Genomic DNA, 72,089 nt, shown 5'->3' with positions numbered 1-72,089 from the left:
CTATGTGTGAACATTTTGACCGAATTTCTATGGCCTCTTTTAAAGGAAAATTTGGGTTTTTTTTTTTAAGTTTTTCATGTATTACCATTGTTTTATGAGTAATTTCAGTAGTGGAGTACTGGTTCTATAAAGGAAAAATAGTTCAAATTAACAGATTATTAAATTACCAAACCTATATTTGACATGATTTTTCAAGATATACATTTTTCTATTTATGTGTATATGTGTGGCTCTGTGTATGTGCATGCCATATATGTTGGTGTCCCACTGAGGACAGGAAAGAGTGTTAGATCCCCTTCAACATGAGTTCTAGGAAATGCACTACAGTCCTCTGCAAGAGCAGCAAAGTGCTACTAACCACTAAGCAATCTCCACCTCCTTGCCATGATTTTTTAAAAGAGGTTTTCAAGCAAAGTCATATGTACTTTAAAACCGACTCATTGGTCTAGTTTGGTTATCAAATTTATATACTAAATGGAATTAGGTAGTTATCACAAGTCCTGCTCAGTGAGTGTGTGTTTCTCTTAAAACATGTAGGGAATTTAGCTAGATATGGTAATACACACCTTTATTCTCAGCACTAGGGAGGCAGAAGCAGGAGGATCTCTGTGAGTTCAAGACCAGCCTGGTCTACATAGAAAGTTCCAGGTCAGCCAGGGCTGTTATAGTAAGACCCTGTCTCAGCAAAAAGAGCAACAAAAATCAACCCCCCCCCCCAAAAAAAGACAAAAACCACCTATGGAATTTAAAGCATGAAAAATAGTCCTTGGATACCTTTTAAAATTAGACCTGATATTAGGGAATAGAGAGCTGTAGAGAAAGAGAATTAAACACACTAATTTGAAGACACAAAGAATGAGTTACTGATTACACACAGACCTATTTTCAAGTCCAGTCACTTTTACATTGCCCTGGTACTCAGAAGTATCAGTGATGATATGGAAAGCATCCGTTTTCTAAGAATTTTTAGAAGAAAGATGCTGTAAGCAAAGGCTCTTTTGAAATATTTAGGACTTCTGATATCAGTGGCAATAGTGTGAGATAAAAATTTCTAGGATCCTGGGACTGAGGAGATGGTTCAGTCAGTGGATAAGAGCACTGGCTGATCCTGTGGAGGACCTGGGTTTAGTTCCCAGCACCCACACAGCAGCTAACAACCATTCATAACTCCAGTTCCAGGGGATCTGATGCCCTCTTCTGGCCTCTGTGGGCATTGCACACATGAGTATATTTACATAAATGCAGACAAAACAATCATATACATATAAACAATAAAATAAAGAATTTCTAGACTCATTTTAAGAAAATAAATTTGAGTTTTTGAGAAAGTGTTTCTATATAGCATTTTATTTATTCTTTTAACATATATTTACTAAAACCACAAAACTATTTTGATCATATCTGTCCATCATTACCTCTGTCCAACACCCCTGATGACCCGACCCCATGTCACACCCAACTTCATGTCCTCCTTTTTTTAAATTGAGTATCCTGAGTCCAAATAATGTTGCTTTAAAAATAAAACATGAAAATAGTTCAAACATAGTTTTTTTCTTATATTTTTAGGATATTAGATAATTTGTGCCAAACCTACAATGAATGAATGAATAAAGTATACGTTTTTTAATAGATACTTGGTTTTGTTTTGCTCTGTTTGTTTTTGTTTAAACTCTTGTGGCCATCAGTGGTTCTGGAATATGTTCAAGAATTACAGGCTAAGTTCATCAACTTCGAATGAGTCTCTTTGATAGTAATGTAAAGGAATTTCCTGAGAGCTATTTAAAGCATCAAAACATCAAGACATTATGATGATGATGTTGAATGCACAAAAACTAGAATGAACAATATCCTAATTGAATCTGGAGTAAATTATACTAAATTTTAACTTATAAACTATGAGGAAATAATAAGTGCATCTAGTTCTGGAGGTTGCCTCCAATCTCACACTCTGAATGCCAGCTGCCTAGTCAGTTACATCTGTCCTCTGCTTTGGTTTTCTTTTGACACTGTGTCTTCTTACACTAGGTCTCCCTCTTTTACAAATGTGCCCTAATCTTTCAGAATAATAATTTGTTCATAACAGGGTTTGTACATTTCACAACTTCCATCAGATTTTCTATAATTGTGTAAAGTCTTCATATTATCTAAGCATCATACAGGAGGAAAGATTTACCTCGATTTGTAGTTTCAGGAGCTTTAAGCCTTGGTCAGTGGGCTCGACCATTCTTAGATGTGGCAAAGCAGAAGCACCACAGTGAAGGGCACAGTCAGAAAAGCTGTTCATATCATAACAGCAGGCAGGAAGCAGCCAAGCACGGGCATAGCCTTCAAAGACATCCACCAAGTGGCCTTCATCCTCCAACCAAGTCCCTCATGTCCATCATGTAGTAATCATGCCATCAAATTGTGACACTTTTAATGAGTTCACTGATTAAAACAGAACGTTATGATTCAGTCACATCCCAAAGCCCCTCTGAGTCTTGTACTGGACACTATATTAGTTACTTTTCTGTTGGGATAAAACACCACGACCAAGGCAACTTACAGAAGGAAGATTTTATCTGGCTTATGGTTCAAGAAGGATAAAAGTTTATCAAGATATGGTGACAGGAACAGAAAGTTGAGTGCTCACATCTTCAAGAAGGCACAGGAAGCAGGGAGATGTAACTGGAAGCAGGCAAGGCTAAGGCGGCCCGAAGTGATGTGCTTCCTCCAGCAAGGCCATGTCTCCTAAACTTCCCCAAACAGGGCTATCAACTGTGGTCAAAGTGTTCAAGTAATTAGAGCCTCTGGGGAACATTCATTCAAACTATCACAGAGAATTACTTGAACACATGAGCCCGTGTGGTGGGCACTTTATAGCCAAACAATGACACATATACATTCAGAGGAGCAAAATTAAGAAAATGTACTTCTTTAACATGTTCTTAGCTGCCTCTGAGCAGCCCATGGGTTTCCATTTTCTGCATCAGGAGCCAGTGAATGGGAGTTAGGGAGGTTTTACAAACTACTCTAGACCCTTTGTTTCTATTTCAGTGTCTTCATGAGCTATTTATACATTCTGGGTCCTCTCTCTGTTTTAAGAGAGGAGAGGAAAGTAATAGCAATAAGCATGTCATTCATGCTTAAAGGACAGTAGAGCATCATTGCTTCCTGATCCATTATAAGAATTACTTGAATTACTACTAGTTTAGAGATACTATGTTGAATGATGTACCAGTGCTCTTGAGTTCTTTGGAACTCTAGGGCCTTCACTACACTTATGTGTTGGTGCACCTGCCCTTCAACATCAATAATGGGTCACGTGTCAGGATTTCTCCAATTTTATTCTCCTTTCTCTAAAAGTATGTACACTAGTTTATATGATACAGTCTTGTTTGTGCTTCTGCAATCTGTTTTTTCCCCTCTGACTTTTTTTCAAAAGCATGCTTACAAATTCCTGGCAGGATAGTATCTTATACATTTTAATTGCATTCCATGATAGTGTGAAACAAGCAACAGGACTCACTAAACATATTTTGAGCTGAACTGATTTAGTGTCACAACAAAATCCAGCTTTTATCTCATAGGTTCTCAAAATAAAAAACAAATATAATTTCTTAAATTATATATTTTAACTACGTAAGTGTGTGAGAACAGAGTCATGGTGGGGTGAAACGCCTTTTCATATTTCCTGCACATTTTCCATGTTTTAAAGTATCTCATGATTACCAATGATAGATTTTAATTGGTCTGTCTGAAATGAAGCACATGCGTGGGCATGAATGTGTGCATGTGCACACACACACACACACACACACACACACACACACTTTCTTGAGCTAATACGATTTTCTCTTTATTTCTTCTGTGTTTTCCTTCTTTAGGCAGCATCTGGCAAAATATAAATGCATGCTCATGCATTCAAGCTAACATGAGTAAGATAGGGGTAAAGAAGTGCAGTACCATGTGCAAATGTATAGACTTTTGCATGGGGCTGCTGAGGCTTGGAAGCTCCATTAACTGGGAATTCCAGAGGCCTCACCCCAGGGGCTTTCCAGATAAACCAGACGCTGTCCCCTAATCAAGTCCAGAAATCCAGTAAGCCCTGCCCAGTGAAAGACTGCAGTCATGTAGAGACAGTGTTTGCTTCCTATTCTAACATTGTGGTCTGGGAACAAGAGATCTAATAATAAGTACCATGAGTCCTGACAGTGCCAGACTAACTAAAAGAATTCTAGAAGAAACAAGTAAGAATTAAGTCAGGTCGGATTTATTTAGGAATTTAGTATACATATGAACTTCCCAGACAAAATTAAGTAAATGTCATTCAAAATAATAAAAAGGTATAAGTATGACTTAAAACAAATTTAATTAACAAAGGTGAATATGTAGTGTTCATGAGTTAATATTCTAAAATTGTTTCAAATCCTAGAGAAAATGTGCTACCACCAGAATCAAATAGAGAAGCTTTCATATTATGTACACATTTAAACTGGTTTCCCCAGAGAGAAGTCCAATCTTTTTTTCAGCATGAGCAGAATCTGAGTCTGCTGACCACGATTTATAGAGATAGGAAGTTCTGAAAAGCCCATGTCAGGCAGCAACAAAAACAGGTTCATGGGTTTAGATCTGTCTGAAGGACTTGGCATCATTCCTCTAGCAAAACAAACCAGCAAACAAAAAAGTAATCATCAATCTGAAGATGGCTTTCTAATGTTTTTAAATTCAGTGTCATCTATACATGTGTGTGTGGGGGTAATGGGATGTCATCTCACTGCACCCGCCATCACTGAATTCTCACTGTGTACAATGCATGTCTATGTGGAAAAATAACACAAATATGTACAATAATATCTGATTCTAAGACCATAGTTTTTCTGGTTTTATTCTGGAGCTGATGCAAGAAAAAGACTCATTTGTCAGAGAGTGCTTATATTCAGTGCTTAGTTATTACTACACCCATAGGTTAGTGCATCTCTCAGCTCTCACCTGAGGAGGTTCTTCTCAGAGCAGATGACAATTAACACAGAGATCCATAAACGGTCATCGTGCACAGAGCAAGAGACTGCAGAGCACCCAGTCCAAAATGGGACATCTATATTACAAGAAGGTGACTGTTTTAATATTTCATCACTAAAGATCATATTTTACAAGTTAATTTCAAATTCTGAAACTAAAATTTATAACCTCAAATAAGATGGTGTTCCAATTATTGTTGAGAATGATATGAGATTTAAATTACTTACCTTGTTAGACTCCCTTAAGTAAAGGATTTTGATATAAAATATATGCATGTGACAATAAATCATCTGAGAGTTACTTATAGTTTGGAGTTTTGATAAGGTTTATTGTGAATTTAAGCTGCCTGTCCTACCTTATGTACATTTATACTCCCTATTTAATTAGTGTGAGTTTTTCACATATGTATTTGAGCAAATAAATTGACTGAATTTAAGTTTTTGAAAAGTAAAATTGAATGTAAATAAAGTTCAAGAAATTATAATTTGGAATTTTCCATTGTTGTAGAAATCATTTATTTGATAATGTCAATTATAAGAATAGAAATCATTATGAATTTGGCTACTATTGTATGATCTTATTTCATTCTAATAAATGGGAAATACCTACACACCTTCTTAAAGGTAATGAGCCTTCAATAATCTCCCCTCTTTTGTGACACTGAAAGCAGTCATTTTGGATTTATTATATATTAGGAGACATATATAAAGAATTAACTCAAGGGAGAAAGACAAGGACATTTGTTCTTTGGACACATTCATGCTTCTAGGGAAAATATTTATATTTGGAAAATATGTGTGTGCATAAGTAATCTGTTTGTTTCTATCCAAAATTAAATGGATGTATTTTTACTGGTATCCTACAGGTAAACTTATTCGGGATCAGAATTCCTGGGAATGAATTCACAAGGCAAGGACCTGAAACCATGAGCGTGCACTTCTTAAGTTCAGTGTATTCTGTCAGCTGTGTGTGTCGTGCAACCACAGCCAAACATCCCTCTTCTCCTCGTGCCCCTTTCCAGTAACTTTCCCTCTTTTCCTCCACTCAAGGCATTCCAATTTCTATCATTCAGTCTTATCATCACCACCACCACTGCCATCATCATCATCAGTTTAGGTGCTGGGGGTCAAACCTGGGACCTTATTATACATGTAGGCAAGCACTCTGACACCGAGGCATTTCTTTCGCATTTCCATCATGTATCATGATATTGTCTTGGGACTTTATGACAATGAGTCATATTATAAAATATGGATTGCTTTGTGCCTATGTGCGTTATTTCTTTCATTCAACATCATGATTTTGTGATTCATCCAAACTTTGAGCAATTTGAACAACCCATCCCTTTACTTACTGCACTGCAATTTGTTTATGTTCTTGTTTATGGGCATTTGGGTTTTTTCTAGCGTTTGACTGTCATAAATAAAGTTGTTATAAACATTCATGTACAAGCTTCTGTAAATATACATTTCACTTCTCTTGGATAAATACCTAAGAGGAATTGCTGGACCACAGTGTAAATAAATGCTTACCTTTAGAAGAAATTAGCATTTTTTGTCTTTCCTATTTTGTTATTATTTTTCCACAAGTGCTATTATGACTTAAAGATTAATGTGTCAGCAAGGTTTGTTTTCATGCTAAAACCCAATGATCACCACTTACTACGCACTGAAAACTAGCATGGTGGATGCAAAGTAGAGCACAGTGTAAAGATATCACAACCTCACCCTGGAACCCAAACGTGGAACTTTCAGGGCAAAGAGGATTACAAGGTGTGCTGGATAGCTTCAGTATCAACTTCACACACCCGGGTTGACAGACCCTCATTTTGGAAATTGCCTTCATGGGATTGGCCTCTGGCCACATCTGTGGGGCATTTTCTTGATCCTTGTATGACGTGGGAGGGCCCAGCCCACTGTGGGTGATGCCACTCCTGGACAGGTGGGCATGTGTTGCATAAGAAAGCAGGCTGAGCAGGGGCCAGGAGAGCAAGCCTGTAAGCAGCGTTCCTCCGTGGCCTGTGCTCCATCTCCTGCCTTCAGGTTCCTGCCCTGAGTTTCTGCCCTGGGTTCCCCGATGAACTGTGACCTGGGAAATGTAAGCCGAATAAACCCTTTCTGCCCCAAGTTGGTATTGGTCAGAGTATTTTGTCACAGCAACAGGAAATCAAACTAGAACACAAGGTAACATGTAGAATGAATTGACCTTGAAATGGAGAGATTACACTATTCACAAGTCCTCAAAAGCAGAAGAGACCAGAGAAATCATATGAAGTTAGGTGACTTGGAAGGCAAACTCCAGCTATTTAAAAAAATGGATGTACAAGTATCTCTGTAGTAGGATGAGTCCTTTAGGTATATGCCAAGGAGTGATATAACCAAATCATATGGTAATTCATTTTTAGTTTTCAAGAGTTCTCCACACTCTTTCCATAGTGGTTGCACAAGTATGAAATCCTGCCAGCAGTGGATGAGCGTCCCCCTTTCCCCACATCCTTGTCAGCATTGTATCATTTGTTCTCTTGATCTTAGCCTGTCCAACTGGGGTAAGATGAAATCTTAAAGTGGGTTTGATTTGCATTTCCCTAATTACTAAGGTTGTTGAACACTTTTTAAGGGTTTCTTAGATGGGTTAGGGAGAGTTGATCTTCTTTAAAGGAGAGACTCCAGATAGGCTGAGTAGATCCCAGTGGATGAACTATGACTGAGAGACACCTGGGTACACTAACTTGACTTGATAGGCCTTAACATATATGACAGAGTACACGAAATCTGATGGAAGGTGCTATGGGGGTTGCCGATGGAGAAGGGGATATAAAGATGATTAAGATGTTTTGTATGAAATGCACAAAATTTCAAATGACCTTAAGAGTAAAAATAAATTGGTTTATCTGGTCCAACTGTATGGCCTTAAATACGAAAAAGGAAAGTATAACCAAAGATAAAAGGGCCAATATAATTTCATAAGAGTCCATATGTATAGCTAAAGGCTACATAACAAGAAACAATGCCAGACAGGAGATACCTTCTTTTGAGTTGTTGGCCAGGATGGCCAAAGGGATTCCCAGATAGTAACCCATCATAGAACCAGGAAAATGAGCAGCAGACCCGCATCTTATCTAAAGGAATATAGACAACTGATTACCACTAGATGAGGAACAGCTGACCCTCCTAAAACAAAGACCTCTTGGGAGCCCAGCGGGCTGGGGGCACAACATGGGGGTGGGGTGGAAGCCTCTGGCCTCCATGGGCACTGCACACATGGGTGTACTTATATACATGCAGGCAAAACACTCATACATATGAAAAATAAATAAATAAATTTTAAAAATTAAAGATAAATAATTCTTCAAAGCAAAATAAATTTCAATAAAATATATATGTAAAACCAACGACAACAAGGAAATACATTTTGTCCCTTTATTCCCCTAGCGGCGGGGATGGTTCTCACTTTCTGCACACTTAGATGTTCACCTAAAACCAACAGAACTGCACCATGACAAACGTGAGTTCCTGAGTCACTGAGTGTGGGGACGCGTAAGAACAGGAAGAAGAAACTGAGACAGGGACAACGCTGTGACCTGAATCCACTCCGCAATCCTTATTTCCAGTATAACTGTTGCTGCCCTTGAAGGATAGTCTGTGCATCTATTGGCCTTTTTGTAAATTCACTCGGTGGATTTAGAATTCTAACTTAAGTTCTTTTGGAACATATTGAAGATAGCATTTCAGCTTTTCCTGCCTTCCAAAGTTGCTGTGGTGATATCAGCTGCCAATGTAATAGTTTTCCTTTTGGCTGCTTTTGGGATTTTCTCATCTGTGTTTGAAGTTCTTCATTTTCTCTGTTATGTAGCTAAGTGAGTATTTTTAGAAATATATCCTGCACGGGATTTTGAGGAATTATTGAATCTTCATACAGTATCGGTGTTTCTGATCCACACAAGAAATGTCTCAAACATCTCAGCCTCCTCTAGTCTCTTTGAATATTGCCTCTCTCCTGCCCTCCCTCCCTCCAGGCTTTCTTTCCCAACATCTCCTTATTTCTAGCCTTCAGTTTTTTTTTTTCAGGTTAGAATTACAATTACACATGTGCTGAAACTGCTCAGATAATCATATGTACCCCCATGCTATAGTCCCACTTTCTTCTTTTATCTGTCTTATCCTAGTTTTGAAGACTTTCCCTGCAATATACTTTTGAAAGGGCCTTTGTGACTCTCAGCATTATGGGAAAATCAGTTACACTAAGGCTTCATTTTTTGAATATCAAAATCTCTTTTCTCCCAAGCTGTCATTTCAGTTTCAGGTTTCAAAGACATCATTTGGAAATCATTCAATGAACATTGACTTCTGCTGTACTGTCTTCACCTTGCAATAAAAACCACTCTTGAGACAACACATATTTCTGCAAGAATAGTGTCAATGCTGTACATAAAAAACATCCAAGAATGGGAGGTTACATGGAAGGTTTACAGAATTCATACTGTAGTTTTTCTTGTATTAACTTTATTCTCTCATTAGATATATGAACAAGTATTCCTTATGTTCCAAGTTCTATCTAGGTACTAGAGACAAAGCTTAGCTAGTTATGATTTCTTATTTAATAGGGCTCATCAGTCTTTGGGGGAGATACCAGGCTCATTAATAAAGCAATATCTATTGAGTTTCCCCTGCTGTAAATGAGAACTCAGGTTAACAAATAATGCATATAGTGATTGGTCCTTGGTCTATGTTTAATGGGAAACCTATATTTACATCACTAATTTTTAGTGTATGGGTGTTTTGTTTCATCCTTTGTAATGAATGAGTTCTAGATTCAAACTTTGAGAGTCCAATATCAATACTGACAATTAACATCAGTGTGACTTTGCCCTGGTTGTACTAGTCTTCTGAGTCTCTGAGTCCTCATCTGTATAAAGAAGAAATAATGGTCCATTATTCAAAGAGTTACTAGAAGACCAAGTGAACTAAACATTTGAAGCATCTGACACTTAATAGGTGTTCAACTGGCTCCAGCATGTGCTAATGAACTAAGTGACAAAACTATCTCCCGTTGGCCACGGTCTCTGCTTTCTGATGCTGTTCCTCTCAGTAGAGAAGTTCTTCTGTTGGTGAGAACACATAAGCTGTTTCTCAGAGGATGCTAGACTAGCTATAGGTGGCAAGCATGGGCAACTGATCTTATAGTCATTGCCACAGACAGGGCTGAACAGCTTTTGCCTTTATTGTCAAAGCATTCTCTTTGGAAGAAAAGTTACATGTTAAACACACATGCTCCATATTTGACATTTTCCATCTTCTGCCCAAGCATGTAGTAAAATGCGTAGCACATATGAAGCCTGTGGTAAGACCCTCTTAACTTTGGTGCTCTATAATGACATACCCAATATTAGCACTGTGTCACTCCATCCTGCTCTTTTCTTCATCCACCCCTTTGGATGTGATTTTTGCTTTCTTGTGTGTTTTTGATGACCGAAGGCTAAAGAAGATGACTTACTCCATAGGTGGCTTTTTGGTTTGAAATATAATGAATTGATATTGGTCAAAGAGCTATTCTGAAAACGGAAGTAGCATTAGCTAAATATGAGCAAAAGGGAGACACATTAATTGTTTCCTAAGTCTGTGACAGATTCAACATCTTTGGTACACTGGTGAGGGTAAGAAAGGGATGTTGTTACACATGCCTTTATTCATTATTTACTAATTATCATGTTTCTCTTGAGCAGAAAATCAGAAGGCTTCAACACACTACTCTAGGACCCTGAGATCATGTGACAATATGATCATTTCAATAAAATTGTGGTATTGAGAAACTTCAACAAAGAGAAGAAAGAGGACCAGATCCCGGGATGACACTAAAAGGAAATTCCACAACCTTATTTAAGCTTGCTCTTTATAATTATTGATCAGCAGAGACCAGTTAAGCATAATTGTTTATAATTGAGAGTAGGGGGGACTTAAACACAGTTTTAAGACAAGCAGCACAGGCAAAGTACTTGAATGTTTCACCCGCAGCTCAGAAGCTCAGTGTTTGCTATTAATGTGTAAAGTTATACATTAGGAAAATTGGTCTAGACAATCAAAACCACAGAAAGGAACATTATTGTCTTCAATTCTGACTAAGAAATATTGGGTTTGTCTTTCGTTGTAAGGTTTGGGGTTTTTTAAAACTGTTTTCCATCCATTTGAATTTTATTTGTGTTCATGTTAAATATTTGGGGGTGTTCTCTATTCAACTTTATTGATCTTAGAGAAAATACTTTTTATTTTAGGCTCCATCATACAGCTCACTGCTGCACTGAAACATGTATCATTAACTTGAGATCCTGATGTACCACGGCTGCTGACTTCTGCCACAGTTAATTTGATCAAACTTGCTCTTACATGTATCTGGTGTATTTCCATGGCCTATCAAGTAGAGGGCATTCACCTGACTTTGTTCATGCCATTTTGTGATGCTTTTCATTGGGGCTGGTGTCCCAGGTTAGTTTCCCTGGAGCCAGAAACAGATTTGCAAGCAGTGAATTCTTGGGGAAATGTTCTTTACAGCTCTGCTAGACAATTATAAATTCAAGTGTCAGAATGAGACAGTGAAATGTATACAGATTATGGACCAAGGCCTTCATGATTCCTACAACGAGCTCTGCAGGTGGAGCAGACCTCCAGGTTTGCCCAAACCACTATTATGACAGTGTGCCATTTGGTACTCTGTACTGTTCCTTGAAAAGGAACTGTTTGGGGCGACAGCTCTTTTCAGGAAAGGATAATAACAAGAGTGATTCAACTAATTGTTGTGTGCTGTGCTGTCAACATCACCAAAAGCTGAGAAGGAGAGCGAGGAAAGAGAGTGTAAGCAAAGGGAAGAACGGGAGTGACGCACACACAGCAATCGTGAGGTCCCTGTTGCTTGTTTCTGCGTCTTTCAACTGTTTACAGATTTTAACCCTCTAATATTCCCTTTTTTGAAGGTATTCACCTTGCTTTTTTTGTTTTTGCTGTGACCCAGCTATAGAAGGTTAGTCTCCTCTGTTAGGTCTCCAAATTTCATGGCTCTTCATCTTTTTTTAATATTTTATTTATGATTTTTATTTTATGTGTACGAGTGTATTTCCTGCATGTATGTGAGTGCACTCGTGTCTTGCAATGCCACGGAGGTCAGTAGAGGGCGTCCAATTCCCCTGGAACTGGAGTTAAGTACAGTTCATAGCTGCCATGTGGATGCTGGGAATCGAACCCGGGTTCTCTGCAAGAGTAGTCAGTCCTCTTAACTGCTGAGCCATGTCTCCAGCCCCTGGATCTTGATCTATGAACAATCACCCACTAAAATACTAATGTCTAGAGCAGGGATATGGTGGCATATACCTGTAATCCCAGCACTTGGGAAGCTGAGGTAAAATGATCATGGTTTAAGGCCATTCTGAGCTACATAGTAAAGCAACAAACCAAAAGTTAAGGCCAGAATGTTGCAGCAGATTATTGAAACTTCTCTTCTGTCAAAGTTAGGGGTTTTCAGTAGCTTATGGTAGTATAATACATCCACAGAAAGATTTCTAGCAGCACATACAGTTTCTGGCTTCATTTCTAGTTTAACAGAAGGGAGAATCTTTTTAGCTGTCCTCTTTCCAAGTCTAAAAGTTTGGAAAGAAAATGCACCATACATATTCACTGTTTGAGCCAGAACCTTGGGGACTGAATAAGGGAAGAAAATACTAGTTATGTAACAGGGAAATTACTTTCTTTTCCTATAAGTTTAAATGTTGTTGTTGTTGCTTGTTTTTTGTTCTCTTACCACTACTTATTAAAATATGTAAACAATGGCCAAGAGGGTTTCTGTGGATAATGCCAGGTAGCCAAGTGTCAGCCAGGAGAACGGTTACCTACATGCTTCTTTCTTAGGCATTTCTATGGGATAAATGATCTGGCTTTACCTTCATACCGTTTTTGCAATGTAAGGTCCATTATATATTCTAGGTAGGGAAGCTAAACTCTAGTGGGCTAAAATGGACTTCCCAGAGCAGGTAGAATTTAACTATGAGTTCTTACCACCTGAGGGTCCTTTTGTGGTATGAAGTCTGACTTCCAACCCTTACTCTGAGTGGTCCTAGTGGGCCTAAGTCATCAGCCCTGTAGGAGGAGCAGAAAATGGCAAAACCTGTCATCCACACAATCCTTTTAGAAACTAACTTTGCAGAACACTTTGAAAATATTTCTTTGAGAGGGTTTAGTGCATAAAAATACATACTTTACTCTTCAAATATATCTCTTTACGCCAGTTTGGGTTCTTGGGGGAAAGGAAAATGTCATGACAGATTAAATACTTGAGACTTATTGGGAGAAGCACCTACAAGGATAAAGCCAGGAAAAGTTTGAGGAGGTGGGGGGAGGCTTTGAGGATGAAGAAGAGAGGGAAAGGAGGGTTGGTAAGAGGAGCCTCGAGCAACAGTGCTACCAGAGAAGGCCTCGGGAGGCTGATGGGAACCCTAGAGCAAGGCTGTTGAGGGGAGGCACCTGCACTGGAGGATTGGCTCCAGCTGTGCTTGGGTGATGGGGCCCTGTGTGATGCAGACTCGGTGCCTCTTCATTGTTCAATGGTGGGGTCGTGGCCTCAGCACTGGACACTATAGCAGAGTCAAAGGAGCATCAGCAGAGAGTGCTGGACACATACCTTGTAGTGGATACTTGGAAGGAGACTTTGGTGTACATCTCATCCCATCTACCACATGTATTTCCTTACTCTTTCACTTAAACTTTTAATGGCTTGGTTTAATGTAGTATCTATCATCTATCTATCATCTATCTATCATCTATCTATCTATCTTCTATCTATCTATCTATATCTATCTATCTATATCTATCATCTATCTATAGCTACCTAATATACATATATACACACACACAATACAAAGGATTTTTGTGTATATGTAGGTGTATGTGCATTCACATGAGTACACTTGCATGTGTGAGGGGTAAAAGTGTGTCCATGTGTATGTGGCAGCCAAAGTTTAACCTCCAGTTCATTTTTTAGACACTATTCACCTTGTTTGTTGACACAGGGTCTCTCATTGGACTGGAGCTTGCAGAACAGGTTAAAGTAGCTGGCCAGAGAGCCCCAGAGATCACCTGTCTCTATGTTCTCAGCACTTGAGTTATAAGCATGCCCCACCTCAACTGGCAGTTTCTACATGGGTACTGGGGAGCTCTCACCAAGTTTATACAGTGACCACTTAATGGACTGAGCCATCTATCCAGTCCTACACACAAGTTTTTTAAAAGGTGTTTCTATCAAAAAACATTGTTCTCAGAGGACTAAGAACATATGATTTCATGAAATCTCTCATTTTCTTCTTTCTTTATACAAAATACCCAATGCTGTGTTCCAACCCATAGTACATATCCTGAATTTTTCATTTCTCTTTACAGCTGATTACTTTCTGCTAACGTTTGAGATAGAGGCTAACCATTTCAGTACAACTCCAACAGTTTTAATCTTTGCTTTAGTTTTTTCTTTGTTTTAGGACTACAGCTCTTGTCCAATTTTTCAATGTCTAGTTAATTGTCACAAAATTATATGAGTAGAAAGAAGGAAATATTCCAATAATTTCAAAATTCCTGTATCTCTCACAAATGGGGAAATAATACTGACACTGGCTGCTGGCTGGTAGCTAACCTTGTAACATTTTTAGCATTTGTATTCAATGGTTAATGAGAAAAGGTATACATTTGGAAAATCAAGGATCACTTAGGAGCATTTTTAAGGGTCATTTGTAACTTATTTTCCCAGGTCTGTGTTCCTCAGAAGCAGAACTCATGACATGGTTCTTATTTAAATATATTTTTTAGAAGATTCTTTTAGGAGGAACCTCAAAGGCAGTGAGGAAATCAGATTAGGGGATGAGAGAGGCTGGGTGAAAATCTAATTTCGGGTTCAGCCTAGCTTTTGCTTGATCCCGCAGAGACTTTTGAAACATAGACTTCTGCACTGTGAGATCTCATGGCGCTGTATGTGGAAACATACACAAGAACCTCAGCAGATATACGTATGTTGCAGAGCAGGAAAATCTCAGGTGATTAAGTTTTGAACAAGTGCAAGCTAAGTAATTAATATGCTTTTTGGAAGACTCATGTAAATCCACACAAGGGGAGAGCCCTTTTCATGACCACCTCATACCCTCTCACACTCACACCAGTCACTGGTTTCAAGTTGCTTCAGATCCCACAAGCAGTAGGATCTTCCAGACAAGGTTGTAAATGTGAACTGTTAGGGGCAAAATGACAGATTGGTTGGTGGTGGAGGTCATCTGCTTAAGGTGTTGGCCTAAAGAGGGGACTAATCTGAGAGTTTTCCTTCACTGAGGTTGGCACCTCTTTGTTGGTGAGCACAAGCACTCAGCAGTCTGCCAGACACATCAGCCCGCTCCTTACCCTGTGTGCCTCTTCATCAGCTGCCACTCACTGAGTTTCTTATACCTCTAATCCGAAAGAATTTGTCTCTTTTTATCAGTCACTCATATAATCTCCATCTTTTAGTTCATATCATACCCGTTTGCACACATTTGTACACACACATGTATCCATGCCAACATGCATATGCTAGCATACATGCATATACAGGTGCACATGTGCACCCACAGGCAAACAGGCACCCAGGAGCACACATGCACAAACCTGGGTAGGATCATTATATACACCTTCATTTCATCCATGAAATTGATTGTCAAGGTGCCACAAAGGATTCCAGTGAGTTACAGGGAAAATAAGAGTCTTAAGAGATTAGGTTAGCAGAGGAACTATTTTTAGAATCATTATTATGTTTCCTGGAAGTCATATAAATCCATAACATTTTTTTCATTTACTTTTCTCTGCCACCAAAGTAAGACCACAAAAAGCCTGAGGGCTAGTGCACTCTGATGGAAGTTTCCATTTCACGTGGGGAGAGAAAAAAAAAGCTGATGTATCAATGACTTTGGTCACAGATTGAAAGTGAGGGGCTTAGATAATACGGTGCCCTAGATCACAACTCTAGCTTTATGCTTTCTTCTTTTTAGCATTTGAAATTTAAAAGGTTATAAGAAACTTTATTAAATGATTTTAGCCAGAAAACTTCCATTACAATTCTCCCAAATGGTATGTTCACGCTCTGCTATCTTCAGGAGCTTTTTAATGCAGGAAAAGAAGACTGACTTTAGGACCGAGTCAGTGGTAACCTAAATTGATCTATTTTCCACCTCCTGAGGAAATTCCTACAGGGTTCCCTTGCTCTGGGCCGCCTAAGTGTCTCATTTGTACCTGAAAACAAGAAGTGTCATTTTTCCCTATTCAGGATGTCATCAGCCCAATTTTCCTTCACTGAGGATCACAGCTATTAGTTTCTAAAGGTGCTGGCACTAGAGGGCCAGTCTGCAGTGATTAAAATGCCTGAGCACTGTGAGCACTGGTGCCCTCCACTTCTCATCTCCAGCTGTTTCCTGGTCTCACTATCCTTCTGTCTCTCATTATGATCCATCATTACCATTTTGGGGTCTGTATTTGTCATGTGTATCCAGGAAAAATGAGAACCTTAGCAAAATCTATTTCTACAGATGTGCACCACTAGTAAAGACAGAAACAGCTACCCAAGCCCATTTGTGTATCCAATTCTAAATAACACTGTTACATTTCAGATTCCTTCTGTTCTCATTCAAATTCTCTCTCTCTCTCTCTCTCTCTCTCTCTCTCTCTCTCTCTCTCTTACACACACACACACACACACACACACATACACACATTCACACACACACACACACACACACACACACACACACACACACACACACATGGATAATCTTTTGTCTAAGATTCACTTTTCAAATAACTTAAAAGAAAATAGTCTTAATATAAAACTAAAAGTCATAGGAACCGAAAATAAAACCTGTCTTGGTAAATATAGTAGCTGACCAGGAAGGCCAAAACATCTAAATGCAAAACATATAAAATCTTTAAGACTTGTAAGCACATATGCATAAAGAGTTCAGATGAACCTATATACCTGAGATAATAAATACATAAAAATTAAGAAAATCCCTTCGTTCATGGGTGAAAATGCACAGAGCACTTTAAAACAGCTGCCACCTGGGTCGTGGGAGCTATGCCAGAGAGGAGTACGTAGAGCAGGTGGAAGCCAGAGTAGAATTCAGAGTCTTGAGAAACTCTTCCTGCTCCTGCTTCCCAGGTGGAACTGAAATGTCAACAGAAAAGGCAGTAATGGCCCTTGGTCTTCAAGCCATTAATCCATTGTTCATACGCAGGGCATCCATTAATCTGTTGTTTATATGCAGGACTTTATAATTAGCAGCAGGGTTAACAGAAACCGAAGAAAGCTGAAAGGAGGTGGGTACAGCTGAATTTTGGAAACTGGGCATGATGGATGCACATGTATGAAGAAGATGCTTCTGTTTCTAGTACCTGGTAGGTAGCAACCTGAGGAGAACCTGGAGCTAAACCTTCTGTTCTTGTGCCAATAATCCCCACACTTTCTGGAATTGTCTCCACTCCATAAACATAGCACAAAATAACATCTGCTACCTTTTTCTTTTACTAGTCAGTTATAGCAATTTAGAAATAAAATATTAAAAAACGAAAATCACATGGTTTCCTAATGCATTTACCTCATGTAAAGGATTTGAATAATCAGGAGAGTTAATCCATTTCTCTAATCTAGCATTCTGACTCAGCTGCCCCATTTCTACCCCAAATCTAAATAAAAATCACACACATACACACACACACACACACATACACACACACACACGCACATTCACCTCACACAGATACATTTTTACCTTGAATACAGTAAACAGCAATCATCACACATCACTATTATAGAAGATTAGTGGCATCATTAAGGGACACAATCTTCACTGTACTTTTTCTCATCAAGTAGAATTTATGTGAGGAAAATTTAGATGAGTAATACTGAAGCCCAGAAATTATTTTAAAAATGCGATTACTGAAACAGCCACAGACAGGCAGAAAAAGGCTGCATATGTGATTAGCATTAAATACAGCTCCTGGGAAGGAGTGAATGAACCCCTGGAAGGAGCTGCTCTTAATGTGTTCTGTTTTCTGCTTCTTCATAATCCAATCTACTGAGCATGGTTTCATATCTGTCTGCCTCTTGTTGGTGCCACACATGAAGACCATATCTACCTTACTAGAAGCAAATAAAGTCTTGTACGTTAAATAAAGACTTCCTAAGCTGTACAGCCCTCCTCATTGCGATTAGATGGTACTTCCATGCCTTGATATATTCTGTTCAACTTTTCATCTACATCTTTCCAGCTTTGAATCACTGCTTTGTGTATACTCAGTCCCCATACTTAGTACAATGAAGTGTGATAGTGGAACACAAAACAATAAAAGGAGTGTGAGGAACATTGTGGAGAGATTGATGAAAACCTTCAACTGGATCAGGGTGGTCAGAGAGGGGCCATTGTGCTTGCCCACTGGTGTGGTTAAAGTTATGGAAAGGACAAATCTAAAGAAGCAGATATGGGGAGACAGAGAGTAGGCAAAGAGATTCGAAAATGCCTGTATCTGGATAGAAAAGAGTGATCAAAGGACCTATGCCTGTGGGTTGGTTCATTCATTTAATCATTTATTCACTTGAAAATGTGCCAGTTACATTTGTGTGGTGCCAAGCCTGAAGACCTGAGACCAACAGGACACAGCTACCCTCAGGGAAATGAGTTTAATAGGGGAGACATAATCTAAAAATATGACAAATGCACACAAAACTGGAGCTACAACAAAGGCTATAAAGGAGGAATGCGTGTGTGTGTGTGTGTGTGTGTGAGAGAGAGAGAGAGAGAGAGAGAGAGAGAGAATGAAAGTGAGAGTGAGAGAGAAAGAGAAATATAGCAGAGGTGGTTAAGCCCTTATCAGGGAAGACAAGGCTAGGAAACGTGAAGGTAAAATGGGATTGAACCACAAAAGGAAGGAAAACGCTCAGAAGGGCACCATGTATCCTATGACCAATGGGGAAGCAGAATTATAAAGAAGCCTAAAGAAAACGTGTTCAATAAAAGATGGGATCGGAATAAAAGTGGGTGCATGGTGCAAGCTGAGTGATGAGAAGCCGTGTCTACAGTCATGGTGAGGAGGTGAAGGAAGGAGCAGATGGTTGGAGAGCATGGGAGGAGAGACTGCACTGCTGGGATCTTACCAGATCAAATGATTTTGCCATGGAAAGTGTAATAGGCCCACCTCTGCTGGGTTCTCACTCCACTGGCAGTGTGGGAAGAGTTTTAGGAAATGTGGAACTGGCTCTGATGTTAAGGAAGGGAAAGGGCCGGATGCTGAAATTAAATGTCACTGATGATTGTGATAATAAAGATTTCAGTGGTAATGAAAACCAGATATGAACTTAAAAAAGAGACAGTTTCTGAGTGGAGTGTTCCCTTAACTATATGCATTTATTCATCAAAATTGTATTACATTCTTATTCATAAGAATTTAATGATGCCAAGATAGGTGTAAGAAAGAAAGAAACGTCATATGACTGATGCCCTAGCTTACCAGTCAAAAAAGCATTCAAGGACTCTTAACACATGAGGTCAAGACCCTTTAGCCATTATTAAAGTCTATGTTTCCTTCTGGAATATAGTTAATTTGCCCAAAATCACTCAGCTAATCAGTCCCAGAATGAGATATGATAGGAACTCAAGGAAGCTGGTGCCAGAACCACAGTCTATGTGCTTTGCTGAGCAGAAGGCAGTTAGGGGTCAGTGAAACAAGCACATTACTTACCTGACAATGGCTCAAACAGAAGTATGGGTGTGACACTTATGAGGAACTACAAAGGCAGAGTTCCAAGCTAGCAGGGTGGGAGGAAGGACCGAAAGCATCTGAGGTTATCAAACAGAGATTGGAATGGCAGTGAGTAAACAAAACATGACACAAAGCTTAGCAAAGCTTTCAGAACGGAGGCCTGTTAGGAAGCAGATTTGATTACTACTGGAGGTGTAGCAAATTAGCAACATAGTCCAGCCAGTCAGGAGGTGGAAGCAGGAGGTTTGAAAGTTCTGTGTCTGAGCTTGTAATCCATCCTTCAGATTTCTTACCTCAAAGCTCCAGTATCGATATGAGCAGCTGCAGTGTCTTGTCCAACACCCCTTCCCACTCCCCCAGATTTCTTCACCTTTATCTGAGAATTCAGAAATACAGCAAAAAGATTTTAAGATCCAGAGGTCAGCAAGGATTATTACAAAACAATGTTTTCTTGACATGCTAGGACCACTGTACTCAGGAACGCAAAGCCACTGTGGTTTCCTGTTCAACACCTGCACAAGATCAAGTCAGTCAATAGTGTATTGTGGAGAGGGGAGGGAGTATGAGGACCCACCACAAGAAGGAGCTATGGACAGCTGATGGTTGTTTGTGGGGAGAGAGTAAGTTTTCTTCAAGGGTTTGGCCACTTGTAGGCTGACTATTCTCCAGTGGATGGCTTTACACCATGTACATTTACGTAGCACTAACTTTGGTTTCAGTGGGTTATTTAAAAAGAAGAAATGAGGTGCTGGAGAGATGACTCAGTGGTTAAGAGCACTGGCTGCTCTTGCACAGGACCCAAGTTCAATTCCCAGCACCCATATGACAGCTAACAACCATCCATAACAAGTTCCAGGGAATCCGATGCCCTCTTCTGACCTCCGGCATGCATTGCATGACACAAGTGCACTTACATACATACAGGCAATACACTCATACAAATCAAATGAAATTAGCAAATACAATATTTTAAAAAGAAGAAGAGAGCCAGGCATGGTGGTGCATGCTTTTAATTCCAGTACTTGGAAGACTTTTTAAAGGCAGTCAGGTCATTATGAGATCAAGGCCAGCCTGTTCTACATAGTGAGTTCCAGGCCAGCTGGGGCTTCAGGGAGAACCTGTCTCAAAAAGACCAAGAACATAAGAAAAGAGGAAGAGGAGTAGAAGGAGGAGGAAGACAGGAAGGAGGGAGAGGAAAGTAGAGGACAGTGTGGGGAATCTGGGAAGAGATGGAGTGAAGAATAGGGAGTAGAAATGATTAAGATACATTCTACACATGTATGAAATTATCAAGGATAAGTAAAAATAAAAACAAAAGAAAGTTAAAAATAAAATAAGACCTGCTTCACAAGGCAGAGCCCATACCTTCGCTGTTATCAGGACAAAGAACCTGTAGTTAGGCTGGCCACAGGTCATAAGAGGAAAGCCACTAATGTTATTCTGTTAGCTAAACAGACATAATATTAACCTAACTCCTGGCTTATTTTATTTTATTTTTTTTACCCATAGATGAGTGCACCTCCCAGTTCTTGGAAAAGAAGCTTCTTATATAGCAGATGGCAGTTAACATAGAGGTTCATGTCTGGTCCAAGGTACAGAGCATAAGAAACCATAAGAGCTTAGCTTATAGGGACCCCTCTAGCACACCAACTCCTCCCAGGGTCAGGGAACATTGCAGAAGACTAAGAGACAGAGGACTTAGTTGAATACAAAGTGACTCTGTTGTCCGAACACCACAGGGTAGTTGTACATATGAACCCATATCTTTTGTGACAGCATGCACAAGAGCTGTGCAAGCCCAAGCTACACAGGAGTCCGGCATGGATGCAGGAGGTAAGCAAGAATCACCAGCCCTAGCTGATGATTTGTCACTCATAGCTAATGGGAGAGGAAGACTCAGTTTGTTGTTTTGGTTTTGTTGTTGTGTTGTTTACTGATGTGATGGCTGGTCGTTTGACCAGAATCCAAGGGATAGACCAACACCCAACTGCATTTGGGAAACACAGATTGGACTCAATAGATGTGAAAAAAAGAAAAGAGTAACAAAGGATATGAAGTTGTGGTGGAGATGGGGGAGGAGGTCTAAATGTTGTCATTGTATTAAATTCTCAATCAATAAAAATATTTAAAGAATTAATTTCCTCTGTATTTCTAAAAGAAATAAAAATTTAAAAAATAATCTAGAAGGGTTATGTCATTGAAGTTACTCAAACCCACAGTCTTGGGCTTTTGGTAGCAAAATGATTTTTAAATGACCGCCCACCCCCATGCCAATGTGAAAGATTGGTAGTTTTGTGCAATGTTGAAAAATTTTAAAGTACATAAAATTCCTGGCTCATAACATGTATTCAAAAAATGTTGGGTTTCACACTTTTAATCATGTTTATGAATTTTTGCTCTTAACGCCCTAAGATGCCTCAAGGCAAAAAGGTGATATAGAAAAAAATAGATTGGTCAGTAGGGAAAAGTCAAATGCAGAGCATGGAATGAGCATTAGCCAAGGTGAAAGGCAGAGCTGGGCCTGGGAATATTCAGTGAAGAGCCAGCAAGCACCGAGAAGCCCAGCTGCCGCTGGTTCTATGCCTTCCTTGGATTTCTTCTTCCCTTGGGCCATTCAGAGACATGTGGGCAAATGACCAGAAAGCTGCCCAGGTGAAAGTGGCTCTCAGCTTGTGGACCTACTTATTTTATTTATTATTTTTAAATATTATTTTAGTTTTCTATGTGCATTTCATATAATAGATCTTAATCAAATTTAGACCCCCTCCCTGTCTTCATTCCCCCATCACCCCCCCACCAGATTTCATACATTCTATCATATATGTTAAGGCCTATATAGTCAAGCATTTGTACCCAGATGTCCCTTGGTGCAATCGCATCCACTGGAGTGTAGTCAGTTTATCTGGACTCATTCCCTTAAAGATCTACCCTCCTTCACACCTCGGTAATCGGTTGCCAATAGCTCCTTGGCTAAGGTTGGGACCTGCTGTCCATTTAGTGAGGTTTATGCTGGATTGTCCTCTGATTGAATCAACATGGGTATTGTGCATACTGTCTCCATTGTTTCACGTTCATATGAGCACGTTCCCAGATGCCTGAAAGCTTTCGTTTCCTTTTGTTTATGCACCAACTCTAGCACTTACAAATCTTTGTGTCCCCTCTTCCTTAAAGGTTCCCTGAGCCATAGGTGGGTGAGGTTTAATATAGGAGTTCCATCTAGGGACACACACTCTGCATTCTCTTATTCTCTAAAACTTGGCCATTTGTGGCCTTCAGTGTGCATCCTACACAGCTCTCTGAGGAAGCTTCCCTGGTGAGAGTTGAGGGATGTATTAATATTCTCTCTAACCCTGTTCTGCTATGTTCCATGAGCCTTAGGTGTAGAGCCTCCACTGTAGATGTGTCAGTTACGGCTGGGCATCCCTCAGGCATATGTAGTCTCTGTGTATGACTGGCTGTGAAGCTCTGTAATAGCCTCCATCTATTGCAAAAAGAAGCCTCTTGAAGAGTAGTACACAGTACAATTGTGAATACAAGGATCCATATTTAGCATACAGTAAGAAATCTTATTCATATAGAGATATGACAGAGAGAGGATTTTCTCTGGTATCTATGATCGCTCCAGCCATATGTATTTGGCAATGTTTACAGGGCTACCAATGACTTCCCTCCCATTGAGAGGGCTTTAAGTCCAATTAGATAACTGTTGAGTACCCCCTAGATAAAAGTGCCACTACTGCACCAATAGAGATAGTTTGCTGCACCAGTCATTGTGGTTATTAGGCTTTACAGCTGGATTGGACCATTAGTTAATTTCTCTCCCTTCGAATCTTGCATAGTTTCCTCTAGAACTGTGAGAGCTAGTCTTCACGCAGGAGGCTTTCAGGTCAGTTCCAGCTCCAATGATCCATGTTCTGTCCTCAGCAATAGGGCCCTACCTTCAAGTTCAGGGAGGCAAAGGCTGGGCAATAGCCTGTGTAATTTTGGGAGTTTCTTAGACTACCCTGACCAACAGCTCAAAGAGGGGTTTCTCCTGTCTAGCACTGTGTTTCTTGTTACATGCACTTATGCTCAGATATGGTCTGTGTATTTTTCAGGGGATTTTCGATTTAATGCAGTTCCCTCTGGCTTTACACACCTGACTGCTGCTTTATTTCTCCCTCTTCTCTCCTTCCCTAATTTCCTCCTCCTTCCCAGTTAAAGTGCATCCATTTCCCCCTTGATAATGCCTGTCTCTTAAAACCTCCATGTCTTGAGTTCATTTTCCCCTTTACCCCTATGGCTCCTTGTATGTCCTTCCCTCCTTCCGTTCCAATTGAATAACCCCAATTCCCTATTTCCCACTTGGTAACATCTTTTTCCTACTATGTACCTCTCTCAGGCTCTTTCTTTCCCTTTACCTCTATGGTTCCTTTCCATTTCTCTGGCTCCTGCTGTTACATCAGGGTATATACTCATGTCTAAGACCCACAAATGAGGGAGAACATGCATTGCTTGTTTTCCGAGTCTGTGTTACTTCACTTAATATAAGTATCTAGTTCCATCTATTTACCTGTAAATTTCATGGTTTTGTCTTTCCTTACAACTGAGTGGAACTCCATTGTGTAAATGTACCACATTTTCCTTATCCTTTTGTCAGCTGAGGGACATTTAGGCAGTTTCCATTTCTTAGGTATTGTGAAAAAAGCAGCCACACACATGGATGTACAAGTATTTCCACAGTGGGATGATTCCTGTGAGTATATGCCAAGGAATGGTATAGCCGCATTATATGGTAGATACATTTTTAGTTTTTCAAGAGTTCTCCACACTGCTTTCTATAGGGGTTGCACAAGTTTGCAATCCCACTAGCAGTAATGAGTATTCCCCATTCTCCACATCTTTGCCAGCATCTGGTGTCTTTTTTTCTCTTGATCTTAGCCAGTCTGACTGGGGTAAGATGAAATCTTAAAGTGGTTTTCATTTGAATGTCCCTAATTACTAAGAATGTTGAGCATTTTCAAAAGTGTTTCTTGGTCATTTTTAGTTCTATATTTGAAAACTCTGTGGTCAGGTCCTTAGACCATCATTTTATTGGGTTGTTTATTTTCCTGTTTCTTTGGTTTTTTTTTTTTTTTGAGTTCTTTGTATATTCTGGGTACTAACCCTCTGTTAGATGTGTAGCAGGTGAAGAGGTGAAGATTTTCTCCCACTCAGTGGGGTTCCTCTTCACCTTCCCCTTTATTTCTTTTGCTGTGCAGAAGCTTTTAGTTTAATGAGGTCCCATTTATTGATTGTTGACTTTAAAGCCTGAGCAACTTATGTCTGACTTAGAAAGTCCTTTTCTAAGCCTATATTTGTAGGGTAATTGATAAGATTTTGTCTAACAGTTTCAGTTTCAGGCTTCATATTGAGGTCTTTCAATTTAGAGTTGACTTTTGCGCGGGTGAAAGACAAGGTTCTTTTGTCTTTGTTGTACATGCAGAGATTTAGTTTTGCCAGCAGCACTTGTTGAAGATGCTGTCTTTCCTCCATTTTGTGTTCTTGGCACCTTTGTTAAATATTGGGTGATTGAAATTTGTTTATCTGGTCCAACTGTATGGCCTTAAATACACAAAAGGAAAGTATAACCAAAGATTAAAGGGGCCAATATAATTTCTTAAGAGTCCATGTGTATAGCTAAAGGCTACATAACAAGCAACAATGCCAGATAGGAGATACCTTCTTCTCAGTTGTTGGCCAGGGTGACCCAAGGGACTCCCAGATAGTAACCCAGCATAGAACTGGGAAAGTGAACAGCAGACCCCGATCTTATCTAAAGGAATATTGACAACTGATTGCTGCTAGATGAGGAACAGCTGACCTGACTAGATTCACCAGATAAATAAGTAGTGGGGAATGGCTGGGGGTGCTGACAATACAGCGGACAGTAGCAGGGATAACAGAGTATAAGGGCTCTAGAAGGGGGAGGGAGGCTATGGGAGGGTGCCATCTGGGAAGTGGGTGTATAGTTGAATAGATGGTTTGGGATGTTCTGTGTGATAAACACACAAAAGAAAAATCAACAAATTAAAAAAAATGTATTTGAGGAGGAAGCATAAAAGTTTACATCATGTTAATTAGTAGAGATGATGATCATTACCATTGAAATCTACCTGATGACTTTATCAACATACACAGGCACCAAGGATCTGAGTGCAAAAGATTATGACTAGTAATAATCAGATACATACAGATTAGAGACACATGCACTAACATCTCAGTGTTAATAGCAAAAGAAATGAGTATTTCTGTAAGAAGCAGTATATTTTAGAATGAAATGGAGATCTCTTTTGAGAGTTGATTATTTTCAGCTACATAGTGAGTTGGAGGCCAGCCTGGGTACATGGCAAAACAAAAAAAGAAATCAGATGCATACAGATTAGAGAGACATGCACCAACATCTCAGCATTAGTAGCAAAAACAATGAGTCTTTCTGCAAGGAACAATATATTCTAAAATGAAATGGAGATTTTTTAAAGGTTTAAAAACTCATTCAATTTTATGTCTTACAGGGCTTATAGTGAGTTCAATATTGTGTAACTGTATTAATTCAACTGTGAACCTAAAAATTTAACAGCCACTTTTGAAAGAGATGTATCCTTGCTCTAGAGTGTGTCACTGAATATTTTTAAACTGTAATGAAATGCTTCTTCTAATCATGTGGTTATTAAAATTTTTAAAAAATTAAAAAATAATTCTTCAAAGCATAAAATTTGCTCCTTAAAATTAGTAGACATGAAAAACATTACCATTGAAATCTACCTGATGACTTTATATCCATGCTCAGATGCCAAGGAGCTCAGAAAGTAATCACCTGTGACTAGTAATTATCAGATATACAGAGATTAGAAATGCATGTGAAAACATATTAGTGTCAATTGCATTAACAATGAATTTTTCTGATGGGTGTGGTGGTGCATGGCTTTAATCCTAGCATTTGAAAGGCAAAGGCAGGCAGATGTTTGTGAGTTCAAGGCCAGCCTGGTCTACAATAGTGAGTTCCAGGACAGCCGGGACTACAGGGAGACCCTGTCTCAAAAAGACCAAAAAAAAAAGAATGAATTTTTCTGTATGAAACTGTGTATTTTAATGAAATGGAGATTTTTTTTAAAGGTTAAAACCTCATTTAATTTTATGTCTTAAAGTGTTTATACTGGGTACAATATTGTATAACTGTATTAATTCAATTACAGCCACTCTTAAAACAGATGCATCTTAGCTCTAGAAATTGTTATTGAATATGTCAATGCCGTTGTCATGAAATGCTTCTTCTAATTATATGGTTATTAAATAAATAATTTTTTAAAAATTTCAAAAAATGCAAGAAAACATAAAAAAAGAAATTGCATGCACTCATGTTTGGGTGTTCTATTATGTTCCCTTGATCTATGTGTCTGTTTTTGTGTCACTACCATCCTGTATTTATGATTATAGCTCTGTAATATAGTTTGAGAAATGGTATGGTGAATTGACCCCAGCATTGCTCTTTTTGCTCAAGATTACTTTGGCTATCTGATTTAATTTGTGATTCCATATGAATTTTAGAATGTTTTTATAGCTCTGTGAAAAATTTAATGGGGATTTTGATTGACTTTTCACTGAATCTATATATTGGTTTTGGTAAGATGGTCATTTTTCCAATATTAATTCTACCAAGCCATGAGCATGGGAGTTCCTCCCATCTACTAGTGACTTCATATTTCTCTTTCGTCAAAGACTTAATAATTTCATTGTAGAGACCTTTAATGTCTTTGATTTGGTTAGGTTTATTCTTAGTGTTTTGTGAGGTTCTTATAAATGGGAGGGTTTCCATGAACTGCTTGTTTTTGGCATACAACAAATCTACTGATTTTTGTATATGGATTTTTTTAACCTGCCACTTTGCTGAAATCATTGCTCATTTCTAGCAGTGTTCTGGTGGAATTTGGGGGATCTTTTATATACAATATAATATACTACAATATCATCTGAAAATAGTGATAATTCAGTCTCTTCTTTTCCAGTAAGCACTCCTTTAATTTCTTTCTCCTTTCTGATTGTTCTAGCAAGAGTTTCAGGTACCATATTGAAAAGGAGTGGAGATACTAAACAGCCATGTCTGGTTCCTGATTTTCGTTGGAATGCTTTCAGTCTTTCTACATTTAGAATGGTGTTGATGGTGGGCTTGCTGTGTAAAAAACTTTAATTATGTTGAGGTGTGTTTCCTCCAGCCCAATTCTGTCTAGGACTTTTAACATGAATGCATTTTGTCAAAGGCCTTTTCTGAATCTATTGAGATGACCATGTGATATTTGTCTTTATGCCTATTTATATGATTTATTACATTTATGGATTTGTGTATATTGAACCATCCCTGAATCTCTGGAGTAAAGCCAAATCGATCGTGGTGGATGATATTTTTAATGTGTATCATCTGTATGCAGTTTGCAAGTATTTTGTTGAGAATCTTTGCATCTGTGTTCATTAAGCATATGGGTCTATGTTGTATCTTCACCTGGTTTTTGTATTACAGTAATATTAGCTTCATAGAAGGAATTTTGGATTTCTTCCTCTGTTTGTATCTTTTTTGAATAATGTAAAAGTATTGGTTATAGCTTTTCTTTGAACGTCTGGTAGAATTCTGCTGTGATTCCATCTGGGCCTGGGCTTTGTTTAGTGGGGAGGTTTTATATTGCCTTTTTGGTATCCTTATTTGTTATGGATCTGTTTAAGCTATCTTACTTTTAGCTATGTTCCCTGAATTTAGAAATTTATCCAATTTTTTTACATTTTCAAGTTTGATAAAGTGTAGGGTTGTTTTTAAATATGCCCTTATAATGTTCTTGATTCTTTTGGTATCTGTTGTGGTGTTTCCCCTTTCATCTCTGATTTTTTTTTACTGTGATTTGCTCTTTCTTTCTTTTAGTTAACTGTACTAAGGGTCTGTCTATTTTGTTTCACTTTTCAACAAGCTAGCTCTTAGAGTCATTGATGCTTTGTATTGCTTTCATTTCTATTTCATTAATTTCTGCTCTGATTTTTGTTATTTTTTCTTCTCTACTAGATTTGGGTTTGGTTTTGTTCTTGACTTTCCAGAATATTACATTTTACTGTTAGTCATTAATATGTACTCTTTTTGAATTTTTAATGTAGGCACTTAGTGCTCTAAATTTCTCTTTTAGAACTGTTTTTAAAGTATCCCAGAGGTTTTGTTGTGTTGTATTATCATTTTAATTTTCCCCCAGGAATACTTTTCCTTCTTTCTTGGTTAGTTCTTTGACCCATTCATCATTCAGGAGTATGTTTAGTCTTCATGAATTCATCTAGTTACTAAAGCTCCTTTGGCTATTGATTATAAGCTTTATTGCATTGTGGTCTGATAGAAGGTATGGACTTATTTCATTTTTTTTGTATTTTTGAAGTTTATTTTGTGCTTCAGAATGTGGTCAGTTTTAGAGAAACTTCCAAGAGCTGCTGAATAGACAGTGAATTCTATGGTGCTTGGGTGGACTATTTGGTAGATATATGTTAGGTCTATTGATATACAAAGTCACTTAATTCAGCTGTCTCTTTGTCTACTATTTGTCCAGCTAGCTTGTCTTTGGAGTTAGTGAGGCCATGAAGTCACCTACTATTACTGAGTTGGAGTTACTCTGTGTTTTATAGTCCCGTAGTACTGTTTTTATGAAACTGATTGTACCAGTGTTTGGTGCATATATGTTCATGGTTATAATATCTTCTTGATCAATTATTGCTTTAATTAGAATCTAGTTAACCTCTATCTCTTCCAATCAACTTTAGTTTGAAGTATTTTTGTCAAGTATTAGAACTGCAACACCTGCTTGCTTCTTACTGTCATTTGCTTGAAATATTTTTTTCCATCCTTTCACCCTAAGGTAGTATGTATCTTTGAAATTGAGATGAGTTTCTTGAAGATAAGAATAAGATTGATTTTTTTTCTTAATCCATTTCACTAGCCTGTGCCTTTTGACTGCAGAGACTTGAGGAAATTGATATTTACAATTCTTCATTGATCAGTATATTGGCTACTGTCATTTAAATGTATTTGTGCTATTTGTCCTATATGTGTTTCCATAATTATACCTTCCTTTGTTTGTTTTTTCCTGTAACCTCTTGAGTATAGGCATTCCTATCTTCAGTTTTTTTTTTGTGTGTGTGTTGCTTCTAGTATTTTCTATAGGGCTGGTTTCATGGACATGAATTCTTTCAGCCTCTTCACATCATGGAAGATTTTTGGTTCCCATCTGGCTATGACAGATAATTTTGCTGAGTAATGTATTCTGTATTGGCATCCATGTTCATTTAGAACTGGGAATACTTTGGTTCAGGCTCTTCTTGCTTTCATAATTTATACTGAAGTCAGCTGTAATTCTGATGGGTTTTCCTTTATATGTGACTTGCTGTTTTTCTCTATCAGCCTTCAGTTTCCTCTCTTTGTTCTGTACATTTACTGTTTTTACTGTGTATGTCATGGGGATTTTCTGTTCTGGTCTTGTCTAACTGGTTTTCTATATGCTTCTTTTATCTGTATAGTTATGTCTTTCCTTAGTTTGGGGAAGTTTTCTGTTGAAGATCCAGGTCATTGCCATTTACTTGATATTCTTCTCCATCCTGTATGCCGATGATGCCTAAGATTTGGTCTTTTCATGGTGTCCCACTTTTCCTGCATATTCCATTCATGTGTTTTATTAAATTTTTTCAGAGTCTTTGCTTGAGCAGTCTACTTCATCTTTGTCATTTGGTCTTGATATTTTGCTTTCCATGTCATTCATTCTACTTGTGAGGCATTCTTCTGTTGTTTCAAACTGACTTACTGAGATTTTCAATTTCATATTCATTTTGGCTTGAGTTTTCTTTTGTGAATTCACTCTTTAAATCTTGGGGAATTCAAGTACAGTTAGTGGGGTCTGCTTTACCAGAGTAGTAGAAAGGTCTGTGGCAGGCAGATCAGGAGGCTAGGAGCAAGGTTTAAAATACTAGACAGAGTATGTGTGGGCCCTGTAGCTGGAGAATACAGCTAGTCTGGTTTCAGGGCATCAGGGTACATTAGACGGGGTCTGGACTAAGAGAGTAGGGTGCAGGTGAATCAACGTACACTGGTTGGGATCTTCCAAGTGGATAGTAGGCAGGTCTGTGACTGGCAGACTAGAAGGCCAAAGGGCAAGGTGGGGTTGGGGACAGACTGTGGAGCGTCTAACAAACTAAACTAAGAGATCTGAGGTGCAGGAGCAGAAGCAGGCCTAGAAGGGAAACAGAGTTCAGGTGAGAATGGAGCTGCTCAGGGTAAAGGAGAATCAATATGCAGTGGATGGGGTCTGACTCGCCTGGCCAGTAGGCAGGTCTGTGGTTCATAGATCAGGAGGAGGGCCAAGGGCAAGGCAAGAAGGGGGTAGGGACAGCCTGTGGAGGGTGCCACTTCTCTGAAGGTAGAGTATCAGGATGCAATGAGTGAGTCTGGATTAGGAAGCTTATCCACAGATCTAAGCTAGAACAGTAGGAGCTGGTCTTGGCCCAAGGATAGAAGGGGGACAGAGTGAGGAAGAGAATGGAGATGATCAGGGTGCAGAGGAATCAAGGTGCAATATGATTTATTATTTTTATTTTATGTGTATGACTGAATTGACTGCATGTATGCAAGTGCACCCTCATGCAATGCCTGTGGAGGTCAAAAGAAGAGTTTAAATCCCCTGGAAGTGGAGTTACTGTACAGTTGCTAACTGCCATGAAAGTGCTAGGAACTGAACATGGGTCCTCCACAAGAGCAGCCAGTGCTCTTAACTGCTAAGCCATCTCTACAGCACCCTGACTATTTTAAAACAATGGTTTTTTCTATAACAAAACTCTGGTAACTATGGAATCAAGTTATTATTAGAACTGGTTTGTATTTTTGCTTAGTATTTATGTTCTGTGAATTTGAGGTTAAAAAGAAAGTTAAAGGATTATGGTTATATATGTGAATTCTCAGATAAAGCTTAGCTACCCTACATTATTTTCTTGTATTTTTAGGTTTATTTATTTATTTATTTAGTTAGTTAGTTAGTTAGTTAGTTAGTTAGTTAGTTAGTTAGTTAGTTTTAGTTAGTTAGTTAGTTATTGAAAGGCTCTCCCTGAATCACCAGCTGGCCTGGAGCTCACTATGTAGAACAAGGTGACCTTAATCTGTCCCAGACTCCCAGGTGGAGTGCTGGGATGAAAGATGCACACCTGGTATGCATTTTTTTCTATAAAGATAAATTCTGAGTCTAGCTAATACCAAGCAGGTGAGCCTTACAAATTTGCCATCATACAAAAGGGCTGAGGAAGGAGACAGTCCAGAGCTACTGCCCCATTATGACCACCATCCCTGGCCAATGCCACCTGTGCTCCAGGTACAGATTATGAAAGAGAGGAGCTGACTGACCTTGACTGAAGGTGAGAACCCATGTCCTGAAACCCTGGTCCTAAAAATCCCGTTTCTTCTCTGAGCTACCAGATGTTGGGGAAGTGAGACTTGGCCTGTCACATTTTCAATGATGTAATTAGGAAAATTTGCTATGATGCTTTTTTATTTTAATTAAAATTATGCTATTTTAATTTCAGTTAATTTTGGTTTGATTTACTTTTAATGCCTGTAGTAAAAGAGAATCTCAAAGTCCCTTTTCTTCTTTCAGTCTGTAATTATGTTCATCTTCTTGGTTTCAGTAAATTTCCTTCCTTTACACATTTTAGCAGAAAATATGCATTCAACAGAAAAAGATAAGTTCCCAGGCTACTGTTTTAAATCATCTTGAAGCAATTTAATACATGACCGTTATACCTACATCACAGAGAGAAAGTCACGATTCATATCTGACACGGCAACAGGACTGACAAGGTCAAGCACTCAAGTGCGTGGCCTGTCCTGCTTTCCCCCCAGCAACCCCTTGTCGGTGCATCCTGTCACCACTCAGTTTTTTTAGGGTCTGTTTGTCTCAGAACCAAAGTATCCAATTCTTTCATCTTCCCAACTCTGCCCTTTACAGTGTTATTGCGAATTCAGAAAAATTATACCTTGCTCAACACCAGCTATCAACCCTAGATACCAAATTATGGTCTGTGTGTATGAAAGAGGTAAGCAGATACAAATTTTTCAAGAGAAAAAGAGATCATTGTTTGACTTTCAAAATATATTGCTCTCTTAAGTTGTGAGGCAAAGAGTCTAATTATATAGAATATTTTCATCCTTCTGTATAGTAATCAAATAGAAATCACATTGACAAAAATCTGGTAGTTCTTTTAATTTATGCACAGTGGAGAACTCTACTAAATGGATACAAAACATTTGGGAAACTGCACCATGAAGACATTCATATCCTTTAACCTAGTAATCTCTTTCGGGGATTTTATCTCAAAGAAAGACGCAAACAGAAGCAAAATTCAAATGAGTAAAAGTATTTGCTTTAGTGACGTATAAACCAATAAAATGAACTAATGAAAACCCACTGAAAACCAACAAAATATTCAACAATCAAAGAATGGCTTATTAATCATGCAGTGGGGGATAATTTAATGACCTATTACAGTTACAACCCCACTGACTGTAGAACTTAGGTGGAATCACAACACATCATCAGCACATGCCAGGATTTCTCTGAGTACTGATGTTTATTCTGGGGAGGGCAGGTTGTGGCTGGACACCTGGGTGGCTATGAAAGCTGGACAAAGAGCAAAGAGGGAGTCATCTGAGTAAGGAGACAGGACCATATGTTCAACAGAAGTCTCAGAAGTTGCAGAAACTGACAATGATGAGAGATACATGGTGGCATGGGCAGCACAGAGAAATTCTCCAGAGGGCTGGGAGTGCCCCCAAAAGAGATTCACTACCTAATACATATGCTTAGAATCTTTTCTATTGCTGTTAACAGTGTGCCCCCCCCAACCCCGTCTTCCTGTAAGGAAAGTCGCTGTCCTTCAGATATGTGTGGGCAGATCAAGGAGAACTGCAGGAATGCAGCCTCTGGCTTACTGAGATCTGGATGACACAAGGGCCTGACGTTACTGTGGACTTGATGTGGCCTTTCATCCCACACTTTGGGATTCAGTCACTTCATCTATAAAATGTGGATAGCAATGTGTCTGCTTTTGCAGTGTTGCTGTGAGCATGATATGAGTTACTACACATAGCAAGCCCTGTACCAGACTTATTACCATCGGTTCTTGTCTCCCTTCATTCTTCACTTCCTCCTCCCCTTTATCCTCACAATCACCATCACTGCAGTCAGATAGGTTACGAGAATTTAGGATCCATGTGGCAGAAGTTAAATATGTAGGACTATGAATCTATATTATATTTTTTTTAAATTTGGGTCATTGTGTTGGGTTATATCAATTTAACTTTCTTTATGCAAGGAAAACAAAATCTAGTAGATTATATAAGTATTATTTTCACTTACAGATGCTTAGTAGGTAAGGAGAAAAGGACCAGAACTGGGCTACAAAGGAGAAAGAAATAACACTGAATAAAAGGTAAAGAATGATAGGCAGTGAGGTGAACAAACTATCACAACTAGATGCTTCAAACTTAACTCGGTTTAATTGACTCTGATTATGGAAGGAAAACTCAGTGAGTTGATGTGGTATTTCAGAGTTGCAACACAGAAGTCCCTGAAATTCAGAGAAAGCACCAAAGACATTCTGTTAAACAGAGAGAATATCAATTTTCATTTGAAATTTGGTATCTTTCAACCTGGAAACATTAAAGATATAAAATAATAAAAATAAAGGCGAAAAATTTAACATGACATAAATGTGTGATTCAAATAAAGGATTTTCTAAATCCTTTAGAATTTTCCATTAAATGTACAAATGTTATGAAAATTATATTTAGATCTATAACCTTAAATATTTAGTTTTGAATGAGAAACACATGGTTCTGTCTCTCACTAAAATTATCCATCTTTTAAAGTTAATTACAATACAGAGTGTACATCTTAACAAGGTAGAATGATGTACCAGCTAGCAGCTTAAGTAGGTCTCAGATATAGGGCATAAGCAAAACTATAACCTTTGAGATATTTGGTGGCACATTCATAACTGTTATGTGAGTAAAGTTTTCCTAGAAGAATAAACACAAAAGAATGTGTTTAATCCTTGACACTTGAAACAATGGTTAAAAGATAGAAAAGGAGATGGTAAGTGGGTGCAAGCAGTTGCCACACAAGCCTATGATCTGAGTTCTGTCCCAGGAACACACATTACAAAGTTGGATGCAGTGGCCCACATCTGTAATCCCAGCTCTCCTATGGCTAGATGGAAGGCAAAGATGGGAGAAGAAGGTGGGAGAATCACATGGAAGAGCCATGCTAGCTACCCTGGTTAACAGTGGCAGAATCAAGGGAGCCACTGCCTCAACAAGGTAGGAGAGAATGGACTCCGGAAAGTTGTCCACTGACATCCACAATAGTGCAGTGATGTGCACACTCACGAGAGAGAGAGAGAGAGAGAGAGAGAGAGAGAGAGAGAGACAGAGAGAGAGAGACAGAGAGAGAGACAGAGAGAGAGAGAGACTAAATCTTAATATTCTTCAAAGAAAGGCTAAGGACTGAAGAGGCCTGAATTAGATATATTCAAAAGTCAAACCAGGTCTTCTGTATCATAATAAAGACCAAAGATGCAACACACACACACACACACACAGAGAGAGAGAGAGAGAGAGAGAGAGAGAGAGAGAGAGACTTCTGGTAATGGTCTTGGTCATGGAACTGTGTCCAAAGTCTTGATTAGTGATTGTGTATATATATGATGATCACTGCTACTATCCAAAGAACTGCATCCACAAAGTTCTAATCACTGACCACGACTATGTACATGTATTAAAGTCTATCCATTGGTTGTGAAACTGTGTTGTTACATAGAGATCTGTCCCACATCAATGGGGGACAAAGAGTTGGAGCTACAGAAAATTTAGAGATAATTTCCAATAATCTTATAAATACCTTATAGATATAATCAAAATAGTGCTTCCACTCATCATTGGGAACTACACATCATTGGGAACACATCATTGGGAACACTTTGCAAGTAAACTTTAAAAAATTTGTTTTAATTGATTTTTTGTGTATTTCTACAGAATATCTCAAACATTCTTAATCATCTTTATACCCCCATCCCCACTGGCACCCTCCAATAGCCCCTCAACTCTTGCCACTGGAGCCCATATATTCTGTCATCCTTGTTAAATTCTACTGTGTCAAGTCAGTGTCTCCAGACATTTCCACAGTGCAAGTCCATCCACTGAGGTCTAGTCAGCCTATCTAGAGTTCCTTGGTTTAGGAAGATCAGCTTTTCTTCACCTAGCAGCAATCATTTGCCAATATTTCTTCAGATAAGATTGGGGTCTGCTGTTCATTTTCCCAGTTCTATGCTGGGTTTTTGTCTGCCTGACTTTGCATGGGACTTGTGTATGCTGACACCATTGCCATAGAATCATATGAGCAGGTTCCCAGGAGCTTGTAGGACTCTGTTTCCATATGGTCATGCACCTCCTCTCTGGCTCCTACAATCTTTCCACCCCCTCTTCTGCAATGGTCAGTGAACCTGGGGTGGGTGAAGTTTAATAAAGGAGTCCTGTCCAAGGACCAGCATTCAGCAGACTCTTGATCTCTAAGCTTTGGCCATTTGTGACATTTTGTGTTCCTGACCTTCCACACCATGAGGGAACTTCATTAATGTGCACTGAGACATGCATTAGTACCATGTTCTTTACCCCTGTTCTATGTTCCATGAGCCTTAGGTGTAGAGGTTACATTGTATATGTGTCACTTAGGCCCTGGGCAATTCATAGACAATGCCCATGTGTGATCAGTTGTGGTAGTCAATAATAGTCTCTGACTGGTACAAAATGAGCTTCTTTGATAAATGGTGACTGGGATATTTGTCTGTAAATATAAGAATACATATTTTGCACAGAGTTACTGTTCAGCAAGGCGAAAATTCACCCTTCACCGAAAGAATTTTGAGAATCATTGGGTAAACAAAACTTCAGGAATCACCACACTAGTTCCAAATCAAGCCACTTGAGTGTGGCCATGCGGTGTTGCCCTGAGATGGTGCTTAACCATGTTAACTGATGACTCCTATGTTTGACCATCTTTATAAAAAGTGGTCACTTGGTCCATCCTTCAGTTTTGAAACAGTACTAGGTAAAGCCAAAACCTGCTCTTTAACATTCCATCATAGGAATTATCATAGTAGGGATTTTTCTATGAAAACAATGTAATGCAACACAGATGGGTAAGCAGCTCTAAGTCAAAGTGGTGCCACAGCTACTTTGGGCTCCACACGTATCAATCATGGTAAGTTCTGTTTAAGTAGCCCCAAGGAAGCTTCCCTGATAGATATGTCTGTTCTAGTACCTTGCTCTGTGTGTTTGATATCAACTCTGACCCCTTCTTAATTGCCCTGAAAAAATATCATGAAGATCAACACACTGATTAGGAAATAAACACCTCCTTGCCCAGCAAAAGCCAGACTACCCAGGTATGAGACTGGCTTGGTGGCTCTCGCCAGACACGTGTTCTTTCCACTTGAGTGCACACGCATATGTACCCTCATCTAATCCCCAGTGAATACATATAGGCAGAGTTTTTTTGTGAGCAGATTTGCCTTATTAATCTTAGGAGAAAGACCAAAAGGGCTGCAATTTCAACCACTACATCTCCATGTAATCCTGATCCAGGCCTTTTGCATAGCTAGGGTAATAGCCTTGCAAAACACCCTGGGGTATGGAACTGATTGCTCAACTGGACATGTATTAAAAAGAAAGTAAAAGGAAATGAGTACATCAAACGCATTTTAGTCTGGGTTTTGTCTCACTGAGAAGAACATTCAAAGCCTGCTGTGTTCCCAAAGCTCTGTGTAAACTGAATATCGCATGACCCAGTGCCTCACAGTAGCCGTTGCTCAGCACTTCTTATGCAGTAGGAAAATGCAGGGAAAGCTTGTCACTCTACACATCAGTCTCAGCTTGCCGCACTGACTTTTCAAAGTTACACAACAATACTCAATAAAACACAAGGGGGAAGGCAAGTTCCACATGCCAGGACGTCACTCAACAGCATTCCTCAGTAAAATGTCTCTGACACCAGTAACAGGAAAGATGTACTGAAAAAAGAGATCAAGAAATTGATAATATAGAAAACGTGCTTTAAAGCAGACCCTTACATACCTTTTCCTTTAGTACTGATTGTCATTTTATATTCGAAGTGATGTAAAATGATACAGTAAAGCGAAAAATATCTGTTTTTTAAATGATACACAAAACTGTGCCTCCTAACTGAAATCAAGTTAGGTGCCCTTAGTCCTCACTAATGGAATTAAAGACTACAAAAAGAAGGAAAAAAACGTCAGGAGATAACTGACAGAGAGTCAGCATTTGACGCCTGCTGTTAGATTTCGCAGAAAATAGAGCAGCCATCGTTTGGAAACTGGTGGAGTTTTACACGAGACTTGTGTAAATACCTGCTTTTCAGCCTCAAAAGAATTAGACACATTAATTTAAAGGAGATGATGTGGGAGGATGAAAGTCAAAGAAGCGGGGTAGGGAAGAGAGAAGTCAACGCAGGCACTCTGGTAACTCAGCTGAAGGCTTCTTGTGCACAAGGGAAGAGCTTGACGGGCTGAAAAGAAGAAGCAGAAGAGCTGGAGGCCATTTAATGGGAGGAGAGAAATCTCACAAGCCCCAGAAGTCTCCAAAGGCAGCAGTTTATACAGAACAGCAGAACCATTGATGTGCCTGTGTTGGGCATTAGGGGGATAAAAACCACACTCAGTACATTCTGTTTTAGGGTTAGGGGGCTAGAGATGATTTCAGAGAGATTTTTAAAATGAAATTTAAATTCTTAAAGAGATTTTTGTGCTTGAAACAGTCACATGTAAATCTCTGCTGCATAGAACATTGCACTCTGTGACATGCAAAGAATGCAACAATTCCTGCTCCCTAGGCTGCATGAACATATGCCAGTCATTATTTTTCAATAATTGTGTTTTCCCAACACATCTTTAAAGTTTTTAAATTTTTATTTTAAGTGTATAAGTTTTGCCTCCATATGTAAGTGTACCACATGCATGTAATGCCACATAGGCCAGAAGAGGGAGTCAGATCCCCCTGAATTGGAGTTACAGACAGTGGTTAGGTGCCATGTGGGTGCTGAGACCCAAACCTGGGTCTTCTACAAGAGCAGCCAGTGCTCTTAACCACTGAGTCATCTCTCCATTTCCCCAATGCATAGTTTTAAAAAAGACTTTTTAGAACTGTATAAAGTTGATAAAACTTGGCACTAATGAAAAATAAGGGCAAAAACTAAATTAAAAGTTTGGAGTAAAAACATACAGTGATGCACATACTATTATTGAAAAGGTTATAAAATCAACATCAAAGACAATATGTTTGAAAAAATATGATTTATTTGTAAAATGCATCCCTTAAATGAAACTGTTGGATAACAGTGATCACTCAGAATATAAGGAGAAAGAGCTGTGAGCATAGGAACACTGTGAGTGTAGGAACAAGCAGTTTATGTGTGATGTGTGTCCAAGTCCTTGCATCTACGTCTGTGTATGCAAGGGTATCTCTCCCTCCGTAATGAGACAGAATTACTAATGTGTGGAATATCAGCTTTCAGCACGTGTGCAGAGCGGCTAGGCAGAATAACAGTAAATAACCGTGTTCTATTTTTGATCAAACACATGGGAATGCAGAAGAGTGACATTCATTCATGTTAGAGGAATGGGTGTCTTCTGAGCTGTGATATAGACAGTAAAAGCACCTCTGGAATATGGCAAAAGACCATTAACTATGTGTAAAGCAGAAAAATGAGGCACAAGTGAAAAGGCTGTCTGTGGAAGGCAAAGGAAACATTATTCATTGAGAAAAGAGTATGCGATGATCAATAATATTCCCTGATTTATTGTCCCACAACAGCAGAAAGCAAAGAAGCTGCCGTGATGGAACTGGTTCTTATTTGTTCTCCTAAACGCAGTGTCCCTAGACATACATGGCTGGTGAGCGCTTGAAATGTGCCCCGTGCAACTGTGAAACTCAATTTGAACTGATTAAAATTAAATATCCACATATATGAAGGACATTTGGTATTAAGTAGCACATTTTCAGAAACAGCATAGTGTGCAGAGTGAAATCAAAGCCAGGGAGAGTCTGTCTTTTTGTCTTGCCGTGTAGAAGAGGTAGCATGCCTCACCCAGCTCCCCTTGCTCTCAGAGAGAGAAGATTAATTCCTTGAGCAAACAAAATCCAAAATACTAGTGAGGACAATGTATATGATCTCTAATGATCCAGATACTCTCAAGATCTAGAAAGAAAAGTCTGCTCCAAACATGCAAGGAAAAATTTGACAAATATCTTTAAGTAGTTAACCAAGTACCAGAACTTATTTTGAAGTTCAAATGGTAGCCTTAACTACTTCTTTATAAAGAGTCTAACTTTTTTTCTTGATACTTATTGTCATCTACTGGACACAGAGGTTGAGTGTATTGTTTTTCACATAAAGGAACAAGCTCGACCCCTGGGCAAAAGCTCTACATGAAGGTGTGGAGTAGAACCCCAGTCCAGACATTGATCCCATCTAGTGAACAGCTCTGGAGTGGGACCTCTGGATTTTTGTAGTAAAAATGGGTTATATTCCCCAATTTCAGCCCATCTCCCAAATGATTTTAGGTTATTTCTTCAGAGGGAGAATGTTATAGCAAAGAATTGAACCTACCTCTGCGTGAGCACATGCCATCCTGTCCTTCCTTAAGAGTTCATCCAGTTGGGCAGGCTAGTCCATGATCTGGCCCAGGGACCCACCCGCCTCAGAAAGGTGGACCCATGCTTAGGAAGGTGATCTCCCCTTAAGCCATGCTAAAGAGACAGGAGGAAAAATGATTCCTTTAATAATAATTAAAGGTGTCTTTCAGAACTGTAGACACACAGCTTTGTAAATCCATCCCTCCTTCATTATTCAGAAAAGCTTAGTGTTTCCTTTTCTTTTTCCTATATCTTTACTAAGCATCCTCTCCCCAAGGCTTTGGGCTTCACTCATCTTAAAAGCCCCCTCCCCACCTTCATGTGTGTGGCCTTCATGCCTGCTTAACTCCAGAAGCATTTTGTTGTTGTTTTCCTTCTCTCCTCCATTTTTTCTTCTCTGGGCAGCTTGGGATTTACAACTTGCCTACCCTTTGTTGTTTCTTTTCAACTCTGATAAATTTTTCTTTTTAAGCTAAAAAACAAATTAAGTTCCAGCACTCAATGCAGAGTAGGTGAGAAAGCCGGTTAATTCTGTCATCCTGTTCAGGTTAAAACATCTGAAGCCAACCTTTGTAGCATGGCATACTGTTTATTTTGAACATGCTGTAGCTCTGAAAATGGCTTTCATGAGATACATGAGTTATTGTTTCATGTTGAATGCCAGTCGAGATGAGTGTCCACAGAATAGAAAGCTGTAAAAAGCTGCTCCTTGTGCCCTCAAATCTGTAATAGGACATGAGACTACTTCTGCTTACAGAAATATACTTCAGATGGCAACTGGCCTTTGATCATGTTATTTGTAGTACAGAGAATTGAGCAAGGAATAACGGTTTTAAACAACTCTTGTAACTACATTTTACAAAATACTCAAAATCATGTTTCCGAGTGCTCCATGGAAGTCAACATCCGGGTTGTGCCAATTTTCTCTCAGACTCATTTCTTCCTTCTCTATCTTCTCCAGCATGACAACCACGATTTCCTCAATGCAACAGTGGGGATTTAAGAAAAAATTCTAACTAGCGTTCTACCTCAGACTTTCCCTTTAAGACTGAGAAGGGGTTTGAGACCAGAGGAAGATAATGCATTGCTATTTTACCTTACATGACATTTACAGACCCTTTATTGCTTAAATGTTTTATTTCTTTGTATGTATATCAATTTTATTAATAAATAGAAGATTTAATTGAAAATTCTACCATGCCTGATGAACACAAGCACACCATATTCTTTTGATACTTAAAGGGGCTTCTGGATCTGGTGTCCTTAAATTATTCTTGATCTGGGACTGCAATTTCAGCAGTGGATCTTTGCATTTGAGAGCAGTGTCTTTATAAAGCTTTCTTTCTATGGAAGTCTCTTCCAAATCCAAGAAAAGAAATGAATTTCCCAAATACGGGACGTGAGTCCACATGAAATGATCTGATAAAAGTCTAAACTAAAGTCCATGCCTACACAGAAGGGCAAATCTGGTTAGCGGAAAAAGGATGTGCAGTATTACATTGCCAAAACAACGCCGGAAAATAAGCATGCTCTTCCCAAGCTGTCACTCTGACAAGCCATTCACACTGTGCTGCTTTGATGGATTACAGTTTGACGGATTATTCTCCTTGGGAACATGCGCATTTTAATAAGCAACAAAGCCTAAATCAGAGGTAAAGTAATAAAGGTAGGATTTCAGGCACCTGCACAGGCTTATGGGAGACACTGTTAGAAATCTGAGGCTTGCTAGAATACCTCAGACTAGACTCCCAGGTAAAAGCCTCTTTGGCCCATGCACCTGCATCTTGGAAATGTTTGTGAACAAGAAGATGTACACACATAAAAGCATCCACTTACCATCTAATGATCCAGCTTCTAGACCTTCCTTCCACTGTGAAACCCAATATAACCAATATTTCATTTTCAATTTCATCTTGTAAATTATTTCTGTAACAGGAGTGATATAAGGGGTAAATGATATATTTTTGAGATCAACTAAAAAATTTCAAAACCTAAAATTTCCAGCATCTGCAATCAAGTTTTCCTTTCCTTAATCCATGCAGAGCAAAGTATTTGTGGTGTAACGCAGGTAATTTCATTCATAATCATGGACCGTGTATTTAAGTAATCAGTTCTAAGCATAATTATTCACTCTGGATGAAGAGCTATGCCTAACTTTCCTGAGGACATAGGTACATTTTGTCCCAATTCAAAATCAATCATGAATGACCTAAAATTTCATTCCAAACTATTTTTGCCAACTCATGAAACATGAGGCATGCTGAATATACATCAGTTTTTGGAACTGATGGAATAAAAAGGATGGTTTCTACAGGACAGACGCATATGTAGCTGTATTATTCATGCTGTCCTCAAGATTAGTACGGTCATATTAATGTTGATTCCCATTGATTTTGTAAGATCAAAAAGCCAGCTGCATCACCAGCAACCCCAAGGCCCCTGAAAAGTATTTCCATCACTCACAGAGCTTCTCAGACTCATTGTGGCTTTTGGGTCCCATTGTCCCTTCTGTGCCACGGTGTCACCCCAGGAGCTTCTATGACTCATCTGAATGTGTCCGTTTAGTGTTCCACATTGCCACCATGGCTTCAGGAGGCTATCGTTCCCCACCAGGCTGCGACCAGAAGTCCTCTGTGGTAAATCTGGATACTTACACCTTTTGAACTCTGAAATGTCCTCTGAACTAATTCACACTCATGCCATCAGTTTTGAGAAAGCATTGAACATAGAGGAATGCTAGGTCCCCAGAGCATCTCAAACAGCAGCTTAAAAAGGGCAACATGGCACCGTCTTCCCTTCAGTGTTCACTACATCGAAGCCAGACTGATTCTGTGCTGAACATCCCAGTAACACCATGCTCTGGGCACTGTGAGACTGAGCTCAAATGCAGGGTCTGCTGCTGGCTCCAGATGAGGCAGCTGCTCATCCTCTACCTCCCCATAGTCTCTCAAGCCTGCTCTACCTCTGGAATGTTCTTCTGGAGCATCAGTATATTTGTTGTCACCATCTCCCAACCAATGAGCCTCAACTGGAATTCCTCTATCCAGATCCCACATCAAATGACTCTTTATTGATTCAATGCAATCCCAATCAAATCCCCATGACATACTTCACAGAATTAGAAAAACCTGCCCGGCATGGTGGCACACGCCTTTAATCCCAGCACTCTGGAGGCAGAAGCAGGCAGATCTCCGAGTTCAAGGCCAGTCTGGTCTATATAGTAAGTTCCAGGACAGCTGGGGCTATAGGGAGACCCTGTCTCAAAAAGACAAGAAAGAAAGAAAGAAAGAAAGAAAGAAAGAAAGAAAGAAAGAAAGAAAGAAAGAAAGAAAGAAAGAAAGAGAAAGAGAAAGAAAGAAAAAAAGGACCCATCCTTAAGTTCATATGGAGGCACAAAAGACCCCAGATAGCCAAAACAACCCTGAACACAAAGAGCAATGTTGGGGGGATTACTATACCAGATCTCAAAGTATACTACAGAGCCATAGATATAAAAACAGCATGGTACTGATGCAAAAACAGGCACATAGATCTAAAAAAAAAAAAAAAAAAAAAAAAAAAAAAAAGAAAAAAGAAAAGAAAAGAAGAAGAAGAAGAACGAACTATGGACTAGGCAATGTATTAGAAATCTGGGGGGAAAAATTAAGAAGCTAGAATAGTGGGTAAATGATAACAAAATTATATGTAAATAATCTAGGCCATATGTGAATGATCTAGTTTCTCATGTGAACTAGTAGATATTTTGCGATCAAGTCACAAGTGTCTAGATTTTCTCCAATCGAATTCAAATTACTCCAAAGAATCAAATTAATATTCTTAAAACAATATTCTGAACTTATTCACCATAACGCTTTTTTATACCCTGGGAGTATTTTTATTTCCTGACTGATATAATGTTCTAAGTCCTTTGGTTAGATCAGAGCATTCACAAGCTTTGAAGCACCTTGCCAATATTTTATTTGCTCATATTCCTACCACTGAGCCCTGCTCCAGGTCTCTTGGACAAGTAGCCATAAGCCTAATGATTTTGCCTGTTCTCTCTTTCTGTTTTTGTTTCTGTCTTGATTAATAGTTGTTTCTGATTACAATATTGAGTTTTCTGCCTTTTCTAACATTTCATAGGTACTGAAGCTGGAGTGACCTTTTCTGAACTCTGGCATCACTGTAATCTCACATTTCATATATATTGCTTTGTATTTTGTTTATGTCCATCTTTTATCTCTGGTAACACAACAGAGATTCTGTTAAAGAAATGTGCTAGCACTTATTCATCAATTTGTTGATTGCATGAAAAACATTTTATTAACATTAACTCTCTTGGCTGATATCAAAGGTGACTGGGGAGAAATATTTGTCATATAAGCTTGTTTTCTGCTGACTTCCATTATGTAATTAAAAATATGTCCCCATGAGAGAAAAAAATGCAATATATTTAGGAAGAAATTTCTGAGAACTGAGAAATGTGACATTCGGTTCCAAGAAATAGTCACAGATTAGTCTAGACACCATTGGCTGCTTTAAAATTATTTGTTTGATGAATAAGAAAATAATCAAGGGACGAGAACTGCCACTTTATTCATTTTTAAATTTTTTTTTGTATTTAATATGTATAAAGGTTTTTATCTTCGTGTACATGAATGTGCCATGTGTTGTAAAGTGCCAGTGGAGGCTGGAAGTGGATTGAATCCCCTGAAGTGAGTTAGGGACAGTTATGAGCTTCCAGTGGGTGCTGGGAACAGATCCTGGGACTTCTGCAAGAGCAGCCACTGAACCACCTCTCCAGCCCCCTCCACTCCATTCTTGGGCCTGTTTTGTGTGTGAACTGTCACTTTAAGTCTTTGAATTTGGGCTGGAGCTGAAGTTCACCTGGGAGGCAGGTCCAGCAAGGAAAGGCCTGTTCCTTCTCATCTTCTTTGTCATGGTCTTTGTTGACACATTCAGATTTTCTGGATAACCAGAAAATTCTTGAGAAATTTAGAAGAAATTCATTCTGTATATGGTTGTCAGTGGCTCCATCTGACATCCAGTCCTCTGCCCTGGGATTTCAGTCTGCCCACTCATTTTACATGTGGGTTTTTGCTCTGTTCAACATGAAAATGTGTTCTCTAGATTTCCCTCTAAGACCAGGCTTGTTGCTAATTAGATAAAATACATACATAAAAAGAAGAAATAAACACTTGTGGTGGCACACACCAGTAGGATATGCTGAATAGACAGAGGCAGGATGATAGCCAGTCTAGGCTACTCCTTTGGTACTAGAGAGATGGATCATCAGTTAAGAGTGTATGGTCTCTGGGGCCTGGTGTGGTGGCACGTGCCTTTAATCCCAGCACTTGGGAGGCAGAGGCAGGCATATCTCTGTGAGTTTGAGGCCAGCCTGGTCCACATAGAGAGTTCCAGGCCAGTGGGGGCTACAGGGAGAACCTGTTTCAAAAAGCCAAAAAAAAAAAAAAAAAAAGAATATATTCTCTCTTGTAGAGTTTGGTTCCTAGCACCCATATATGACAGCTCACAACCACCTGTAATTCCAGCACTAGGGGCTCCAACAGGCAACTGCGCACACACATACACACACACACACACACACACACACACACACGTGCACACACATATATGAATAAATTAAAAGTAAAACAAATTTGTAGGAAAACATAAAATAAAAGGAAAGAGAGACTGAGGGATGACTCAGTGATAGGGTGTTTGTCTGGCATGTGTGAGGCCCTGGGTCCCCCAGCACAGCAAGTCAGAAAACAAAAAGGAAAAGATAGACCTGTTACCAACTGTCAGAGAAGAGTCTGAGCTGCAGTGTTGCCGAGGGCACACCTTTTCCGGCCAAGCACATCAATAGTGCAGTGGGGCAAGAGACGGAATGTCTGGTGACTCTGGTCTAAGCTGGGACAATGTTGGCAAGGTTTCCTTCCGGTCTGCCTAATTTCCGAGCCTTTGCCTCATCGCCTTTCTGTGGGGGTCGATGTCTCATAAATACTCAATGCTTTATTGATTTATCAAATATTGTACAAATCTCAGCTTCTTGTTGTGGAACACCCAGACTGCAATAACTATGCTTAAGGACAAAGAAACTGAAATGTAAGATAACATTTTGAAGCTGAGTAACCCAGCTGGCAACAAGAACCTCATCAAGGTAGTAGATGAGGTGTATATAGACACTGGGACTAAATAGCTATCCAGTTTGAAAAAAAATCATTATACTCTTCCCCTGAAGAAGAGCCAGCCTGTCACGGCTACAGCAGACACAGTGGAAATGACATTAGCAGCAGTGGGTGGTGTGTCAGGGCTGCCAGCTGCTCAATCACACCCGCACACTGGCAGGTGCTTGTGCTCAAACTCACAAACTCAGCCACTCCATTTCCATCTAACAGTATATTGGCAGCTACAGCAACATTATGTCTCATGGATGGATAGGGCCCTAAGAGACAGACCTGATTATGCCATAGACTGGGCCTGCTGTAGAGTCCTTTTCTGTTTTTAATCCCATTCAAAACTAGTAGCCTCCATGTTACCCAATTCATGACTGCAATAGTAATGTCAGATGTGAAAGATGTTGCCTGAAGTTCCTAGTAAGGCTGAGCCAGCACTGTGCTTCTTTCTTTGATGTAGGGATGCTGAACAGAGCAATTTGCCTCTTATTTTGAAGGAAATATGCAAATGAAGCAATAGACCCCCATTTTCAACCACTAAGCTTATTGTTATTGATCTAATGGGTGATTTGATACTACCTGTGATAGAGTTCATATCTCTTTAGATGGTATAATAAGAAACTGTGAGTTTAGGCAATATTATGGCAGCCAAGATTTTGTTAGACATTATGACAAAAGTAATCGAAACTGCAAATGAATCTCAATGTACATTCAACTTTCGATCCTCCTTTTAATCTGAAAAGCATAGAATGCATTTATAAAATCAATAGGTGTACATAGGGCATATCATACCACTTTCAACCTAGGAGCTGGGTCAGGTTACAGCTTGTTTTTACGTGCAATATTAAAAAGCCACTCACAAGAATTAACCCAGTTCCTGTACACTGATCATACTTATAAGTTAAACAGTTAATGATAGGGATATGTACCCCAGAAGCAACACTGAAGTCTCCATTGGATTCATATGCTTTATACCGGCAAATTATCATTGGTTGTTTAAGTTTGTTGAAAGAAGATTCTGGCAGTGAAGAAGTCCTCCCTTGCCACAGATTTCAACAGGGTTATTTCAAGCATTCTTCAAACATCCCTGTCTTGGATAGGCTGGTCCCCTAACCCTGTAACAAGGAGAAAGAACAAACAAACAGCTAACTGTATTAAAATACTGTGCCCTTGAGAAAAGCTAGAAGGGTAACCATTTCCTACAGGGATTACTATTGTTTATTCTCTAGTATAAAAATGCCTGCAGTCAGAATGGGAAAACCGAAGGCCATCGATGGAGAAACTCTCATTGGGAACTCTGGCTTGACTGCCTCTTGCTGGGTTGATTTCTGCTGGAGGCAGCAAGCACCTGAATTGATGATATTTTGCTGTATCTGCTGATTCTTTCTGTTGTCTACTAGTAGCTGTTTTACCTCTGATTTTTAGACACTAGATAAAGTCAAACATTTGAAACCCAAAATGTGCCTGGGTAGATCATTTTCTGGACTATATAGAACAAATGATGGCACAAATTGCCACCATCCCACCTTCCTCCCAGGATGCAGTATTGGTGTTTATGTACTCTTTTTGCTTATTAAGAAGCACTCTCTGGTCTTCTGTTTGGTTTTCCTTACTACAACAACTCTTTTACAAGTCTAGGACTGAAGTGTATCAACCCCAGTTACATACTTGGATGATCATACAATCAGCAGTATGTGGATCCATAAACACAGAGAACCTGTTATAAATTAGATAGAGCCAAGTTTATATTTGTTATCTGATCACTCTCATAAAACTATACTATACTGTTGTGACAGGACTGCGTCGATTTAGTGTTGCTCATATGTACATGGTTTAGAGCTGACCACTTGGCATTGATAATCTATCAGGGGGCGCATCCCTGGAGGAAACTGATTCTTCCTCTCTCAGCAGGCATTGATTGCCTGTAGCTCTTCATCCAGTTGAGATTGCATGGGAGCAGCATCCTTGTCATGTCTAGAAGACACTATCTATCAGTAGGTGTCCAGTTCACTGGCTCTTATGAGTTTTTTGCCCCTCTTCAGTGATTTTCCCTGAACTTTGGGTGTAGGGGTGCACTGTAGCCATATCAGTTGCAGGTGGACCCCTCACTTTTGCTTATTTTCTGCAATTTGAACAATTGTGGATCTCTATATTAGCCTCTGTCTGCTGTAAATAGAAGCTTCCTTGACGAGGGGCAAGGGATACACTTATCTGTGGGTATAAGGATAAGTGTTTAGAATACAGTTAGAAATTATGTTGGTTTTGGAAAATGGCAGTGTGTGTACTACTCTATGATTTCTGTACTCTCCAGAGGCAGGCAGTTGGCTAGATTTCACATTACCATACATGAATCCCCTTTTATTGAGCGGGCCTTAAGTCCAATTAGTCAGCTGTTGGTTATCCCCAATATAAAAGGGCAGAGTCAGCTAGAACTACCTGGAAGTCCCTCCCTGAAGACCAGCTCCCATAACATGGGAAAGACCTTTGCATTTCTTACCATGATAGAATTGCCTAGAGGTGGAATCCTTGAAATTCTTAATTTTATCGTCTTCTAAAATTTCCTTCACAAACTCAGGACATATTAACCCTGCTGCTGGCTGGGACTGATGCAAAAGACTGTCCTCAACACCTGCAAATACCCCTCTGATGTTGCCTTAGTTGAAGAGAGCCATCATGACTACAGTTGTGACCCTTTTCCATGGAGATTCATCTACAATGATCTTTGTGGGTGGTAGGGAGGAGTTCTAAAAATCTGTTCTGTCTTCAAGACCCACACCTGTTAACACGCAGAGTCTTCTGGGTCTTTTGGAGAGACTATGTCACAGCCCAACTTCTTCCTATACTTAGTCCTTCTTTAAATTCCAGAAGTATCTCCCAAGACTTCCAAATAAACTGACTGCATGTTTATCAGAGAACTCAGCCTATAGCAGTTGGCACTAAGAATATTCTGTAAATTTTGACATAGACGAGATTGTGGACCAGAATCACCAGCTTCCCACTTAGCTGTGTGGAGCAAAGGTTGTGGTAGGTAAAGTCAAAATGGCCTTTGGCAAGTGGAGTTAGTCCTATTGTGTTAAGGGGTTCATCAGTCATCCATTAGAATGGTATTACATGAGGAGAAAAGGCATTAGCTGCTGTGATATACCCAATAACTGAGAAATATTGGGACACTAGTCATTGGAAGGATGCCAGGTTTTGAGAAACAAATAAAAGTCTGAATATAATTTATCAGTACCTAAAAGGTAGTTATGAAAATTTTGGTAGAGCAAGATGAACTGGTGAGTGGGCCGAGGACTTCAAGAGAGATTTTCCCGAAGGCAAGTTGGTATCCGATTAAGTTGGGCCTGTTATACCAGCAACAGGGTCCAAAATGAACTCTGATACATAGTGTGAGAGCATCCTGTTCGAAATTCCTGACAATGTCAAATTACAAGTCCTTTCTGAAATATGTGAGCCTGAAGAAGTGGGCAGCACTCTACACCAATGATTGGAATTTCCTATTTGTTTCACACTTAGGTGCCTTTCCCTCAGAAGAGACCATAGGAGAACTCCCAAATCTGCCCACCATCTCTAATCAAAGATTACAACTAGGGTTAAAATCATAGCATGACCAGCTGCAGATGTGCTGGACCTGAGATACAAAGAATGTAACTATATCTCCCGAGAAGCAATGGGATTTAGGGCATCTGCAGAGCCAGTGACTACAATGAGCCAAGACTCAGACAGTGCTTCACAAAAGGGTAATTAAAGTCAGAAGAAGGAGAGTTCAGAATTTTTCCAGTACCTTCCTTGGATAGCAGTTAAAACTCAACAGATATGTGGAAGATGATGTTGCCATATCATTACTAAGATATCTTCTGGACATGAAAAAAATGGATGTTCCATTCAAACTGAAATATAAATAATAAAATTGCCAGAGAATGTGGTAGAAGAGTTTCTAGCATAGAGAAAATGGCATGGTCTCAGGGCACACTGTAACATAAGAAAAGCCATGAGAAGACATATTTCAAAGGAGGCCCTAAAGGACGCACCATCTACTAAAGCAATATGAAGCACATCAGTGAGTTCCACTCCTGTTTAGATTACAGAAAACCCAACGAAAATGCTGCCCCCTTCTTAACACCCAGGAAAAGTTGGATAAAACACAAAAGCATACTACTTTCTGAGCCCAGAAAATGGATAAGAAGTAAATTCAATTTCAAAGGTTGGCACATCCCTCTGAGAAGACACAGCATGTGTGTTATTGTGTGTTTGGCAGAGAATTCAAGGAAAAAGCAGGAGATATAACAACAGGTGAGCAAAGAACTGATAGATTAATAAACTCTTAAAAGCTCAGTGTGGGCTGCTGTGACAGTTTGGCACCCCGAGGGCCCCATGCATAAGATTTATTCCCCCAGAAGCTCTTTTCCATAGATTTTACAGGTTGCTTGCAAGAAAAAGATTGAGAAGAAGGTCCAGAGAGAACATCCTATGTGATAGAAGCCTGTAGACGGTGCATGGCTGCCACTGGAAGATCTAGAAGATCCCTTGATTCTGAAATAGCACAGGAGCAAATCATGCCTGCCTTTAAGAGAAGAAGAGAAGGCGTTTTCAGCATCAGGTGAAGAGAAATTGCTTCGGGGCTAAGAGAACAAGGCACATATTATGCTTCTGACTTAGGAGCAAGAAACTCAGTTGAGCTCAGGGTCAGAGCTGTTAGAAAGGTAAAGTCTGCCTATACTAGAAAGTCAAGAAATGCCCTCCAGTACAAGGCTCACCACAAGTACAAAACATACCAGAGTTAAATCATGAGAAGCGAGGCAAGGACACTGTAGAAAACCTCACCTGTAGGCATAAGACTGGCCAAAGGCTGAGACTGAAATGGTAAAACAGTCATGGCCATTAGTGGGCCTATTGTACAGGGAGAGCACAAGAGACAGAGGGCCCTCACTGGTGCACATATAGAAAGATTATTAAAAGCTGAGATGGAACAGACACACATTGGCACTCTGGGCTCTACTCTGAGACAGAAGGAAGCAGGCAGTCACCATTGTCAGGCATCGATGGTTATGATGGGGCAATAAAACCCAGCCCAACTGAACTCCCTGTTATGTTAACTTAAAGTCTACTTCCTACATAAAAGTACAAATGGGCCATTTCCATGTGTCAATATATTTAACTTCGGGTGCTAATATTCTTTCATATGTAATGCGAAGCATTTAATAGCAATATTATGAAAAAAACTATCAGAAAGAAGACTCAGAATAAAAATACAGCATCAAGAGATAAAAGAGTGCAAGGTTATATCTTAGCTGTTAAGAGTCTTCCAAACATGCACTAAGGCTTAGCTTTGATGCCTAGTACTTTATAAACAGAGAGTGGTGATGCAAGCCTGTATTTCCAGGATTCTGGCAGTGGATGCAAATACTCAGAAATTCAAGGCCACACTTATACTACATAACAAATTCCAGGCCAGTCTTGGCTACAGACTGTCTAAAAAAATAATAAAAAAGGATGGGGGGCAGATAAATCAGTGGTTAAGAGCATTGACTGTTCTTGCAGAAGACTAGGGTTTGGTTTCCAGCACCCACATGGCAGCTAAACTCCAGTTCACTCCGGTTCATCTTTCACTCTAGTTCCAGAGGATCCAATGCTGTCTTCTGGTCTCCATGGACATTGAACACACAGGTGCACTTACATACATTAAAACAAAACATAAAATAAAAATAAATAATAGCAAAAGAGAAAATGAAATAAAAATAAACACAGCAAATTCCAGGTCCACTTAGAGACTCTGCCTCAAGGGATAGCAGAACATCTCACATCCTCCTCTCACCTTCACATATAGGAACAAGGGCATGTGTAACTACCCAGAGTTCTGGGGATACAACACACAGAAACACAGACATAGACACAGACATAGACACACACACACACAGACACACACGTTTATTACTATGTTTTGAGTCACAGAAGTAACAGCATGTAATAAAAGGTTAGCATTTCATCAGAGAGATTATAATGAAACGATACATTAAAATAATATAAAAATTAAAACTTTGGAACATAGGAAAGCCTTTACCCAGCGTGGGTAAAAGCTTTCCAGTGTGCATATCCTCAGGCATGCATACACCTTAGCAACCCCTCAGTTATCTCAAAGCCATTGAGAGGGAGCTGACACTGATTCTAACCACTCCAACAGCTATCAAAATACCTGAAGCAAATCCTGAATCCATCACTCTAGAGTCCAGCCTTGGAAGACAAAAGAAAAATGAGGAGGAACTCAATAAAGGGATGCTTTTGGAAGCCCCTGTCAAGAAATTCCAATGGACTCTCATAGGAACATTTGAAAATTTCCCTGTTCTGACATTTTTCTTGTTCTCTGTCCAGAACTTGTAATGCTAATTACTCTTCTTGCTTCTCCTCCACATCTCTTATTCATGATTCAAGGACTTTCTTCTCCCCTTAGAGACAAGAGTTATGCAATTTGGGAGTCTTTTAGGTAGACCCACTGAACGGGTACTCTAATTGCCTCACCCTGCATCCCTGTTCAGCATGGAAGAAGCCAGAGCGGTCTGCATCCCTATTCCCTATTGGCAAATTGGGTAAGCCCTTCAGAGGACGGTATGATAAGAATAGGAGGTAGGAATTGGCTAGGCAGTTAGGGTTAAAAGACCCCAATGAAGTGTAGCCAGTTTCTTCACTAAAACTCACAATGTCCTTGCATGTCTTAGCAACATACTCCATTCCAAAAGGCAAAAATGTCGAAAATATTTGGAAGCTTTTATCTAATACTTAAAACATTTTAGGGTTACCTCTTCAGGGGGGGAAATGTTAGAGTAACAAAATGCCCCATAAAAAATAAAGAAAGAAGAAGAAAGAGTACACGAAGTTATCAGAAAAAAGTGATGGGGAGATACAGAAGGAGTTGGAGGGGAGGGAGTGGGCATGGATTTGATCAAAACACCTTATATGCATGTATGAAATTCTCAATAAATTATTTATTCAAAAAAAGAACATATATGTTACACACTTTCCCTCAAAAAAATTTTGGGACATGATGGTAAGACCCTATTGCTGAAGACAGGACATACTTTGAACACAGGATTTGGAGCAACTGGCCTGGAACCGACCTGGAAGCCACCTTCGCTGAAGACTAGCTCTCATATTTTTGGAGAGCACCATGTAAGCTGCTAAGGAAGAACATCAATTGATCGTCCACCCCCAACTTCAAGGCCTCAAAAAACCACATCAATAACCAGCACAGCAAACAATACTGATTCAGTAGTGGCACTTTTATCTTGGGGGTAATCAACAGCTACTGAATTGGACTTAAAGTCCACTTGGTGGGAGGAAACCCGTGTGTGGTATTGTAAACCTAGCTAAATACACATAGTGAGAGAGGTCATAGATCTTTGAGTAAACTCCAAGGCTGTCACATACCGATAAAAATGTAATTTTTTACTATGTGTAAAATATGGATCCTTAAATCTATAAATAAGTATCCCAGTCACCACCCATCAAAGAAGCTCCTTTTTCAAGAGACAGAGATAATTACAGAGTTCCACAACTGGTCAGAAACAGAAATTGTCTGTGAATTGAGCAAGCCTAAGTGGCACATCTACAATTCAACCTCTACACCTAAGGTTCAAGGAACATAGAACAAGGGAGGAAGAGAACACTAATGTATCTTTCAAGTCTCATCAATGAAGCTCCCTCATGCAACAGAGGACCAGGAGCGCAAATAGTCACAAATGGCCAAAATGCAGAGAAGAAGAGTATACAGAGTATGGGTCCTTGGACAGGAATCCTGTACTAAAATCCACCCATCCAGGGCTCAGGGATCATTGCAAAAGACGGGGAAGAAAGGTTGTAAGTCAAGGGGCAGGGAGGAGGTATGTGAACCTGCAGAAATAGTCCTACAGGCTCCTGGGACTCTTCTTATACAAACCTACAGCAATGATGTCAACATACACAAGACCCATGAAACCCAAGCAGACAAAAACCCAGCACAGAACTGTGGAAATGGACAGCAGGCCCCAATCTTAGTCGAAGAATTATTGGCAGCTGATTGTTGCTGGGTGAGAAAGAGCTGTTCTTATTAAAAGGAGGGATTCTAGATAGGATGACTAGATCCCAGTGGATGAACTCGCACTGAGGGACATTTGGGGCACTAACTTTAAATGATAAGCCTTAACACAAATGACAGACTATATGAACTCCAGTGGGGGGTGCTATAGGAGGGTGCCACAGGAGAAGGTGGTATAAAGATGATTTTCTGTATGAAATACACAAAAATTCAATTAAAAAAATAAAAAATAATAAAAATATTGTTCCATTATGCAGAAGAATGTGTATATATGATGAACTGATCAACTAGATTTGAAAAAAAAGACTAGTAAAAGTCTTCTAAACCAAAGCACAAATAATAGTAATGAAAAAGATTTTTCATAACTATGCTACAATATCAAACAATCTAAGCTGTGTGTAACTGAAAAGGAATAACACGACTAGAGAGAAGAAATATTATAAGAAATAATGAGCAACTGAATTTTCAGAACTTAATAAAGGAAATATCCTACTTAACATAGAGCTCCATAAATTCACAAAAATTGCATGCACACACACACACACACACACACACACACACACACACACGGGCGGGGAGCAGAGAGAGACAGAGACAGAGACCGAAATTGTATCATACTCTTATGGTCAAAGACAAAAATAAAAAAGATCTTGAAAGCAGTTAAATAAATAGTAAAATATATGAAGACAGTCAAAGGCAAAATTTACAGTAGTGTGCAGACTTTTTGCAAAACACGGAGTTATATCTTAAATGTAGCATGGTTTATATACAAGACAACACTGTCAACACAGAATTTCTAAATGTGTAATAGATCAAACACAAACAGAGCTCCGGCATGCATAAAACTAAATGCAACAGAACATAAAAGGGAAATTGAAATTCACAGTTATTCAACATCCTTTTCAATACTTACAGAATAAATAAATAGAATATTAACAGAGATGCTGGAAACTTAAGCCACAGTATTAACCAACTAGTCACATTGATGATTATGAAAAAATGTACAATAATCATAGAAATCCAATATTCACAAAGGGTGACCATATTGTGAACTAACAAACATGTGAAGGGACTGTGAAATAGTGCTCCTATGACTTTAAAAATATGCTTGGTGAATTAAGTTGAACCTTGAACTTTCATGTCTGGAAAGCCTTGTGTCTGATGAGAAAGTTTATGCAAAAATGCTTGCTTGGGAGATATCTCTGGAATGCCAGGTCCCTCCTCTATCTTCTCATGAAACATTTTGACCTCCTTAAATAGAAAGGCATGGAGGTAATGTATCTGTGCTCATCTTAATTTGCAGAATTTTTTATATAAGAGCCATATTGTTATTACTCAGTGTTCTGAAAACCTTTGACTGTGGTTCTTGTGAGTATAAGAAGCCATTTTATTATTGTTCAGTTCTGTAGACAAGTGACTGTGATTCTCACAGCATGAGAATAAAAGCAGAGGTGCTGATAACAACCAGCATTCAGGCGCATGGAAGCCCTGGGTCCCCTGGTTTATTTTCAGGTACATGATAATCCATTCAGGTTCTGTGGCCACAACATGTCTTGGGCATTTAAAAGAGTGAAATCATACAAACAAGACACATACCCTAACTATAATAGAATTATATCAGAAACTGATTAAAGCAAATATAGATGTTAAAATGTCTAAATAACTCATAAATCAATACAATATAAACAGTATAATTTTAAGTAATGTACATGCTGAATATTTTAGGGATATAGATGTAGTTAGTGCTGGGGACTCGAATCCATGACTCCCAGTGAGGTGGGGATTGGGGATGAGTAAGCAAGCCATTCGCCAGCCCATGCAGCCCCCATTACCCGGGGACACTCAGACGCAATGGGGAGCCTAGTCAAGCTGGGACTCATTTATTGCAAGTGTTCCAAAGCTTATAAAGGCACCTGGAACCTCCCCTCCCCACCTGAGGGTGTATCTTAAGGATGGTCATGCGCTGATCATGCACTCCTCAGCAGTGTGGAAGTATTCTTCAGACTTTCTAAGCAAGCCAGGCCGCACCCCCAGTAACTTTTTTTTGGACCTATGCAAGGTGGGGCTTTTAGGTCCCCACAGTTAGAACACATTTGGAATGCAGTAAAATTAAAATCAGAACACCAATTTGGGCAGATATGGCTAAAAAAGAATTTACAGGAAAGTTTATAGCAGTAAATGCTTCTATTAGTAAACAAGAATGTTTCACATCAGCAATGCATTTCTACTACAAGAAAGTGGGAAATGAGAATAAATAAGACTCAAAATAAGCAGTAAGAAGAAAACATAAGAACAGAAATCAATGAAATCAAAAAACAGAGAGAGAGAGAGAGAGAGAGAGAAGAGAGGTAAAGAGCAGAAAAGAGAGAGAGGATATTAAATTAACCCAAAAACACATTCAAACTTATTAGCAACCGAGCAAGAAGACATCAATTACTGTTATGATTGTTGAAGACATCATTAAAGACTCTACAAATCAAAAATATAATAACAGATTATGACTGAAAATATTTTGCCAATGAATTTAACAATTTAGATGAAATAGAAAAATATCTCAAAAGATACTGGTATCTTAAATTTATTCTAGAAAGCCACATATCATATACAAGTTTCACACCTACTATGCTGGATAGCTTTAGTTGTAACTTGACACACCTGGGTTGAGAGAGCCTCAGTTGGGGAATTGCCTCCACTGGACTGGCCTGTGACCATGTCTATGGAGCATTTTCTTGATTTTTTAGTGATATGGGAAGGCCTAGCCCACTGTGGGTGGTGCCCACCTGAGCAGGTTGTTCTGTATTGCATAAAAAAAGCAGACTGACATGGGTCAGGGGAGCAAGCCTGTAAGCAGCATTCCTCCATGGCCTGTGCTCCAGCTCCTGTCTCCAGGTTCCTGCCCTAAGTTCCTACCTTGGGTTCCCTGATGAATTGTGAGCCAGGATATGCAAGCCAAATAAACCCTTTCCTCCCCAAGTTTGTGTTGGTCAGAGTGTTTTGTCACAGCAACAGAGAAACAAACTAGAACACCTACTAAAGATAGTGTGTGGCATGAAGCATTTCCACAAGAGTGCTTCTAATCACTCAAAGGATAAATAATATCAGTGCTGCACAAGCTCTAGAAAAATAAATAGTAGAGAACACTTTGAGGCACCTGCAGTAACTCTATGCAGAATCAGACGACATGACATAAGGAATAAAAATCTCCATTTCTCTAATAAACACAACCCCTCAAAACTTTAACAATTAGAAAGCAAAGATAATCTTGGAATACGAAAATGATAATCCAAGCACGACATTATCCCAGGATTGAGAGCATGGTTCTGAATTTGAAAACTCAAAGCACTGCAAAAAGATCAGAAAGAAAAAAAAATATGGAGTTATCTAAATAGATTTAGGAAAATCTAATAAAAGTTTGCATACATTTATGATTTTTTTTAAAAAAATCAGATGGAGCCAAGCAAAGGCTTGCTCTGCGTCCTTCTTAGTTCCTTACATTAAATGGGACATGCTCAGTTTAGCAGTAATGCTCCAAGGAGGAAACTACTTAGCTAGATGTGAACTTCTTTCTCTCGGGTTCTTTTTTTCCAATGTTTTGATAATTCATGACCTAGCATAAGGATCATCTTTTGCCTCTGCAGCCCGGTACAGCTTCCCAAAGGCTTTGGGTTCTACTGTCCAGCTACTGATGGGGTTTGTTTGAACAGGAAAAAGCAGAAGCAAACAAAAGCTTTCACCTCAGGGCACTTCCTGGTTCACCAAGAGCTTACCATACATGTACCCACCTTTGTTCAGAAGCCTCTGCTGTCTGTTTTCAGTATTTTATGTACGTCCATCTGTAAATAAAGTATTTAATTTTCATAACTAGATGAAATACTTCTATATTTTAATCCTTTCATGGATTGTAGTGAAAGATAATTCAATAATTTGTAAAGCAAGTAATTTCACTATTGCCAGAGACAGAAGGCTCTTGTTACTTACATTAATTCTATAATTTCCAAATATTTCACATGCTTATGTAATGTAACTTTTAAAACCTTGGCATTCTTCTACTGTAGGGCCCACACCTACTCTGCCTAGCCCTTACCCCATTTGCTTATGCCCCCTGAGACCTCAGACTAGTATCTTAAGTCAAACTCTGCCCACTGTGTCTAGATCCCATTGTACCCTGGCCAGCTACATTCTCTCTCCCCACACGGTGCTCATTCCTGCCTTGGGCCTAGGCCCTCTCCTGTTCTTCCCACCTGAGATCTTGCCCACTGACACTTACTTGATCCCTCTGCACCCAAACCAGCTACATTCTCCTGCACCAAGGTCTACACCTATTCTGCCTATTCCCCACACAGTCCCCATCCCCACCTGGCCCTAGTCAACCTACTGATCTTACTGCCTGAGACCTCATGACTAGCTTGCCAGAACCCAGCCACTGGATCTCCATAGTGTTGGATTGGGCACAGGCCCTTTCACCCTGCTGGTGAGCTCTTGACTAGTCATCTTGAACCATGAGAACCTGAAGTGTAGACTAACTGACTATTCATATTCAGAACACAATGAAGCTACATCTACAATATAAACACAACCAAAATTCAACTAAAAAAAGTTAGTCTAGAATTTAATATCAGACACACAACCAAAAAAGAAATCCATGTGCCCAAACAACAACAAAATAGCACAAAGAATATGAAAAAACAAAATAATATGTCCTGGCCCAAACCCAGCAGAGCTAAAGGGATGTCCTGTCATGAGAATCACTTAGAGAACTCCTAGGACACAGAACTTAAGAGAACAATCATAAACATGGTAAAAGAATTCAATGACATTAAAGACACACAAACAACTGAAAGAACACCAAGATGATGGGAATAATCTCCTGACTGAAGTTAAAGAAAATGCAAATATTTGGCTGAATGAAATTACAGAAACATTTGAGGACTTGAAAAGTGAATTCACAAAAGAGACAGAAATATTGAAGAAAACACAGTTGAAATGAAGATAGAGTTGAAAATTCAATAAGCTAGTTTGAAACAAAAAGAGAAAGCCTCAAAGGAATAAAGAATGAAGGGAAAAACAGACTATCAAGACTGGATGACAAAGCTGAAGAACTGGACTACCAAGCAAAGAATATGAAAAAAAAAACATGAATGGAATACTCAGGACATCTGGTACCTGGTAAAAAGACCAAATTTTAGGCATCATAGGCATAGAGGAAGGAGAAGAATCTCAGGACAATGGCATTAACCAGATCTTCATCAAGATTATAGAAGAAAATTTCCCTAAAGTAAGGAAAGACACACCCATACAGATACACAGATACAAGCATATACAACATCAATTAGACATGTCCAAAACAGAAACTCCCCATGGCATATCATAGTTAAAACACCAAATGTACAGAATAAAGAGATGGTACTGAAAACTGCTAGAGGAAAACAGCAAGTTACGTATAAAGAAAACCCAGGAGAATTACAGCTGACTTTTCAGTGCAAGCTATGAAATCCAGAAGAGCCTGGACCAGAGTACTCTCAATTCTAAATAACCACAATGCCAACACGGAATACTTTACCCAGAAAAATTTTTTATCATAGTCAAAGTGGAAAGAAAAAGCTTCCATGATACAACAGACTCAAAGAATTCATGTCCACCAGCCCTACAGAGATATTTGAAGCAACAGAAAAGAATGAAGAAAGGAATGGCCGTACTTAAAAGGCAACAGAACCAAAATAAATGAAAGTAGAAAGTACAGAAACAAAAAATAAGATTAAGAACCCAAACAGCAAATAAAAGGACAATAACCAATACACATCTTTCAGCAATAACTCTAAATAGCAATACTTTCGACTCCCCAATCAAAAGACACAGACTAGTTGAATGAATTAAGAAACAAAATACATCTGTTTGTTTTCTGCAAGAAACTCCTGTTATCTCTAAGGATAAAGGTGAAACCTTTAGGTTTTTACCCTAAGGGTTTCACACCATCTTAGGGTAAAAGCATAGAAAAAATATTCCACACAAATGGCACTAAGAAACAGGCAGGAGATGTAATTCTAATATCTAACAAAGTAGATTTCAAGTTAAAATTAATCAGAAGAGATAAAGTCACTACATTCTGTACATTCTGATCAAGAGACTAATCAACCAGGAAGACAGCAGGCATTGATAAATATACACCAAACTCTGATACACCCAGTTTCATTAAAACAGCACTATTGGACTTCAAGACACAGATTAATCACAACTTGGTACTAGTAGGTGACTTCAATACCCCACTTCCTCCAACACTGAGGTCATCTGGCCAAAGAATAAAGAGAGAAGCATCCAAATTACATACTAGTATACATCAAATGGACCTAAGAAGCATCTATTCCACCCAAGCACCAAAGAATACAAATTCTATTCAACAGCCCAAGGAAGTTTCTCTAAAACTGACCACATAAAGAGTCACAAAGCAACACCAAAAACTTACCAAAATAGATAGACTATAATGTAGTAAAACTTATATTCAACAGCAAAAGAGACTCTAGCAACTACACAAACTCATGGAAGTTAAGCAACACACTCCTAAATGAAGAATGGGTCAAAGAAAAAATCAAAAACTAAAATTTTCTTGGAACTAAATGAAAATGATGACACAACACAACAAATCCTCTGAGACACATTAAAAGCTGTCTTAAGAGAGAAAATAATAGCTCTAAGCACCTACATTAAACAAAATCATAAAGAGCAAACATAATTGACTTAATAATACAACTCAAAAATTTGGAAAAGCAAGAACAAACCAAACCCAAACCAAACAGAAAAGAAGAAATAAGAAAAATCAGAGCAGAAATCAATGAAATAAAGATTAAAGAAAGCAGAACAAAGAATCAATTTTCTAGGAGCTGGTTCTTTGAGAAGATAAACAAGATAGACCTTTAGCCCTGCTAACCAAACAAAAGAAAGAGAAAATCCAAATCAGTGAAATCAGAGATGAAAGGGAAACATCACAAAAGGATCCAGAACTGTATAATGGAATATATTGAAAACCTATACTTTATTGAATTTGAAAATCTAAAAGAATGGAAAAATTGTTAAATTCAATGGATCCACCAAAGTTAAGCCAAGAAGAGATAGACAATTTAAACAGATCCATAAGAAATAACGCAATGGAAACAGTAATACAAAGTCTCAATTAAAAAAAAAAAAGCCTAGGTTCAGAGGATTCACACAAGAATTTCTTTTTAATTTTTTTATTTATTATTTTAATTTTATGTGCATGAGTATATTGCCTGCATGTATGTGAGTGCACCCATGTCATGCAATGCCACGGAGGTCACAAGAGGGCTTTGGATTCCCCTGGAACTGGAGTAAAGGACAGTTCGTGGCTGCCATGTGGGTGCTGAGAATTGAACCCAGGATCTCTACAAGAGCAGTCAGTGCTCTTAACTACTGAGCCATCTCTACAGCTCCTCACATCAGAATTTTACCAGACCTTCAAAGAAGATATCAAACCAATACTATTTATTCAAAAATATAGAAACAGAGGGAGAACTCTTAAACTCGTTCTATGAACCCCATACTACATTAATCAAAATCAGGTAAAGATATAAGAAGAAAGAAAACATAGGCCTATATCCCTAATAACATAGATAGAAAAATTCTCACAAAATGTTCACAAACCACATATAGACACACATCGTAAAGATCATCCCACATGATCAAGCTGACTTTATTTCAGAGATGCAGGGATAGCTTGTTATACATAAGTCAATAGACATAATAAATTATATAAATGAACTTAAAGATAAAAATCACATGATCATCTCAATAGGTGCAGAAAAGGTCTTCAACAAACTACAACATGCATTTATGTTAAAAGTCCTACAGGGAACTGGAATGGCGGGAACATACCTCAACATAATTAAAACCATAAACAACAAACCCACAGCCAACATCTCTTTAAATTAGGAAAAACTGGACGCAGTCCCATTAAAATCAGGTACAGGGCTATCCATGATCCCATTTTCATTATAGCGCTTGAAACTCTTGCTAGAGCAATAAAATAAGAGAAGAAATTTAAAGGTATACTAATTCGAAAAGGAGAGGTCAAATTATCCCTGTTTACACAGGAGATTCCAACATCCACCAGAAAACTTCAAGAAATAATCAACACTTTCAGAAAAGTAGCAGGTAACAAAATCATTTTACAAAAATCAGTAACCTCTCTATATCTCAATAACAAGCAATCAGAGAAAAAGTTCATGGAATCCCTCTCATTAACAATAGCCTCAAAAATATATCTAGGAATAAACATAACCAAAGATGTTAAAGATCTCTACAATAAAATTTTTAAATCTTTGAAGAAAGAAACTGAGCAAGACAGGGAGATGGAAGGACCTCCTGTGCTCAAGGATTGGTAGAACTAATATTGTGAAAATGCCCATCCTACCAAAAGTCATTTATTAGGTCCCAGTGGATAGACTTGCATTGGGGAACATCTAGAGCCACTGACTTGACACCCTGGGCCTTAACATTGATGACAGAGTATATGGGTTCCAGAGGGCAGCTATATGAGGGTGCCAGTGGGGAAGGAGTATAAAGGTAATTAACATAAAGATGTTCTGTATGAAATACACAAAAATTCAGCAAAAACAAACTTTTTAAAAAGTAATTTATTAATTGACTGCAATGCCAATCAAAATCCCCATAACATTCTTCTCAGAATTAGAAAAAAATCCTAAATTTCATACGGAACACAAAAGACCCTGGATAGTCAAAGCAATCCCGAGGACAGAGAGCAATGCTGGAGGCATTACCATACCAGATCACAAACTATTTTACAGAGCTATAGTCATAAAAACAGCATGGTATTGGCACAAACCAGACACATAGATCAATGGAACAAAACAGGAGGCCACACATGAGTGAATGCAATTTCAGCCACCTGATAAATGTGTAAAGAATGCACACTGAAGGAAAGATAGCATCTTCAACATATGGTGCTGGTGAAACTGCGTTTTCTCCTTTAGAACAATGACCCTGCACAAAAGTCAATTCAAAATAATCAAAGACTTCAGTGTGAATCCTGAAACACTGAAACTATCAGACGAGAACATGGGCAGCACCCTAAAAGGTAGAGGTTCAGGAAAGGGCTCTTTCTAAGTCAGACATCAGCTGCTCAGGAATTGAGGTCAACAATCAACAAGTGGGGGCTCAATTAAACTAAAAACCTTCTGTATAGCAAAGGAATCAATCAATGGAGAGAAAAGGAAGCCCACAGCATGGGAGTAAATCTTCATCAGCTACACATCTGGCAGAGGATTAATACACAGAATATACAAATAATTCAAAAATGAAAGAATCAAGACATCAAATGATATAATTAAAAGAGGGGCTATGGATCTGAACAAAGTGCCCTCAAAAGAAGAATAACAATGGCTAAGAAACACCTTTAAAATGTTCAACATCCTTAATAGTTAGGGAAGTGCAAACCAAAATTACCTAAAGAGTTTACCTTGCCCCAGGATTGAGAGAACAAATGACATCAAATGCTAGCAAGGATGTGGGGAAAGGGAGCACTTAGTCACTGTTGGTGGGATTGAAAACTGTTGCAGCCACTACAGAAAGCAGAATGGAGAACTCTTTAAAAACTGAAAATAAGCTGGGCACAGTGGCATACACCTTTAATCCCAGCACTCGGGAGGCAGAGGCAGCCAGATCTCTGTGAGTTCGAGGCCAGCCTGGTTTCCATTAGCAAATCCAGGCCAGCTGCAGCTACAGGGAGACCTTGTCTCAAAAAGACCAATAAAAACAAAAAACAAAAACAAAAAACAAAACAAAATAACAACAAAAAAAACTGAAAATAAATCTACTACTCCTTTCCCAAAAGACTCATCCTACTGCAGAGATACTCAGATATACATGTTTGGTGCTGCTATTTTCACAATAGAAGAAACGGAATCAACCTAAATGTCCCTCAACTCACTAAAGGGTAATGAAAAATGTGTTATATTTACACAATGGAATTTTACTCAGCAGTAAAGGTGAAATCCATATATGTGAATATATACTCTGATGTAACCACAGAGTCAGGAAAAAGTAAAGAAACAATAGAGGTAGAGAGAAGGAAACCCCAAGAGAGGGGGATAGTAGGAAACAGGTGTTATCAAGGAGGAAATGGAGAAAATGGGAGTATTTAGCCACGAATGGAGGAGGGATAGTTATACAAGGAACCATGGGAGTAAAGGGGAAAAAGGAGCTCAAGAGAGAAGGATACTAGGAGACAGGTATTATCAAGGGGGAAATGGGGAAAATGGGGGTACTTTAATTGAGGAGAGAAAAGGGACAATTAGACAGGGAGAGAGAGAGAGAAGAGACAAATAACACCTAGATGGAATGAAAACCAGAGGGAAATATATTAGTTCAAAAGTCTACTGAGAAACAAACCTACATTATATGTACATGAGTGTATGTGTATAGCTGAAGGCTCCATATCAAGAAACACAGTGCCAGACAGGAGAAACTTACTTCCAGTTGGCTATTGCCACAGGCCCTGATTTCCTCCCAGAACTTGAAGGTGAGACCCTATTGCTGAAGACAGGACCTATTTCAGACACATGACTTGGGGCAATTGAGTTGGTACTGATATGAAAGCCTTCTCCCTGAAGAATAGCACTCACAGTTTAAGAAGATACAACACAAGCTACTAAGGGTGAAAATCAATCAATGGTCTAACACCAGCTTTAAAGCCTAAAGACCACAATGACCAGCACAGCAAACTATCTCAGCAGTGCAGTAGTAGTACTTTTGGAGGTAATCAACAGCTATCCAATCAGACTTAATGCTTGCTTAATGGTAGGGAACACATGCATGGTACTGTACACATAGTCAAGAACACATGGCTGGAGAGGTCATAAATCCTAGAGAAAACCCTACATCCCTCATATCCCTAGGTAAACATAATTTCTTACTGTATACTAAACATATATCCTTATATTTACAATTATACCTGTCACCACTCATCAAAGAAGCTTTTGCAACAGATGGAGACTATTGCAGAGTTCCACAACTGGTCACACATAGAAAAGGTGCCCAGCTATAAACAACACATCTGCAGTGGAACCTTTACACCTAAGGCTCATGGAACATAGTGGGAGAGGGAGCAGAGAGGATATTAATACATCTCTCAACTCTCACCAGCAAAGCTTTGTCATGCAACAGATGGTGATAAACAAAGACCAGCACACTGGTCAAAATGTAAGAATAAGAGACTGCAGAGTGCATGTCCCTGGATAGGACTCCTGTATTAACCCCACCCACTCAACTCAGGGACCTTTGTAGAATAGGCAATGGAAAGACTTTAAGGGCCAGGGGTAGTGGATGACCACAAGGAAACAGTTTTTCAGATTTCTGGGAACTTGCTCATATGAACTTACAGCAATGCTGATAACATGCACAAGATTCATGCATACTCAAACTAGACAAAAACCCAGCATAAAACTGGGGAAAATGGTAAGAAGACTCTCCCTTAGCTAAAGAACTATTGGCATTTGGTCACTGTTGGGTGAAGGACAGTTGATCTTCTTTAAGAGAGAGACTCTATACAGGCTGACTAGACTCCAGTGGATGAACTTACACTAAGGGAGTTCTGGGGATGCAAATTTGACCCAATAGGCCTTAACATATATGACAGAATGTATGAAATCAGGTGGAGAGCCTATGGGGAAGTGAGATAGAGAAAGGGATCTAAATATAATTAATATATATTGTATTAAATGCACAAAAAATCAGTAAAAATCTATATTAAAAAAGTAAAATTAGCCTAGAAAATAATGGGTTTCATGCCTGATTTATCATAATTTTTTTGAAACAAAGTATTATGAAATACTTTAAACCAAATATTATGTAAATGCCAAACTGAAACCCGTTGCTGTTTAATAATTTCTATATTCGACCATTTGTGAGCCTGATTCTTACATCTTTTGTGCCTGCTGGCTTTTAACCATGGGATCACGCCTGCTTCCCTCACCACTACTTCCCATTAAGTAATGTTTCACTATCAGTTTGAATTCCTTTGAGACCTAGACTAAAGATTGGTTCCTCCAGACATCAACAACTTCTGTTTGCACCACATACCTAGAGAGCACTGTTATTCTAGGAATAATTGAGATTCAAATCTTTGTATCTTAAACCAGCAAACTGAGTGCACACACCTATGTTATTTACAAATGTGGGTTTCCAGAGAAAATGATTTTTCCTTACTATCAAGCCATTTTTGAGTGAAGGGACTTTCTTAGATTCCTAGGAACAAATGCACTGGCATTGGCATCTAGATCTGCTGTACCAGGGCTCTACTGGCTGTAGTCTAAGTCAAGGCCACCAGCTGTGAGTCTTTGAGGTTGCACCCAGCCTTTACTTCCTGTCTCTCTCTCTCGTTCCTAGTCATTATGATGTGCACAGTGCCTACCACACAGCCCCTGCCATGGACTCCTCCTCCACAATGCCTTCCTGCCATGATGGATTGAAACTCTTGAAACCTTTGAGTCAAAGAATACCTTTCCTTTAATGTTATTTCTGTCAAATATGTTTCTATGACCATGAAAAACTCCTAATATAGATATGATATGAAATTCAACTTTTCTTCAACCTCTAGCTCCAAGTTTTTGGCTTCCTATATTTATTTTCTGATTGCTACCGTTTGTTATATGTTTGTAAAACTATTAAAAACACATGCTGTACAGATTTGTTGTTTTAAGGGAACAGACATTTGGTAACACTAGATTTCTTTTTTTGTTACTGTTTTTGAGACAGGGCCTCCCTGTAGCTTCAACTATCCCAGAAGTCCCTACATAGACCAGGATGGCCTTGAACTCACAGAGATCTGCCTGCCTCTTCCTCCCGAGTGCTAGGAGTAAAGGCACGTGCCACAATTCCCGGCTTGGTAACACTAGATTTCTTGACTCCAACAAAGAAATGCTCTAGTCATGGTCTCATCTATTACTTCTCTTGATTTTTATGACAACCTGTGAAACAGATGTCCTCATCCAGCATCACACACATGAGGATAAGTCACTCAAAGACTCAGAGTGGTTTGCCCCAAGTCCACCACCAGGACAATACAGAGCTTTTGCTTCAGACCAGATTCTCCAACTCTGGACTCCATTTTCTTTTCCTGATACTTTACTGTTAATTTACCTACAATGTTCAGACTGACACCACTGGAGAGGCTTCATCATGAACAGCTTTGAACAGCAGTGTGTGTCAGGAATTTGCAGAGAAATTTAATTACAATGCCAGGATTTACACAAGTCTTCCATGGATATTATAAATACTGCTTTTCTTTACCTCAATATTCACATTCTATCTGCTGGTTTCATTACAAAACGCAGATATCATATAAAACATCACAGCAACATTCAATTTATTTTAATAAAAAATCTTTAATCTTTGTGATACCAACCCTGCAGGCAAAACTTCTTTTTGGCTAGGAAATTACTGCATTGTCACCATTAGTTCCAATCCTGTTAGTGAAAAAGCATTAAAATTAAAATCTAGGATAAAATAGTATACTTAAATTCAAAATATATATCAAGTGAGAATTAGCAAAGCACGCTGCTGATGAAAATTTTAAGCTATCTTCATTTTGTTCAATGTGCTTGTTTATTTTGGGGGAACTGGAGATTGAACCCAGGGCCTCTCCCCTGCTAAGGATGCACTCTCTACCACTGAGCTTAACTCCTAGCCCTTCTTGAGATTTTATAAAGTGCAGTAACTAAATAAATTTGCTTATATATGTAAACATATGCATATATGTATATATATATATGCCATTGCCACAAACCCTTGTATTTTTCATTTACTTACCTTGTTTTAGGTCTAATGATACAGGTCAGCCCTTTCACAGAAACCTATAGGTAGATTTGCCTATAAAGAATTACATTGCTGGCCTTAAAAATTCTTTAACTTTAGAAGTTCTTGCAATTGTTTCCTGAACCAAGTTTCGAGATTTTTGTTGCTGAAATTTGCCTCTCAATAACTTCTACATTTTTTTTCCAAAATCTGCATGTATATTAACCTTATTGATTTTCCATATATTCTCCAAGATTTCATAGCAGGTTGGAGCACAAGGGATTTTATATGTAAGAAATATTTGTATTCATGAAAGAACCATTTGTATTATTTTCCATGTCGTTTTATCATATTGGGGTGAAACTTGATATTCTCTAACAACTGTGATTACAAAGCCTTATGTTAGATATAAATTTTCCTAAAATTAGAGAAGAAAACACAATACTATACTTCCTTATCACCACCATCACCACTCTCCTACCCACTCAATCACAGAGCTGCAAAGATAAGACATTATTGCTGTTGCCCTGGTTCTTAATTTTAATTTTAAAGGGTGCAAGAATCATGAACTATTATGAACCTCCCATGATGTATGACTCTAAAATAACACTGCCTTCTGAGGAGTTGTGCGTACTGCTGTAACCACATCTTCTTTGTCTTATGATAGAATTGACACAAGCAGTTCAGAAAAAAAGGCTTCCACAGCCCTTGCATTAGTGGTCTCTCCTCTCTCCAGTGGTTCTTTGGTAGAGTCTGCTACCAGATCCCTTCACTCTGTAGAGAGAATGTCATCAGCAGTACTTACTTTGGTTCTGGTTTTCATATTTTGACCTATTTCTAATACTCGATCCTTTTCTACCTAATGTGACATGATTAAGTATATGTGGATTTTGAACTGGGTTACAGTCTCCAAGTGTACTAATTTTAGGAATACAACTTTAAATACTGAACTAAAACTTTCTGAGTGCTAATTTCCTTTGTTTTTTAAATTAACAAAATGGGGTTCAAACTCTGTAGGCTATTTATGATAAACAAATAAAATAATGTTTATTACATTAAATTAAATTACATATGTGTTCTGAACATAATCAACACTCAACATTGTTAGTTTCCTTATACCTCAGAGTCCAAGGCACATTATAGATTCAATGTATTCAATGGTAAATTAAAATTATTTTAGCTATACAGAGGTGTGGGCAAGATAGGAGCAGAAAACATATGGTCAAACACAGAGATTAGCATCAAGTAAAGTTAGAGCCCCTCAGCCTAAAGCAACAGAGGGTATCCCCTACACATGCAGATGTTTGTGAGGTGCTGCTGAACATGCCCCAAGGCTTCAGCAGAACAAGCAGCAGATGAATCCTCCCTGGCAGACAGAGAGGGAGATGGAAGCAGAAATCATATTGTAGTCACACTTCTTCAAATCCTCTGCTGTCCTGCTGGGATCTTTAGCGGAATGATCCCAACTGAAAACAGGAGGGCAGGGAAGCCCAGACAACTGTGTCTACAGCATTACCTCCTTGGGGCACAGAACAGATGTAAAGGGTAAGTGATAATTCTCAACTGCAAATGAAGAGCTCTGCCCTTGGTTTGCTTCCTTTACCCTCCAATTCTATCTATTTCTCATTTTATTTACTTTCAGTGATCTTGGTTCCCTCTACTGCCTGTCAATAGAGTGTGAAGTCTTTAAAAGAAAGGATACTACTTATTTATGACTCCAGAATTTCCCCAAGTATGCAGCACTAAACAGACTACGGATGGAAAATGCAACTTATTAGATAACACCAATGGGAGAACATAATAGAAGATAAATATGCTTATAAAATCTTATAATAGTCCTGTAGGAAATAAAAAATGAAAAAAAAATCATTTTCCCTCTGTCCTAGTTTGTTTCTTCATTGCTGTGGCAAAACACTCTGACCACTACCAACTTGAGGAGGAAAGGGTTTATTCAGCTTACATCTCCTGGATCACAGTTAATTAGGGAGCCCAAGGTAGGAACTCAGGGCAGGAAACTGGAGGCAGGAGCTGGAGCACAGGCCTTGGAGGAATGCTGCTTACTGGCTTGCACTCCTGGCCCCTGCTCAGCCTGCTTTCTTCTGCAACACAGGCCCACCTGCCCAGGGGTGGCACCACCCACAGTGGACTGGGCCCTCCCACATCACTCAACAATCAAGAAGGTGCCCCTCAGACATGGCCACAGGCCAGTCCAATGAAGGAAATTCCCCAATTGAGCCTCCCTCAAGCCAGGTGTGTCAAGTTGACACTAAAGCTATCCAGCATACTCACTGAGTTATTTTTCCAGGAACACTACTAGTATGTAAGTACTAGTTCATCCAAATTTATAAGCTGTTGCAGTGCTCATGCTGGTACACTCAGTAAGCACTAAGTGCATAAGAAAATCTCTCTGTTGCCTCCTCAGTGGTGCTTGCTATGCCATTACATTTGTTTCCCTTACCCCTCCATAAGCTGCAGTCCTGTCTGTCAATTACTGCCTGGCCAGCATCCCACATCTTCTGTCAAGATTCCTATAGGTGACTTGACTGCATTTTGAGTGTGCTATAAGCATCATCTTTGTCAAAAATCTCTGCCTTGTCTCTTCTAATCTGTAAGTACAGTAGTTTATCTTCCTTTACTTGGGCAGATTTTATCATTCTTTCCAAGACTACATGGAGACATGTAGCTCTGAATGTGGAAGACCTTCTCTTAGCTACCTGCTTGACCTTTGTTTCAAAAGTTGCATCTGACTATGTTGGTCTGGCATTGGTCCTAGGCCAGTCAATAAGAACATTCCAGGTTCCTGCTTGCCCAGGGAACTCGGATCATTTTCCATTTCATACACAGACTGGTGATCATGTGGCACCTTCTCAACCCTGTAATGTCTATATTACTGAACCCTTGAGAATGAGGAACTTGTGCAGAGCTTCCTAGGGGACAGAAGAACTGGAAACAACAAGGAGCCATATGAAGAGTAACGTGCAGAGAAGAGATAAAACCTCTTCACCTGCAGTGATTGTATCTCCTTCCTCACTGGTTTGGATGATGGGTACACTGTGAGAATGTATGGTAAAGAAACAAGGTGCATTTTTATTCAGAAATAATTCACTCTTGGGATTTAGAGAAAAGGCAATGACTTGAGACAGCAGAGATGTCAAACATATGACCAAGTTCCTGTGGATTAACTTTTGTAAACTTTAAATGCTGTGAGACTGCTTTCTGAGTTTTCAGGTGAGGCAGCAACAGGCAATGATTTTTCTCTCTGGTCATAGAAGCATGTCAACTCATTCGCATGAAGAGAAGGGTGGATACCATGTGCTCCTTCCTTGGCTATCAGCTGAAGAGAACCAGTAGCTAGAACTTGGCCTCTATAATGGTACTTGGTGGGAGGTTATTAGAGAAGCAGAGCCCCTGGGAGTTACATGGATAATTAGAATGTACATTGTGGACAAAGAAAAAAG

This window comes from Nannospalax galili, unplaced genomic scaffold (assembly GCF_000622305.1).
Source record: "Nannospalax galili isolate Female #2095 unplaced genomic scaffold, S.galili_v1.0 scaffold891, whole genome shotgun sequence".
Lineage (NCBI taxonomy): Eukaryota > Metazoa > Chordata > Mammalia > Rodentia > Spalacidae > Nannospalax > Nannospalax galili.
The sequence above is the reverse complement of the archived record's forward strand: the minus strand, read 5'-3'. Positions refer to the sequence as shown.